General features: G+C 39.6%; 7 protein-coding genes across 7 annotated transcripts; 4 read left to right on the plus strand and 3 right to left on the minus strand.

Moving 5' to 3' along the window:
• Positions 1 to 13,985: 13,985 nt before the first annotated feature.
• K441DRAFT_428758 (uncharacterized protein) lies at positions 13,986 to 14,483 on the minus strand (the record flags this gene model as incomplete). Its single annotated transcript, XM_067641612.1, has 1 exon — positions 13,986 to 14,483. A coding segment is annotated over one exon (498 nt), but the record flags the coding sequence as incomplete, so codon positions are not given.
• A 375-nt stretch (positions 14,484 to 14,858) lies between these two features.
• On the plus strand, positions 14,859 to 15,884 carry K441DRAFT_723348 (uncharacterized protein; the record flags this gene model as incomplete). The annotated part of the gene is made up of 2 exons (XM_067654087.1): positions 14,859 to 15,404; positions 15,664 to 15,884. The coding sequence occupies exons 1-2, from the start codon at positions 15,050 to 15,052 to the stop codon at positions 15,882 to 15,884; spliced, it is 576 nt and encodes a 191-aa protein (XP_067502829.1). The 5' UTR covers positions 14,859 to 15,049.
• Positions 15,885 to 17,324: 1,440 nt separating this feature from the next.
• On the minus strand, positions 17,325 to 19,214 carry K441DRAFT_638351 (mitochondrial 37S ribosomal protein bS1m). The gene has a single exon (XM_067646535.1). It carries the CDS (start codon positions 19,160 to 19,162, stop codon positions 17,690 to 17,692), a length of 1,473 nt encoding a protein of 490 aa, XP_067502830.1. The 5' UTR covers positions 19,163 to 19,214; the 3' UTR covers positions 17,325 to 17,689.
• Positions 19,215 to 19,466: 252 nt separating this feature from the next.
• Positions 19,467 to 20,875, minus strand: K441DRAFT_661627 (uncharacterized protein). The gene has a single exon (XM_067648904.1). It carries the CDS (start codon positions 20,771 to 20,773, stop codon positions 19,850 to 19,852), a length of 924 nt encoding a protein of 307 aa, XP_067502831.1. The 5' UTR covers positions 20,774 to 20,875; the 3' UTR covers positions 19,467 to 19,849.
• A 61-nt stretch (positions 20,876 to 20,936) lies between these two features.
• On the plus strand, positions 20,937 to 25,518 carry K441DRAFT_661628 (uncharacterized protein). The gene is made up of 4 exons (XM_067648905.1): positions 20,937 to 21,025; positions 21,092 to 23,014; positions 23,240 to 23,323; positions 23,374 to 25,518. The coding sequence occupies exons 2-4, from the start codon at positions 21,259 to 21,261 to the stop codon at positions 25,182 to 25,184; spliced, it is 3,651 nt and encodes a 1,216-aa protein (XP_067502832.1). The 5' UTR covers positions 20,937 to 21,025; positions 21,092 to 21,258; the 3' UTR covers positions 25,185 to 25,518.
• A 1,908-nt stretch (positions 25,519 to 27,426) lies between these two features.
• K441DRAFT_661631 (uncharacterized protein) lies at positions 27,427 to 27,830 on the plus strand. Its single transcript, XM_067648906.1, has one exon. The coding sequence runs from the start codon at positions 27,438 to 27,440 to the stop codon at positions 27,654 to 27,656; it is 219 nt and encodes a 72-aa protein (XP_067502833.1). The 5' UTR covers positions 27,427 to 27,437; the 3' UTR covers positions 27,657 to 27,830.
• On the plus strand, positions 27,561 to 28,179 carry K441DRAFT_661632 (uncharacterized protein). Its single transcript, XM_067648907.1, has 4 exons — positions 27,561 to 27,677; positions 27,717 to 27,833; positions 27,936 to 27,967; positions 28,001 to 28,179. Exons 1-4 carry the CDS (start codon positions 27,656 to 27,658, stop codon positions 28,115 to 28,117), a joined length of 288 nt encoding a protein of 95 aa, XP_067502834.1. The 5' UTR covers positions 27,561 to 27,655; the 3' UTR covers positions 28,118 to 28,179.
• The last annotated feature ends 42,967 nt before the right edge of the window (positions 28,180 to 71,146 follow it).

Below are 71,146 nucleotides of genomic sequence, written 5' to 3' on the forward strand. Positions count from 1 at the left end.
AGAATAAGTAGCAATATATATTAGAATAGAGAGAGACTACCTTTTTAAGGATTATTGCTATAAACCCAGGTGTCCCTCGGCTTAATTATCTTTAAAAGCTCTTTAATTAACTTTAGATAATTTAGCGTGGATTATCCAAATAATATTAAGAGGACTTTAGCCTACGTAATTAAGTTATTAGCGTATACTAAGGTGTTAAAAAATATAACCTTACTCTCTTTAATTCTGTAAATACTTATAAAGAAGTATATATTTAATTAAGATCTTCTATTAGCACCGCTCTACACTCTTAAGAAGTATAGCAATTTAACGCCTAACTCTAACCTATTTTAATTAACCCGCCTAATTAATATAATTATAACTGGACTAATCAAATATATAGTGGCCGGGGTAGGTAATACGGTAGAGGGTATAATTAACGACTATAAGGTAAAGGTAGAGGTCCTTATAGAGGTTCATTTTAAAGTAATTGCTAGAAGAAGTACTATATTTATAAGAAACCAAATTGCTAGTTAACTAGGCATTCTCTTAATAAGCAAAAGGAGGTATATAATAAGTTTCGCCAGAGTATAAAAAATATTAGAAATTGTAAAATTACTATGGCCTACTTTTAAAGCTTCCTAGTTTAATATAAAGGCGTAGAAGATCTTAAAGGTAAGATTAATAAGGCCGAATAGCTCCTTATAGATATGGAAATTGAGAAGTACTTACCCAACTAATACTTCACTAAGTATAGTAAGGTAGATAATATATAAACTGTTACTATTCTTAATAACCAATTTACACTCTATTTTACTATAAAGTTAGATATCTTTAATAAGCTAAGGAAGAGTTCCGCGTTCTCCTTTAATAATAAATACTCAGTAAACGTCTTCTATAGTATTATGCCAGATACTAAAGCCGCAGGAGTATTTATAGCGGGAGAACCTTAAGTTTAAGCCCTTTAGTAGCTTAATAGCTCTATTTAGATTAACTATTTAACGGCAGGCTAACACACGATTTATTTTAGCAAGGGTACTATAATTTTTCTTAGCACAATTAGGGTCTAAACCCCTTTAGGGTATATTACCTTTTATATTATTCCTATAAATACCCTATTTCTATTTTGCATTAAAGATATAAATAAATTAGGCGTTAAGCTTAATAACCTTAAGGATATACTTATTTAGGGAGATAATCGGGTGCCCGTTATACGCAAGTAGGGTTACTCTTAGTTGCTCCTTTATTAACTAGAAAAGAGTATTGCTTAGAGCCACCTAACTAAGTTAGAGTTATATTAACTATACTATTGTTTTAGCTACCTATCCGTTTATTAATTGCTTAGGGTTCTTTAGCGAGTAGGCTATAAAGTTAAGGTTAAGGCAATTAAGTATCTTATAAAGTACTGCTATTACTACTAAATAAACCAGAAGTCCCCTAGCCGATTTAAGTTCACCCTTAAAGATAACTATAACTTTAACTTCTATATTATTATTAACGTTATATATTTTAGCGGCAAGCTAGTACTCTAAGTTATTAACTTCTTAACCTTCTTTTAAGCCGCACGGTTCTTAAAGGATATATTAGCTAAGAACGCATAGGATACCCTTTAATTATGCTGGATTAATATCTACCTAGGACCCCTTAATTAAATCGTCTATAATATAGGAAAGAACTTTTTATCTATAGAGTTTTAATAATAAATAAAGGCAATAGCAATTAAGGTTAAGGAAGTCCCTGTTAAGGCATATAATAGTATTAGAAAAGTAGAGCGATATTATACGCCATTATACCGCGTATATAAGATTATCTCTTTAGAACTAGAGAACGCTAGTAAAGAACTTACCTTATAAATAGCTATTAAAGCTATTAATAATTCCGCTGGCCCGGATGGACTTATACCTACATTACTAGTCTTTAGCGCCTACCCTTAAATAACTAATAATTCTTTACTATCTCCCTCTATTATATAACGAGCTAAGGCTATTTATAAGGTAACGAAGGAGGTATAACGTCTCTACGCCACACGCTAGGTTAATAATATACTAGGAATAAAAAATAGCTTAAATACCTTAACTACGCTTAATCTGCCACTCTAGTCTAAGGTACGCGTATAGTATAAAAAGAGAGGGTAGTTAGGCCTACATTAACTTATTATAATTAATAGTTAAACTTATACTTTTTAGATGCCTTATAGACCTACTTAATTCCGTTTAATTATTATTAAGCCTTACTATAAAGATAATAGTTCCAAGCCTTTACAGGATACCCTAAAAGAGGCCCTAAAGGAGAACTATAATTAATATGCTTTAGAAGGCAACTATAATTCTAATATAATTATAGTAGATACGCCGCAATTATAACGCGGTAGAGGTCGCCTAAAGGGATTATAAAATCGCTAATATCTTATTAATTTTAAAGAGTAATTTGTTGCCGCTATTAAGAATGGAGTTAAGCTATTAATAGCCTTTATAATAGCTAAGGAGAAGACTAACTTTAAACTTGCAAAACAGCTTTAAAAGGAAGGTCGTATTATAACTTTAGGAGCTCCTTTCTAAGCATCTAATAAGTAGGAGATTAATAGTCTTATCACAAGAAGAGTCTTTAAATTTAAGAAGTATAACCCTACTAAGTTTAATAAAGTTCGTATCTTTAAGTTAAGGATGGTTAATAAGATTAAGGGTAAAGCTACTAACGCCCTATTTAAGAAATTAAGGCTTATTATCTAAGGTTATAACGATAATAGTAAAGAAATAATTCTTATATAATCTCCTACGATTTAATAAGCTAGTTAGCGAGTTATTATTATATTAGCTCCCTCCTTAATAAAGAATAGAATGGCAGTTTATTTACGAGATATTACTTAAGCCTATACCTAATTAGAGACGCACCTTTAGCGCTTAATATTAGCATACCTTCCGGAGTAAATTCGCTACCAGTATCCTAAAGATATGATTATGGTTATGCTTAAGCTATTATATAAAATCGCAGAGGTAAGAACTTATTAGTAGGCTACCTATAGTAAGCACTATAAAGAGAAGCTTTTAATAACTACTTCTATATTTAATCCCTACTTCCTTATTATAACCACGGGAACCCCATTTAGAATTATTAGTATATAAACTGATAATATAATTATCTTAGAAGACGACCAATTTTTAGCTCTTAAAGAGGATAAGCTAGTAAAGGTAGATCTTATGGCAAAGCTAAAGGAAAAGCTTAATTTAACAATACCATTACTTTTTAATAGATGCATCCTCTCCCTAAATAAGGATTCTATTGCTTTACGCCAAAAGGGTTAAGGTAAGAAGATTAACATTATTAACGTTAATTTCCTAAAGTAAGGATATATAGAGCAACGCGCTTACAGAGCTTATATTACTTTTATTTATTAACCTAAGGCTTTATTTAATCTCTCTATTGCCGCCTAATACTAGGAACCAACTAAGGACGACGTTCTTGCCCTAAATAAATGTCTTTCTTAGTAAATAAACCATCTTAATTGGGGACTACTCTATGTGCCTATTAATCTTCCTATTGCTAAGCTCTTTATATTTATTAATAGATTATTTATAAATAATAAAGATTTTAGCTCTTAGTTAGGATATAAGATTATTATCGCAAATAAATTTATAGGAGAGAATGACTTTATAATCTATAGCAATCTTATTTATTAGAGCTTAACTAAGAGCAAGCGCGTTACCTAAAGTGTTTTAATATTAGAGATATATAGAATGGTTAGCGGAGTTAATATAGTAATTGCAATTAGAACTACCCTAAAGATAATTATAGATTAACTTAAACTTCCTGTTATCCCTATAATCGTATATACTAACTTATATTCCCTTTATAAGTGTTTAGTTAAGCTTAGTACTATAAAGGAGAAGCGCCTTATAATTAATATTATGGCACTTTAGTAATCCTATAAGCGTTAAGAACTCTTTAAGATTTAATGGATTAATAGCTAAGATAACCCAGTAAATGTAATAATAAAGGCAAATCCAAACAAGGCATTAGAGACGTTTGTTAATATAAATACTCTATATATATAAGTTAAAGGTTAGGTTAAAAGGGAATCCCTAGAAATTTCTTAGTTATATAAGGTCTTAAAATATCCAGGAACTTTAACCGGCGGTTAAAGTTATCTAATTAGTTAGATTCTCTTGCCAAGACTTTTTAAAAGGGGGGATTCTATAGACCCTAACTTAACCTAGCTAATTAGGATTTTCTATCCCCGGGATAGAAAATCGCTATTGGCTCACTTACTACTAGCGCCTTAGCGGCCCTCTAAATAAGATACCTACCTACAACTCCTAAGCAAGATAGCTACGTGCTAAGAGGCAAATTTTAGGACAGTGAGACTTATATTGCAATAGTAATAGTAAGTAAAAAGTATTTATATTTGTTATAATAGTTAAGTAGTATTTGTCTATAGATGGCAACTATAAAAGAAGAGTTGCTAGTGTCGGGAATAAGGTAAGTTGCCGTCACGTAATGGCAAGTTGCCATCACGTGTCGCCGCGGCACTAGCGTGGCGAGGAGCCTTACGTTCCTTGCCCTTCCTCATTCCAATTAAAAAAAAGCTTTATTAACCAATATCACTATAACCCTACTCAAGTAGTCGTTATTGGTGAGTCACCCTGTGTGACCAACAATTATATTAGTTTAAGGTTTATAATAAGGGTAATTTATATTATATTAAATTTAAATAGTCGTGTATATATTTATAAGGTAGGTAGTATTTTAAATAATAGCTTTAGTAGTAGGTTATATAGAACTTAAGTATTTCTTTAACCTAGCTAATTAAAGGGTTATATTATTTTAGCTATTTATATCTAAGTATTACTTTATAATACTTTAGGGGTAACGTGTTTTACCATCGAGCCGGCCACCCCATCGAGCCGGCCAGTCCATTTCCCCACCAAAAATCGTAAAAATTATAATATAATATCTCAACAACCACTTAATAATAAATTCTAATAATTTAGATTTAGACTTTTATATATACTCTGCAGCTTCTATTAAAGTTGCATAGTATATAGTTTAGTAGTTTTTAAGATATAATATTTTGGCCTTATTTTAGCCTTATTTTAGCCCCCAAATCCTAATATCCCAAAAACTACTAACCTATTTACTATGCAACTTTAATATAAGCTGCAGAGTGTATATAAAAGTCTAAATCTAAATTATTAGAATTTATTATTAAGTGGTTGTTGAGATATTATATTGTAATTTTTACGATTTTTAGTGGGGAAATGGACTGGCCGGCTCGATGGTGAAACACGTTATTATAAATAGGGAAACGTATTTAAGGTGTTTGCCTATCTATAATTTTATAAGAGTATAGTATATTAGTTTGCTATATATTAAGGGTTTACCATTAAAGCCTTATAGGCCTTAGGGCTTATTAAGTTTCTTTAAATTTAGGTATTAGGTTTTTATATAGTTTATATTAATAAAGCCTATACTAGTAGCTCCGCTATCTATTAGGATTTATACCTCCTTCTATTTTCTAAGTATTTAAATTTTACTAAGTATATTAAGGGAGTTATATTATATATTAACGCTAAAAAAAGCCTAAATATTTATACTCTTCTACTTTCTGTCCTAAGGTATAACTTAGCCCTAAGATAATTTATTTTCTAAATTAACTAAAGGTAAAATACTTTATAGTAATTAAGTATAATTTAAGGACTAAGAGGAATTACAGCGGACCTTTTTAAAGGGGTAAGTTTGGTAATTCCTTTAAATATATCCCTTTTTAATACATCTAAAGCATTCTCTATTTATGGCTTATATTCTTTATTTATTAGTTCCTAAGGGTATATAAAATTAAGTAGCGTTAAGGTCTATAGGGTTGTATAGAGGGCTTTTAGGTTTTAAAGACGGGTCGCGCTTTAGGGTATATACTAGTTTCGTAGAGCTTTAAACGTAAGGTATAGTTAGCTTTAGAAAATAAGTCTGTTTATTATATTAAAGGTCCTTATTAATTTATTAATATATTATAGTAAATTCGGGTAGGTCTTTTAGCAGTTCCCTACCTACTAACTAGGCTTTAATCTTATCTAAAATAGCTTATTAAAGAGTAGTAACTCCAGCGGCTTTATTCTAATCTAGCTCGCTAATAAGACCTAAAAATTCTAAAAAGAAGCTAGTAAAGTCTTAGTTCCGTTATTATAGGTTCTTAAGTTTTATAATAGCTATATATTCGCAGCTAGCGTTATTATACGTTTGTTCTAGTAGAGAGATAAAGATTTTAAAGTTAATAAAGGTGCCGTTATAGAAGAATGGGTCTATAGTTTATATAGCGTCTTTACTTAAACAAGACATTCTATAGCTAATTTTGCTAGCTTTAGTAGGGTATTAGTTATAATTTATTAAAAGTTTAAGGCGGAGCTTAGTTATGAAGGGTTGTAGGTTATTTTAATTTCTATTAAATATTAGAGGGTTAGGGGGCTTTTTAGATTTTATAACGGGTATTAGATTTATTATAGGCATAGGTTAAGCTACTATTACTAGTTTAGGGTTCGTGTTTAACGGGTCAGGCTTAGGTATAGTTACTTTAATTTTATCTATAGAGGGTATTAGTACTAGGGTCTTTAACGCAAGTACTTTAGCGTTATAGAGTTTTTTGTATATTGCTTTAATTAATTACTAATACTAAGCTTCTAGTATAGCTCGTTACTAGGCCAAGGCATCCATAAAGGACTATTATATTATAGTTATTTATTCCCTAACTAGGGCCATAATAGTTAATGTGGCGGATTTAAGTTCATTTACTATTTTAAGGGTATTAGTATTAACGTAACGTAATATAAGGGCGCAAAGAGGCTTTAGGGCAGATTTAAAGGAATAATATAAATTCTATCTAAATCTATAGGTATAGCTCTTATAGAGAATAAGACGTTATATAAAGAGAGAAGGGAATAATAAGAGAATTATATAATTAAATAGTTAGGGGTCTTAGTGGTTAATACATACGCATATATACACGCGGTCTTTAATAGACTTCGGTAAAATTTAATTAATCTAGCAGAACTTAGCAGAAGTCAATTAAGCTAGTAGAATTTAGTAAAATTTGGTTAAAGTATTAAAATTTATCTATTAAGTGTTTCACCGAGATATTCCTACTGTAACTAGGCTAGTCCCGTTATAATAATAAAGACCTAGAATAGTACTCCGTATCTAATTTTAAGTACTCTCCCTATAAGCTACGGGACTTTTATATAGCCCACCCTAACCTCCCCAAACCACTACGTAAATTAGATAACTAGATTAAGTGCTAGGAAGAAGGGTTAAATAACTATAACGATTTAAATAACAATAGGGAGCTTAGATAACGCCTAAGGGCAGGCTTTTTTAGGAGGGGGGGTGATATAATAGCGCTAGAGCGCGTTATCTGCTAAATTCTGCCTAAGTTCTGCCATATTCTGCCACCTGTTATACTATCTTATATTATCGCGTACTATCTAGTACTATTTTCTACTGTTAGCTCGCCTACTACTAGCGCCTTAGCGGCTCGCGCTACTTATTTATTTACACCAGCCCTAGCGACCCCCTTTCCTTCTCCTTAGCTTAGTATCTTTATAAGATAGCATTCTACAAGCTTTAGTTTAGAGGCATTTGTACAAGCCGTTACAAATATTAATAAATCTTTATATAGACCTTACTAAATTAGCAAAAATAGTATAAGAAAAGATAAAAAAGTATTATAATACTAGGAGATCTAAGGGACTAGATCTAAAGAAGGGAGATAAAGTATCCCTTTAACCGCTGAGTTGGGTCCAACGTTATCGATAAGGATTTTAGCCAATTAGATGTACTTCTCTGTAGCTACTATCACAGTGTAGCTGTCCATGCGGCCTTGGCGTTAGACCCCAGCGGTTAAAGAAATAGCTATTATACAAAAATTTTACAAGTTAATAATTAAGTAAGAAATTGGACCATATTAGACTTGGACTATTTAAAATTATAGCTAAAATTTTAAAAGTTATATATAGACTTAACTTACTAGTAAAAATTAAGATTTACCTTATATAGTATATTATAATACTAAAGCTAGTATATAGAGATATAAAGCTACTAGTTTATAAAGTAGATATATATAGATAATAAAAAGAAGATAAATAATAAGGTTTAAAAATTATTAATTATAAGGACATTAACAATAAGATATAGTATAAGGTAAAGTAGATAGGCTATAATAAGACTACCTAGGAACTACTATAAAACTTAAAGAAAGTTATAGGAAGGGTATAAAAGTATTAGAAGAAAATAGGTTAGGCAATATTAAGAAGGAGCTAAAGGTAAAGAAATTAGCTAGATTATTTAAGGGATCTACTATTAGTATATAAGTTATTTCCACCTCTTCTTAATTAAAATACTTTTTAGCCTCTTTAGCCTTAAGTTTTACTAAACCTTATTTAGTAAGGCGTAACTCCTTTAAATGTACCTTTTTATAAACTTAAGAGAGATAGGTTAGTTAAGTATAGGATATCTAGCTAAGCCTTTAGGGTATAAGATATTTTATTAAAGCGCCGTTAAACCTTAATAAGGGCTAAAAATAGTTTACTCTTTAGTCTTTTAGCCGCTTCAAATATATAGGACCCTATAGTTAATTAGATAAGGAACTAAAAGGTTATAAAAACTAATAAAATACGTATATTTAGTATTAGAGATAGATTAAATATTATAAAATAAGCGTATATTCGCTTACGTATACTTAGTATAAAAATAAGGTTAGTAACTAAATGGAGCTGTAATTATAATATATACTAACTTCTTCTCTATATAATAAGAACAGGACGGTATAACTTTACTAAGTAAAAAAATTATAGTTACTTGCTAGTTATAATAATTAAATATAAAGGATCTAATAAAAGGTATTAAAAATAATAAAGGTTATTAAATTAAGAATAGAAATGCTATACCTCTAATAAATAACTTAGAGATAGGAGATATCTTTAAGAATAAAGATAAAGAGGAGGGGGATAGTATTACAGACCTTATATCGGCAGTAGGATAACTACTAAGAAGAGATATAAATGGGTTAGTTAAAATAGTATAGGAGGTACTAAAACCAATTAAGCTATAGAATAAGGGGTAACTAAGTTATATAGCTAGTTATATTATAAGTTTAAAATATAAGAACGTAGAAATATAGGAACGTAACGTACTAATATACTAACGTACTTAGTACATTTCTTAGTTATAGTATTATATATTTAAAGGACCACAGTCCCTACCTAGATAGTTCTCTTCTTTATAGTAAATCTTAAAATATAATTAGAGTTAATCTATTAGGTAACCTACTCTACTAGTTATATTTACGTTTAACTATTCCTTAGCCTATATACCTAGCCTATTAACAAGTCCACCGTGATATTTCCCATAAAGCTTCGTTAAAATTTATACAATTTCCTTATTAAGTTCTTACTTTTAGATGGTTTCTATTTAATTTAACACTATAGATATTTCCTATTGGTATATCCAGCTAATCACCTACTAGTTAATTAGCTGGGGGGGTGTGTTGACCTAAATCAGGTTATCTTATTACCGACTCAGCTACTCCCATTAACTCAGTCATTGACTTAGTCATTGGCTTGGTTACCTACCCCTTATTTCCATTACCACCCCCTACCCCCTTCTGGTTCTTATTTCCTACACCTTTCCTATATATAGAGGCTCTTAGAGCCACATTCAATAGATAGAGTTATCATTCTTTTCTTACAATCGGTGCACGGACTACCGATCGACAGCTGCGTAAAAATGGACTCTAGCTACCTAACACTCCTTCGAGCTGAGTCTAAATGATATTCTTGAGACTTTAAAACCTGTCTACCCATTGGATAAGTTCTCGGTTGTGGTTATATACCATACACTATGGTGGTACTAGTACACTAATTTCTTGCTCCGGACACAGTAGTGCTAAGTACGGATTACATGCTTGATAGTAACAGGTTCAATCTCGTCGATGGGGTAGTTAACTTGGCTCCAAGCTTGCGACGATTAAACGCAACCAGATACTTTAACTATCCTCTCATTTCAGCTGTGAGGTGACAAGCTCCGCATCACTCAGCCACAGCACAAACCTGCAAAAGGTAAGTGACTGGCAAGATGCCAGACACGGCAATATGTATATGCGAGGTGACTTCGTCACCTGACATCAGCTTCATTTCATGATCGACTCAGGGGTATTAATTTCTATGCGGAAGGGTTGGAGAGGTCCGGCTAAGCAAGGACAAGTTTTTGAGATAATAAAATGTCCGCGCGATACCTTGCGTAGGAAGCGTGACAGATTGACGCCTTCCGCCACTATTTGACGGAGCTTTTATCCCTTAACTTGCCGGTGTGCTGCGCTAAGATTTCTGATATACCCAACTACAAGGAGCTGAATACTAATTAACATTGAATTTGACTAGATTGCTTTTTCCATCCTTGCCAGTAACGGTAGGACGAATTTTGGTGGGTGAAGGGATAGTACCGAAGCAATGATATACTGCAGCGTCGCGCTCGCAATAGTTTCACCGATTCTTTCGTATTTGTCCCAAAAGCGGCCTATAATTAAATTCGGTAGTGTCGGAACTTGCATCTTATCCGCCGGCTCTTACAGCTAACTGAACTGCGGCTATTGCGGTTCCGCGGTGTCTTTGAAGACCTCGTCATCTAGGTTCGGCGTGTACTCTTAACCAAGGTGTTATGTTGTTTATCAGAGAGATCTATCCGATTTAAATTAGCTTAGGCTAGAGGGAGGGGAATTCTCGCTCTGTTTAAGGTAGACTTGTAATAAGCAAGCTGTTCAGCCCGCATAAGCTCAAGCAGTTTTAGAAATTCCCTAAAACCTAGCGTGCTATATTCCCCCCTTTTCAACCAAGATTTAGTGGGATGACTGGGGAACCCCATTGGCAGGAGGTGGATTTAGTTTATAGTAGGTGGAGGTCGAAATAAACGAAACTTTGAGGGTGGATTTTATATTTACCCCTTTTTTGTTTTTGTCGATCGGAAGACCAAAAGATGAAAAGGGTGATGACTGTCTTATTGCAAGAGGCTCTAGAGCCTCACTATATACACTAGGTAGGTGGCAAGGGCTGACGTTGATACTGACGTCGATTTGGAACTGTTACCTCATTGCCACTTGATCGACATTGCCATTCAGTTGGTAATAGGTAATAGAAAGGTAATGGAAATAGTATGAAGTTATAAGGTGATAGGTAATTAGAACAGGAACAGGGTAATCCATTTTCCTGTGTGCTGGCATCACTTTTTGTCGAACAGGACGATCAAGAATGGGAACTCTGGTTTATTGAGAGAGGCTCTGGAGCCCCATTAAATACACGAATTAGGTAGGTCAAAGGTACCCCTGATCTAAGCTTGATATGGTAGTGATCGATGCTAGGCCGACACTTTTGGTGGACCTTGTGGCTTTCCTCATAGCTTTAAAGAAATTCCTGAGTGTAACGGGTTTGGTTTAGGCTGGCTGAGGGAAATGGAGTTGGAATGGATGGGAGGAATTGGCTTGGAAGAGAATATTGGTTCAGAAGGGAAGATTTAGATAGTAGGGCAAAGTAGGTGATATTATCGTGCGTGTCGTGGAAGCACCATACAATCATTCCTCCTAGTGTAAGTCATAACGCGAATCGCCTCATATCTTCTTCTCGTATTCTTCACATTTGTTGACTCTCCACACTCTTTTTACTGGTGGAACCCATCCTGGTCCCCGATAAATGGAGAGAACAGCTTGCAGGGGGTTATATTTTGATCAGCGTTGAAGTCAGTAGGTCGAAGTGATGGAAGGCTTCCTCCAACGGGGTGCTGCATCTGCTACATCACATGTCCATTACATAGAGACCAAGTGATCAGGTAAGCCGGCTGTTTTTTAGCCTAAGTATAAGCAGCATCTATTCTTTTCTTTTCACCGTCTATTGTGAACCAGTTATAGTAATACAAGAGTCGAAATGCTAATTTTTACAAAAAAAGTCCAAGTCCGGTGCTACGCAGCAACCTTACGCACTCTCCTAGCGGGTATAAAACAGATATCCCAAACCCAAATCCAAATACAAGAAACCCGAAAAAAAAGGCAGAAGAAGAGAAAAAGTGACGCCCCGGTATCTACATATCATGCACCACCTCTTTTTTCCGCCTTTGATGCTTTGAGAGTGGAAGGAAAAACGCCAGAACCAATGATGTTCCTATAGCTGAACGCCGGAAGCATCAGCCCAATATCCCCAGTACGGTGACATACGAGACAGACATACAAGCCCGACAAAAGAAAAAACCAGAAGTTCACAAAAGAGAAGAGCCAACGAACGAAGCAACCCAACCACCCTCACCATTAGGACACCAGCTCAGCTCAGCTCAGCTCAGCCCAGCCCCAAGCGCGGCCCAAACCCGGCAATGCGATCCTCCTCCGTCTCGTCCTCCTCATCCCGCAGTCCCTGCGCCTCGCGCAGCTCGCGCGACCGCTGCCGCGTGCGCTCATCGGCCTCCGCACGCGCGCGCTCCTCCGCAATGACGCGCTCGCCGCGCTCGCGGATCGTCTCGCGGCGGTTCAGCGACCCCGCCGGCGGCGACCGCGGCGAAGACAGCGGCGAGAACGGCGGCTGCTGCTGCTGCTGCCCCGCCGCCTGCCTAGCCGCGTACGCATTCGACGTATTGAGCGGGGCAAGCGGCGGCTGCGGCTGGTGAATCGCGGGCGCAGGGCCCCGGCGGCTGGCGCTGCGGCCCAGGCCCGAGACCGCGGGCGGCGGTGGCGGCGGAGGGGGCTGCTGTCTGGCGGAGAAGCTGTCGCGCCGCGAGCGGCCGCCCGTGGGCTCGGATGTGTTGGGGATCCCGAAGCGGTTGCCGCCGCGCGGGTCCCAGTACTCGGACGTCTGCTGGAGGCGGCGCAGCTCGGCGGCGTGCTCGTCGCGCTCGCGGGCTTCGGCGGCCGCGCGCTCGCGCTCCATGATGGCTTGCGTTTCGAGGAGCAGGATTTCGCGCTCGCGGGCTGAGATCTCGCGGGAGAGCTTCGCGGACTTGGTGTCTTTGGGCTTGTCGGAGGATCTAGGGCGGTCGCGGTCGGAGGTCTTCGTGCGATCGGAGGTCTTCGTGCGGTCGGAGGTCTTGGTTGTGCGCTGCTCGTTCTCGCGGGCGTCGCGGGCTTCGCGGGCTCGCTGCTCGGCCTGGCGTTTGCGCCGCTCGACTTCGTCGGCTAGGCGGTCTCTTTCTTTCCTCTCGGCCCGGGCTGCCTTTTCGGCTCGTTCCTTCTTCTCGGCTCTCTCCCTTTCCTTCTCTCGTTCGGCTCGTTCCCTATCCCTTTCCCTCTCTTTTTCTCTCTCCCTTTCGGCCCTTTCCCGCTCCCTCTCTCTTTCCCTCTCCATAGCATCCGCCGCATCGCGCTCCCTAGCCTTCTGGCGCCTCGCCTCCTCCCTCGCCTCCGCGCGCGCCTTCTCCGCCTCCGCAATCTGGTTCTCTGCCCTCTGCTTCGCCCTTTCATCGAACCTGCCACGCTCAATCTTCGCCTGGTACGCCTCATCCGCAGCAAGCTTCTCCGCCAAGCGGCGGTCCTCCTCCTCCGCAAGCTTGGCCGCGAGGCGGCGATCCTCCTCCTCCTGGCGCTGGCGCTCCTTGCGACGCTGGTCATCGAGCTGCAGGCGGCGCAGGAGCTCGCTCTCGGTGGCGCGGTCGGGGAGCGGCGGCGGCGGTGGCGCGGCGTAGTGGTCGTGCGCCGCTGGGTCGCGGAAGTCGCGGTAGTCGGTCGGGAAGGTGGCGTCGGAAGGGGTGACGAGGGTCGTGCGGAACGGGCTGGGTGACGCGGTCGAGGTGGCTGGGGAGCTGGACAGCTGCGGGTTGTGAATGGATACGGGGTTGATGCGGCTGCGGCGGCGGCTGCTGCTTATCGACTCCGGCTCTGAGGGCGCATAGATTGACGGGGTGTAGCCGGATGTGCTGTAGGATGAAGACGATGAAGTGTGACGATGGTGCCTGGTGGTAGGGGCAGTTGGGAAGGCGTTGATGGTAGTATACCCTGTCGTGGCTGGTTGTGGGGCGACAGGGGCCTCAGGAAATCCAGTTCTGATAGGGGAGTAGGATGCAGCTGAAACAGGAGAATCGAGATGAGCATCGTTTGATCCAATAGAAGCAGCGCCAAGAGATGTGCGATGGTAAGCCTTCCCCTTTTTCTTCCTGCTGCTGCTAAAGTCTAGTACAATTTCTGGATTTATGTATCGCGTGCTCCGCCTCCGATCCCCTTCTCTGGTAGATGGCCGGCGCTCAATGGGTTGGCGCTCTTGGTACAAAACGGTGCCTGTTGGCGGGGTTGGAGGGTTAAGAGAGGCCGGAGAAGGCGCATCGTCCCGGAGCAGGGAAGGTCTCTGGGACGGCGAAGCATCCCGGACCTCCGTATATTCTCTCGAGGTTCCGCGACAGGTGTTTTTGCCGCTAGCATGGCTGCAGAACCGAGGATATTCGAGAGTGCTCCGGGTGCCGTCGGAGTAGACGTATGTCCTAGACTCGATAACACACATGGTGGCTGTGGTGAGTGAGGGTTGAGAGCTATTTTCGGCTGGTGGGGCCTTGCGGGTGAGCCGGCGACAGGTGTCCCTAACTTTCAACCCTCAAGCTCCACAAAATTGTACGCTGAAAATGATTGTCTGTGTGTGCGTTTTTGTAATGATTTGGTGTTTCTGTGCTCCTGGATGTAAAAGTCCGAAAGTTTCCGAAGTACTTTTTGGCGGGCGAAGAAGAATGTCAGGAAGACAGGAGTAGGTCGGGAAAATAGAGCGACAGAAAACTCAGACGAATGGGGCGGGTGACAAACACAAACAAAAGGAACAGAGGTGGATAAGGTGGCTAGAAGCTGTCAAACCTGAGGACAATAAATGGTCATAAAGATGCAGCGCGTGAACTTACAGCAAGAGTACAATGAGGAAATGGGTCGTGGTGGTGACGGTATAAGGGCGCAGGTGACAAGCGAACCTGAAACAGCTCTAAGCGTATATATGAGCTAAGTTTGGATCATGTCCAAAAGGCTCTTCTCAGCAGTAGTAGCGAATAGGGGTGGACATTGGCTAGGGAAAAACAAGAACGAGGAATGTCGAGAGTGTCGAGAGTCGAGAATGTCGAGGATGTGGAGAATGTCGTGCAGCAGGGTATGCAAGATTTGTATGCACGGCGCGGGATAGAAGGAGTAGTTCAGAAGCAGCCCTACGGAAAATCTCCCGATATATACCTGTCGGGCGTAAAGTGCAGCCTGGACAAGGCGTGCCAGAAAAGCTCAGCGACTTTGCACTTCAGGAACAACGCCGACCAAAACGCTACCAAAGATGACGGCAGACGGCCATGCATGAACGGTCGGACGGTGGGGTCCATAATGTTGCCCAAAAGGGCGCGAATGGCAGCTTCGTCGCAGGGCGTTGAGCGTTATTGGAGCCCTGCACTGCCTCAGGGTGAGGGAAATCAGCCACACTCCGTTCCGCGCGACCTTTCGAAGCTTTCGCGGCCTATCCCTGGCTTGTTACACCGTGCCTGAAGGAGCGACGCTTCGGGCCACTGGTGGAGAGATGAGCAAGCACAGCGAGCACGACATGCGACCAAAAGGCCGACCGCGGGTTTTTGAGTCTTCACGTCCGAAAGTGCAATGCCCCAGGTTTGGCCGTTCTGGCACTCTAAGGGGAGTACCGAAAGCTGCTGTGGTGTCTTGAATAGCAAAACCTAGCCTGCCAGCCTGCCAGCTCCAACCAACGCCCCCGTTCGACGCCAGCACCGGCGACCTGATCGTGCGGGCGGGATTCTCATCGGGTGATCGAGGACGGTGTCTCTGGCGGTCGGCCGAGCAGCTGAAGGGTTTAGCGGGAGAAGAGGTGGTGTTGGGCCTGTCTCATGGTGGAGGCGGTGCTGCGCTCCGTGCCTTGACAAGCGGTGGCTAGAGGGGTCCACAAGCCCGCGACCAGGGGAGGTCTTGAGCCTGAAGCCCAACGAGATTCGCCATCGCTGAGGCTGGTGAGCAGGGGGAGGAAGGGTGATAATTCTGACACGAGGTCGTCGGCGGCTTCATTCGTCGTCGGCGGCGGCGCCCAAACCTGGGAAGCAGCGGGCACTAGGGATGCAGCCGTCTCTTACCAGTCTTCTGTTGCATGCAGAGCATTCTGCGAACTGTGCATCGTGCAGCACGAGTTAGAGCTTGCCATTCGCCGCTGGCCGTCATTTCGGCTCTCCTCCAGGGGCAGCTTTCGCCATGATTCAACACCACCGCCGGGGCACCCTTAATATCACCATTTGCTTCCTTTAAAAAAAAAAAAAATTTTGCATTCTCGTGTCCCACTTGGAATGGAAAGCCTTGCTGTCCCCGTGAGCATGTGACTCGTAGCCTAACAATGCGAAGGGAGCAGAGTCTGTCTTCTCTACCCAGGTGTGTGGTATGTTTCTGTGCCGCAACGCAGGCCACGTAAATCGATATTCCCTATCGCCCAACCATCCAGCCACAGAAGCAGCACCCGGCCAAGAAAGCAAAGGCCGCCCTCTCTGTTACTTGTCTGCTTGCCGCCGCCCTATTCGGCGCGTGAGAACGCGAAACTTGACCCCCAATTCCAATCTCCCCATTCCTCGTAAAACATGCTGTAGATTCGGCCAGATGTCGCGCTGAGTCTGGGTTCTGCAACTCCAGAGCCCAACCCATGTATTCCAAGACTCCAAAAAGTAATCGATTTTGGATGGTCTCCTCAGCCTCACCGACAGCGCCACGGCGGTTACGCAACGTGGGAAATTACAAAGAGACAGTGGAGATTTCCCAGCGAGATATTTTGGGGGCCGTATCGCCAGTCCCGACAAAACAAGAAATTCATTCTATTCATGATCTTGCGACCTCGTCCCTTCTCTGCCATGTAACCACGCTGCACCTGTCAAAACCCGTGATGTCCAGCCACAGTCAGCATTCTAAATCCCAATCAGGAAGCACAATGTGGCGCGGTACATGGTGAAACCCCGTACTCCGCCATACCCAGCCTCGCACTGGCCACACGATCATGCTTGTGCCAGAACCTTTCGCTCTCCGGCCGACCCCATACCACCCTGTGGCTCTCCAGACGTCAAAGCCGTCAGCACTTACTTCCACAACCGGCCGCCAGGTCTTCTCCAGGCCCTTTTGCGTATCGGGGGCCGAGCATTGGAAAACCCGGCCACAACCAAGCTTTTCAGAAAGTACCCTTGTCCAGCTGACTGGCGACGGCAATGCTCACCTTCGGCATGCAAGATGACATTCACGGCAAGGGTTACTAATACACTTGATGCATAGTTCCGAGGGACTAACAGGGTGCAATTACTGCTGCCTTCGACACTCCCGCCTCAAGGCTTTTGTAAGGAGTCGGGATGAATAAGCTACTGCTGCGTTTTGACGAGGCTAGAACAGTGAGACAATTCGCGCAGTACTGCGCAAATTTAGAGGTGGCGAGTTTCTGTAATTGGAGGGCCCGCGGCCGCGCACTCGGCAGATTGGATGCGGAGAATAGGATGAGGTGAGCGCTCTGTTTGAATTTGAATTTGAATTTGAATTTGAATTTGAAACTGCTGGGAGCGGAGGCGAGGATGACCTGGGACTGTGAAATGAAGGGCTTAGCTCAACTACAGACCTTCACACTTTCTTCACGCCTCAATGTCGGTCTGCGTCTGATGGATTGTATTGTACACAGTATGCTTATGCTACAGTCGAAAATATACAGGGTCAATTCATTGGCGTTCACGGTTGTTGCTGCTGCCGAATTCTCTCCCTTAGCCGCTCATACAAATCCTTGACGTTATCTCCGCTAGTGCCCCCAATTCCACTGGCGCTGGCAGTGGAACCGGTTGGTTTCTCATCAATTAAATCGTCCATCCTCGGCCTCCCATCCGGTCCCACATGCGATGGCCGGTTGGCTGTGGTTAGCGGTTTGCTACGCCTCGTCGGCACTTTATCCTCCAATTCTCCCATTTCCACTTGGACTGCGTATGGCTGCGCTCTCACAGTGTCCAGCATAATCCTGCCAGTGGGACTGATGGCCGCATTCACCGGCTCCACCCACAGCTTCTGTCCGCCGTACGTCTCAGTATCTAGAACTAAAGTTGACTTGCCTTTTACATTCCCAACCCGGCTGTGCGTTGCAGAGTCGTTTGTCACGACACCCGCAACGCCGAGCCTGGCATAGTCGACACCTCCGGTGGAGGTTCGTTGTGGGGCAAGAACGCGCGCTGGCACAGGTGGAGGCTTCTCTTGCGGCCCGAGAATAGGGTGGTTTGTGAGGTATGATTTGGTTCTCAAGTAAGATAGACCAGCGGACGGGTGAGTGGTCATGGGTGTGCTTTCCTCAGAGAGCGCATAGCGGCTGCCTCCCACGGCACTTGCGTAGAACTGCTGGTCCTCGACCTTGAGCGGTGGGAGGTCAAGGAATGGGATGATAACCCGGGCACAGAGCTCGGAGTCCACCGAAGCGTCTTGCGCGTCCTGGCGGAGAAGTTTGAGGGTATCATTATAGTCGTTTTCAGAGACTTGAATGTCAGCGTCTGACAGGTTGTTGCCTTGGTTCATAGCCATCATCTTCTTCGCGGATATAACCTTCCTGTTAATGTATGTATCGAGATACTCCTTGAACTCCTGTTTCCGTCGACTAAGTTCTTTGCGTACATAGTCCGTGAATTCGCCCGCTTCCATTCCAGCCAGCCAAGGTCCTTTGACTTTCCACCTCTTGACATTGCTTGCAGCCCTTATGGTGTTGTTTATTAGGGCATCTTTGGGATCGGTGGAATCAAGGTTCCGTTCAAAGACATTTTTTGCTGAATCCCTCGCCGGGTTCATCCTAGATGTCGCGGCATTGGATATGGGCATGTTCATCTCCTGCCATTTTTGAAGTGTCTGTGTGTGGTCCGCAGCAGAGTCGAAGTCGGTGATGTGTTCTATTGTGTCAATGGAGGATATGCGAACGGCGGGAGTGCTAGTTCTAGTGGTTGATCGGAGAGGCAGAGGCCTTTTCAGACCCCAATCGCCTCGCGCAAGTGATGATGGAGGAGTGGCAAGGGCTTGGTGTGTCGGATACGGGAGTGTTGCTGAATTGGAGGATTTTAGCATTCCACCGCCGACTATCATTTCAACATCGGGTCGGGGGAGGGGGTTAGGTAACGCAAAGAGTCGAGAGGCTCGCAGGAGTTGTGCTGTCGGTGACAGTGACTTCCTGGACATGGTAAGCAATTGAGAATCACAGCAGCCGCCTCACAGCAGCCGAAGTGATGAAGTTTGCTATTCTTCTATCTCACGCAATACTCAGATGGAGAGAAAACTTCGGAGCAACATCTGCCGATCCGGTCTTGGCAAGATGCTTCTGGAGAAGCAGAAGGTACCATGTAAGACTCGCGAAAAAGTCTGAATTGCCTATAAACTGCTGAAGAGGTATATTCTGCTCTAAGTATCTGTCATGGGCAGGGGCTAGGAAATAGCCACGTTTTAATATTTGGGACATCACGTTATAGGTAGCATTGAAAGTAGTGTAAAATTTTAATCTTTCAATTCAAGATGTCAGGTTATCTCTAACTGCCTCTAATATTCAAAGAGTCGAGAGTGTCTCTAGTCTGCTAGGTTTCAAAAAGCCCTGTCAAAATTTCTCATAGAGCGTCGAGGCTAAGTTGTGAGGCAATCGCTAGATCCTGCTTTGGTTAGTCCAGTAATTATAGCTTTCGATCCCTCCAAATTTACCTTAGAAGTGGAGAGCGAACAGATCAAATGCAGCACTGATTCGCGTTTATCAGTCTTAAAGATAAACAGCTCGCCCAATCCGGCAGGTCTGAGCATCCCATCACATGCCTAGTATTAGCATAAGTACGGTTCTATGGACACTGCTATCGTTTTGGTACGATGCTTGGAATTTATGTTTCAAATGTCCCAGTCCTTGTCCTCTCCGTCTTCGTCCTGGCCGGGCTTTGACTTTGGATTCTTGGATGTGTCTATTTTCGGTGTGTAGCCTTCGATTGTGACATGTACTGGATCAGCAGTTTCGTTCTCTAGAGATGGTGCTACCGGGGCCTTGGCTGCCATTTTCTCTTCGATCGTAGCCTTGATTATATCTTTCTTGCTCATGGTAGAGTTTTGATCACCTCGTTCGCGCGCGAGTTCTTCCATTGCCTCATCTCTTAAAGCCCATGCTTCTTCCTCCTCATCAATATCCTCCTCTGCTTCCTCTGGGCTGTTGTCTGTGGCTACAGTGTTTTCTTGACGCTTTGGTCTGAGTGGCAGAACAGTATGATGGTGTTCCTTGACATTGTCGATCAAGAGATCAATCTTGTCTCCAATGCCGCCTCTTCTCATCCACGCAGGCTCCTCATTGAGTTGCACTTTGACGTACAAAGCCCTCCGCGCGCAGTCATCAGAGCACCAGATTTCCAATTCCTTCTTGTTGACGATTTGTACACCTCGGTCTTTAGTGTCGACGAACTGGAGTTTACCAGCGAGAGGAGCTCTCTTTGGCGGCCGCGGGCAGAGAGCATAGCCGCATAGATCAGCGATGTTTCTTTCCTCAATTAGCGAGTCATAGTCGCTTGGTTGAAATGGAACGATAAGGTTCTTGAACTGTGACGCATCGCTTTGCGTGGGACGTGCGGGATTTGTATCTGGCGCACTTGGAAACTCGATGAGGGCCATACTGGCCCTAAGAATGTCCCGCTCCACATCTTTCTGCTGCTGAATCAAGTTGGCATGATGGAGTGCAATTTCAAGGTGGCGTTCATTGTCCGGTTTTGAAGCTGAAGGTGGCGGGTTGGTTGGCGGAGACGTTTTCTTGAGGATAGACTTAGGACCCATGCTACTAAGGCAGCTCAGCTCTCCACGGCATGTCCTTAAGTTGTTAGTGGTGCTGATGAGTTGGTGCGAGATGGACGGGGGTGTTTGCGGTGCGGAGGGATGGTTCCAATCGTCGCCCCGCTGTTTCGTGCGTGCATTGACTTACTGCCCACTGTAGTGACGACAAGAACACCACCTTGTCATCATCCTCAAAACAACACTCTGCGATCGCTGGGGACATGCCCTATGCTGCATAGTCACTGCTCAGAATAGGTTCCTTCTGCTCGCCTGCCCATTACTTGCTATAGAACTCCAGCTGACGCAGCCGTGAACCTCCAGATATACGTAATTCGGTGCATCATCGTCCGCAATCCCACAATTGCCCCTTCAAAGACTGCCGACAGCATCTTTTTCTGGTACTGTTGGGTATCTGTGGCTAGGAACGGTAGGCCGGAGCTTTTCTATCTTTCTAGCCAACCTCAAGCATTCGCATACTCTACGCCACGATGACGCATTTCAAAGTCAAGGCCGTCTACGACTATACCTCGCCGCACGAGGATGATTTGAGTTTTACTCAGGGCCAAATCATCACCGTCACCGAGGAGGAAGACGCTGACTGGTATGTTGGCGAGTACATCGATGATAGTGGGACGAAGAAGGACGGCTTGTTTCCTAAAAACTTTGTGGAGAAGTTTGAGCCGGCCCCTCCCCCACGACCAAACAGGGCATCACGGCATAGGCCTCTCGAGGCTCCGGCTACTCCTGTACAACCGCCCACTCCAGAAATACCACAGGAAACTGCTCCGGTTAAACAGGAAGAGCCCGAACCTCCAAAACCAATCGTACCTCCGGTAGAGATCCCCGTTGTGACAAAATCCCATGCTTCGCCAAAATCACCGCCCTCTGCGAGCACTCCCAAGTCTCCACCCTCATCACAAAACCTCCCGCCGGCTTCAAAACCTTCGCCAGCTTCAAAGCCTACCTCAGCAGTTCCAGCTACCAAGGCCCCGCCACCGGCAGTTGCGGAAAAGCCAAGCTCATTCCGTGATCGCATTGCGGCATTCAACAAATCAGCTGCCGCTCCGATAGCTCCCTTCAAACTTGGTGGCGGGCCACCAAGCACTTTCATCAAGAAGCCATTTGTTGCTCCTCCTCCAAGCCGCAATGCCTATGTCCCACCTCCGCGCGAACCAGTACAGGCGAAGACCTACCGTCGTGGAGAAGATCCTGAGATTGCGGAGCGAACAGCACAGAATCAAGAGAATGCGGAGAAAGCTGGCTTGGCACCTACAATGTCTGCCCCTGCAGCAGACAGCGGGGACGCCCCTAAGCCTACTAGTCTGAAGGAGAGGATAGCATTACTTCAGAAACAGCAATTGGAACAAGCTCAGCGTGCTCAAGCTGCACATAAAGAGAAGCCCAAAAAGCCACCTCCCAAAAGGCGTACAGAGTCTCATGAAAAGAAGGTTCCAACCGAGGCTGATGGAGCGGACCCGGAGAAGGCGCAAAGCGGCGAAACAGCCGAACGAGGATCATCAGACGTACCACGCGAGAATGCTCGTCCTCCACCAGCGAGGAGACTATCTCATGGTACGAAGTCACCTGAGATTATGCCGCGTAATCGTGATCTCTTCAGTGATGCTAATGATGCAGACCAATCGGGCGCAGGCGAAACTGAAGACGCTGAAGGAACATCTACGAGCGTTGAAGACGAAGAAGAAAGGTCACGGCATAAGGGCCCAGTTGCTCTAGAGAGAGCTCCAGCCGCGCCGGCTCAAGAGCCTGACGTTGGTGATGAAGAGGATGCACCAGAGAGTGGGGGAGAAGAGGAGGAAGAAGATGAGATGGATGCTGAAACTAGGCGAAGAATGGAACTGCGAGAGCGCATGGCCAAAATGAGTGGAGGTATGGGAATGGCTGGGATGTTTGGCCCCCCAGGGGGTATGCCAATGCCTGGTGATATACCAAAAAAGAAGAAAGCGTCTGCGCCTACGGAAAGAAAATCAACGGATGACGCGGAAGGCTATTCTGGTTATTCGATTCCTCAACAACGTATTCCGATGATACCTGTTCCAGGAATGTCTGTGGTCAGAAGCCCGGATTCTGAGAAACCTGAATTGGCGGTGGAAAAGGAGGAAGAGAACGCGCATCCTATTACTGAAGAACGAGCCGCCGATGAAGTGCCGGATGTTGAGGACGTGGAACCTGAGCACCCTCAGCGCACCAGTACAGAAGAGCATGGAGCTCCTCCGCCACCTCAACGTAAGTTTCTTATCCCTCGTCGGCCAGTTAGCAGTATTTTCCGCAGAGCCTTCGGACCCTGGCCATCGTCAATTCTTGAACTATCCATCGTGAAGCCTTTCTCAGACCTTGATGGAACTTCAGAGATTGTCATGACCATTTGGGTTACCGGCAGTAGGTTATGTGGAAATCTGGCTCTATTCTTATCTTGTCTTCGTTCCCCCAACGAACCTCTGACATCTATAGAACGGCCCATTCCTCCTCTGCCCCCCTCCACAGAAAGGTCAGCCCCTCCAGTACCTGGCGATAGGCCGGCAGTTACCACAGCATGTGCGTCGCTCTCCTTACTAAATTTGCGGCTGAGTTCCTAATTGTTATAGCTTGGCCGGTTCCCCCTCCTGCCGTCAGATCACCAAGCCCAGGTTCAGAGTCTGACGACGAGTTGACCGGCAACGCGAGTGAACTGCCTATTCACGACGCGCCTCCTATGTCACCCAATACCCTATCGCACCAGCCTCCGTCAAAACGTAGTTCTCATTTCGCGTCTAATGTAATGTCCCAAGATTCTTCATCCACCCCCTTACCAGAGAAAAGAGCTAGTCGTATACCACCAATCCCTCTAGCTAGCCCGACATCTCCATCAGCGCAATCCCGCCCTCCTCCGCCCCCACCACCCACAGCCGCCCCTCCGTCTCGTCAGTCAACAATGGACAACACAAATAGGCGTCCCACAGGAGGTGACCGTAGTGAAGGTGAGACTGAGTATGAGGGCGATTACGATACAGATATCGCTCCGGGGGCGACTCATAAAGATGCATTGAAGTCACATGCAAGAGAATCAAGCTTGGGTGAGAGCACAACTACCGAAGACACACCACCTGCAATTCGATCTCCGAGCCTGCCAGGCCCAGTGGGCCCTCCGCCTCTTCCTCCGACGGCAACGCCCCGTGCGGTTCCCCCTCGTCCGCCACAACAGCCTCCGAGTAACAGATTGTCTATGGATTCCCCAAGAGCTGCGCCCCCCCCTATCCCACCTCCACGCGATACAAGCACGATAGACGAAGATGAGGATTATGATCCGTATCGGTACGCGGCGGGAATTTCACGCGCAGCACCCCCACCCCCGGCCATACCTCCGCCAGGAATGCCTCCACCGATGCCTCATAATGAGGCAGCAGAGTCATCTGATGAGGATGAACTCTACTCAAGCCCACCTCCGCGCAGATCCGGCGATAGGCCACCACCTCTGCCACCTCAAGCACCCCCACACCAGCGGCCAGCTCCTCCACCTCTAGACCGACCAGCTCCCCCGCCTCCTCCACCGGATACCTCAAGTAACCGCTCTATTCCTCGTAAATCCCTTGACACAAATCGTCATGCTGTGCCACCATCCCGCACATCCGTGGATCAGCCCCGGCCTTCTACTGACCACGGATACATCGCTAGCGACGTTGACCTCGGTGCCTCGACGCACTGGTGGACACAGCCAAACACCCCACCCCCTGCATTTCAAAATCGGAAGGACCTCCTAATAGAAATCGATGAATCGTACTCCGGAAACACAGTAGAGAAAGCGGTTTATATTCTCTACATTGACTACTCCCAGACTCTTGTCACTGCTCTCTTCGACGCAAACAACGTCTCTAAAGTCAAACTAGAGCAACGGCACGATCCACCACCTGCACGACTCCGCCAAGATCAACTAGAAGAAGCCCACACCAAGTTTGGCATGCGTATCGCTGAAGACGTCCAAAGCAAGCAAAACACGGTCGTCGGCGACGGCACACCCCAAGCTCTCATTCTCGAGCTCCTACTCCCACACGCAAAGGCCCTCAAACCCATTAGCACGCGCTCGTATGGAGCTCTCGTCTACGCCAATCTGGCTAACGCGTCGACGCTCCAGTATGACGAAATTCGTCCCGGCGACATCGTGACTTTCCGCAATGCAAGGTTCCAAGGTAAACATGGGCCTATGCATGCGAAGTACGCGATAGAAGTCGGTAAACCGGATCATGTGGGCGTAGTGGTGGACTGGGATGGCACGAAAAAGAAGGTCCGGGCATGGGAACAAGGGCGCGAGAGCAGAAAGGTGAGGGTTGAAGGCTTCAAGGTCGGCGATCTAAGGAGCGGAGAAGTTCGGGTATGGCGAGTCATGGGCAGGAACTGGGTTGGTTGGGACGGAGGAAATTAGTACGATGCGAGACGGTGGTCTTATTGCTATTAGCGACGGTTGTGGAAACCTTGTAGGTGGAATTTTGAGTTACAAGGGTCCAAAAGAAGTATGCCTTGTTAGTAGATGGTGTAGGAAGTGCTTGCATTCTTGGTGGAGAGGCGTGTGTGAAGCCATAGTTGGTACAGTCAGTGTAGGTATGCAGGTAGATGGCATTTCTGCTCTCTTAGCGCTCCATGTCAGCTAGTTATTCTTTTGTCGACGTATCCTGAAGTCAGCATCATGCATTCGTTGTTAGTTCAAGTTTCATCCGCCTGGATCTCGTGATATTTTTGCTGTATACCGTAAAAGCCAACAAAAAGCAGAATAGTGGTGTTCTATCCCCTAACACGTCAACTTGGGCACCCGTGTTATCGATAACAGCCTACCAATCAGATCAATAGAATTTAATGCTTGTGCTCAGAAATATAAAACTTTCGACTTCATAGCAAATTAATACATAGGCTTATTCTTTAGAGTTAAGTCGCCCGATATAAGGTCTTTGGCAGTTGTCCTTCCTGCAGAACAGTATTTTACAGATACTGCAGCCAAAATAAGTCCTTGAAGGACGCTGCCGCCTCTGCCACTCCTTATCATCGCGAGGTTTCCTTATAGTATTTGGCAATGGCTCTAATAGAGCCTTCCTGTTGCCTATATTGTTTATTAGCCTCTATATAAGCAGAATAGAAGGCGTGTTAATTAATAAGTGTCATGGGACTCACTGTTCTCATGTTCCGTTCCCTTGCTCGTCCTCAGACTTGCGTGGGATAGGACAGCCCTCTCGGATAATAGACCTACCAGCTAATAGTATCCGGAGACTATCCGGATAGCCTTAGCCACATTTCTTGGCGTACAACTCCACCACCTCGGCGTATCTCGTTGTACACCCTCTCGTCAACTCCGGTGGTTAGCGCCTTTGATTAAGCCACCAACTAACCCGAATTCAGTGCATTCCGTCTTGGCAGCTGAATATCAAAAAGAGACTGCCGAACAACCTCACCTGACAGTCAATTTGAAGCTCTTCGACGCCTCTGCCAGCCGCATCGTGATCAGGTGTATTGGTGAGCTCCACGCGGTGGGGAACCTGACTCAGGAAGTCTCTACTAATTAACAACACGTCTTCTAGTTTCCTACCCCTCTTCTAAGCCACCGACGCGTTGTTTATGACAATCCTTAACTTCCTTAAGCCTCTATTACGACCTTTGCCTTATTCTTCTGTTCTAGCGTCCGGATAACCTTTTTGGTGGTAACAAAGTTTAAAAATGGCTTGCCTTTATCCCAGGTGACTTCGTAGAAGTTAGAAATAGGCCCTCGGATGTATTGATTACGCTGTTGAGACGGATATTGATGGCGGTGGTTACAGATAAGGTTTCTGAGTTTAGATGAATATTAAGTCTTGGCGCGATTGTGAGGGACTTTGGATGGCTCTGCAGATTAAAGTATAAAGATGTTTATCTGCACCTGTTATAAGTTAATACTATCCTTACTACTTTTTATGCTAAATTTGTATATTCCTATAATAAGTTCTGACTAAAATCTTTTAGATTTTATCCTTAAAGGTATCCACTATGCCTTCTCCTGGGTACGATCCTTCCCGTACGGAAGGAACTCTAGAACCTACTTTACCTGATCCTCCTGGAGCTCCACTGCGCCTTCCTAGCTTTGGAAGCTTCTTTGGCTTATTCGCTCCTTTCTTACCTGGTAATACGACTGTGCCGAATACTCCCTCTACTTGTTCTGCTGCATCTAGTTCTTTTACTCTAACGCCTACTACCCTAAACCGTCGCATTCGCTGAGCAATTGCTCGTCTTAATAGACAGGAAAGACGCGAGGAATAGGAGCGGGAGGAGTGAGCTGTAGAACGTATTTAACGTCGCTGACGGCTTCAGGAAAGTAACGCTCGAGCGCTTGTTCCTTACTCCCTGAGATGCATGATTAAAGGCCTCTATCGCTACCTTTAAGAACCTGTTTCTCGCATTGCTGCATTAGTTAAGCAACTATATTCTACTGTCCACCGTATTGTTAATGAAGTGCAAACCCTGACACGTGGTGGCTATCGCAATACTCTTGCATACGGCTTGCCAATTCGGCGTCGACTGGTTGATTTCCTAGAGTCAAATTCTTGGGCGCGTCGCCTTACCTACTTAGAGCTTTCCTTCTACGCAGGAGTCCCTTGTTCCGACTCTACAGTCGCCCGATATCTTAAGAAGGAGGGCTATTGACGCTGCGTTGCTCATGCAAAGCCCTGGCTTACTGCAGCTCACCGTTGCGCCCGGTTGGCATTTGTATTGGCTTACCGTTACTTCCAAAAAGAGGATTGGTGGAGAGTTATGTGGACAGATAAGGCAGCTATGTATTGTGGTGGGCACTAGCGGCTCTATGTCTTTAGAAGACCTGGTGAACGATTTTATCCTAACTGCCTCCGTCCTAAGTTTACTGACGTACCTTATATAATGGTATGGGCTGCATTCTACGGTGCAGAAAAAGGGCCTCTACTATTTTAGAATAAGGAAGAATGGGGCAATATTACGGCGCAGGGCTTTCTGGATCACATATATCCAAAGCTTAAAGAATTCTACGACTTCTATAACGCTGAGTATGATGTATATTTCCCTGATTACGAATTTGGAAGTACCCTAATAATTATATAAATAGACGGAGCTCCCTGTTATAGAGCTCGTATTACTACCGCCAAGTTCCAGGAAGATAATATTAAGTTACTTTAGTGGCTAGTAAACAGCCCAGATCTTAATCTAATTAAGGCCGTTTGGAATTTAATGAAGACTTAATTAGCTAAGCGGAAGCCTTGCCTGTTAATAAAAGAAGCAATGCAAGCAGCTATTAAATCTGAATGGGAGAATCTGGAGGCCTGCTACTTTGAGGATCTAGTTGCTTCTATGCCTGCACGCCTTTAGGCAGTAATTGAAGCAGAAGGGGGACCTACTAAGTGGTAGAGGATAGTAGAAAGCTTGGAGGAATCAGGAGCTTGGAGACATTTGGACACTCATTTGATTGCTAAGCGTTGATTTTAACACTTATATGACTACTGTGACTTTAGAAATATTCGTATATAGGCAATCTACCATACAATCATTGGGTTTAAAAAGCTTCATAAATTTTTTATATTGAGGTCTTTCGAAGCTCGCTGCCAAGACGGGAAAACTCACACTAATCTATATGAGGATCTCCGCGCGAGAGGCGTCACTAGTAAGGCGCTAACCACCGGAGCTGACAGGAGGGTGTAAGTGCGTGTCGATCAAGCCTTCTACTAGCCCGTATGTGGATTAATCGCCGATACTAAATGGAAATATCCGAACAACCTCACCTCGTGATCGTAGAGCTGAAGAAAATGAGGCCAAAGTATTGATCAACGACCAGGTGCCTTGCCCTGTAGAGTCGTGATGAGGTTATCTCAGGTGCCTCAGCCGCTTCGTAGATGATTGGCAGGCCCGCCCCTTTGCATAACTTCTTACTAACCCTCAACTCCACGTGACCCAGCAATCCTCTGCGAAGCGCACGTTTGCTGTAAACCGGGCGCGATTCTCAACGCATGCCAACTTTAAGCAACTACAACGGGGCCAGCCTAGTAGTTACGGCCTTAGTTTCTAATGCAATTGAATTCTAAGCCATTTCTTTATTATATTTTTAAAGTTTTAACCATCTATCTGGTCTATTAGGGGGCGAGATACAGCCTTAAAAAGGGTGAGTTCGTTTTTAAAACAGGGTCACGTCGACTTCTTTAACTGCTCCAGCGATCGCATTCCACCACCATAACTTAGATTACCCTAATACTTTAGGAGCTGCTTCTTAGTACTATTAAAAAGCAGCTGCTAAAGTATCAGGGTAATCTAAGTTATGGTAGTGAAATGCGATTACTAGAGCAGTTAAAGACCTAGTTACGCCTACTTAGCCTAGTAAGAAGTAAGCTATTACTCTACCACTACATTTTAGTTTACTCTAATAATTTAGGAAGTGCTTCTTAATACAGTAAAAACTGGTTAGTACGATACGGTTTGTACGGCCAAGCGTATCGTTATATTAAGGGTATCGTTATATTCAATATTTGTACGTCAAATACACTAAAAGCTAAAATTGGGTAATGATATCTTATATTTATATGCCCGACGTCAAAATCGAGCGATTCGCTATACTAAAATAAGTCGTAATTGTCTTTTGTTTGGTGTTGCGAGCTTATTAGCCTTAAATTCGACGTTCGTGTCTTATAAGACTTGTAATTAAGTCTCTTTCACTATCTTTTTATTATTCCTTATAGAGACAAAGCTTTTGTAAGGCTTATAAAGCCTTATTAAGCTTTATTTAAGGCTATTCGGAGCTATCCTTATCCGTTTCTGCATCGCGATCGGGCCCTGCATAGAGCTCTGCTACTTACTTAATAAGATCCTTAGCTAAATCCTCTACTTCCTCACCTAGAAGCTTAATAAAATTCCAAATATTTATAACGTTACGAATTCTTCCTGCCGTATACAACTATTCTGCCATCTACTACATCTTATCTAAAAGGGGAGGATCTATATAGTTACGAGGGCGACGCTATGGGCCTTCTTTAAAACTAAATAAGGTAGATTTAATAAAGCAACCCTTAATTGTCTATAGTATAACTTGCTTTTAAGCAGTAATTGCCCATTAAATTGCCTAAAGGACGTGCATCTGCTTAATTGGATCTTGGTTTTCTAGAGTACGTTCTACTATAAACTATAGCCAATATCGTTGGTAGAGAGCCTTAAAGTTAGCAATTATTCCTTAATTAAGTGGTTAGTAAACTAAGATATAGTTAGGAGGAAGGAACTTAACTCTTATATTCTTTAAAGCTCCGTTTTTAAGAGCCGTTTAAATAGCTGCTTTATAAGCGCTAAAGCCGTTAATTAGTAGAAGAACCTTTCTATTTTATATCCTTTTATTAAACTAGGTAAGCCACTTAAGTATAATTATAGTCGTTATCTAAGCCTTCTTATTATGCCTCTAATGCATATTTAGCGAATTAATATTAACGCGAGCTTACGTAAAGCAATATAGTCGCATTAAGGCACTAATAATCTAAAGAGGAATCTTATTAGAGCTATCTGCGTTAGAGCAATTAGCAAGGGACAGCCTTACCTTCTACTTTTTAGTTCCTAATTATAATTTAGTAGCCAATATAGTATCTAGTATAGCCTTCCAATATAGCCCTATCTTATCTATATTATATATATCCTTTAAAGGATAAGGCGCGATAATCGTATAAAGCTCTATTATGCGATCTTCGGCGCCTTCTATATTAACTAACGCAGCCTCGCCATATTACTTTCTTTTATAAATTCTGTTATAAGATTTAAAGCCTTCTAACTAGCCAATTAACTACTTAGGCTCTAGTAATTTAACCAATATAGGTATACGACACTATAATTAAGAGGCGGTAGTATAAATAAGATCGCCGGTAATAGGAATACAAGAGTTTTATAGGCGTTGGTGCCACTTAAAAAGCGCCTCCTTTAAGAAAGGTTACTTGGCGTCTTTTTTACGCTTATATACACCTTGCCTATAACAGATTTTAGTTAAATCTAAGTAGTCGAACTTATCGCTAAGTATTTTAGATATTAAGGATTAATTAAACTTATAGCGGAAGGCGTCAGTAGCCTAATTTGCAAGTTGCCTTTATATAAGGTAAGGATGTTTATAGTAGTAGATGCGAATCTTCTAACGCTCGTAGTTAGAAATACCATAACGACAACGTCTTATAGGATTTTAGTGTCCCGCTATATTAAAGAGGTAGAATTTAGTGTAGAGAATAAGATCTAAGGGTAATTTTGATAGAATTTAATTGTTATGTAATGGATTTAATAGCTAAACTAGCGGTAAGGAAAGGCCGGATCTGCTCTATAAAATACTAGCTATACCGATTTTAGTGAGGGAACTTAACGATATCATTAAAAGGTTAGAATATTGTAATATTACACCAAAATTTTTTTAATTAAGGGGTGTAGATTGTAATATAGAGTATATCGTTATAATCAGATATCGTACTAACTAGTTTTTACTGTAGTACTAAAAAGCGCCTCCTAAAGTATTAAGGTAAACTTATCGGACGAATAAGTCACTAAGAAGAACTCTGTCTATTAAATGTGGCTCTAGAGCCTCTATAAATACATAAGAAAAAAAAGGGTAGTAGACTAATTTGGTTACTGTGTTGGAGACTAAGTTGTAGACCGAGTCGTTAACCGAGTCGCTAACCGAGACAGTAGTAAGACATACGAGAACAGGGTGGTGAGTCATAAGGTGGTACTTGAGAGTGACCTTAACGGTCGACACACCCCCCTAGCTGCTCAGTCAAGACTGAACAGCTGGATAGAAAATAGAAAAAGTCACGATAGCAATTTGGTGTTAAGATAAAGAAATCCTCTATAGAGTTACCTTGTCTAATATTATCTAAATTAAATTAAATTAGATCCTTAATATCTTATATAGGTGACTCAAAAGCTCCTTCCAGTTCTTAGGTAAAGGCAGTAGCTTATCGCTATATATTCGCTAATTAATATTAGTTAGATAGGCATAGTATCGCGTTAACTATTTCTTCCGTTATCCTCCTTCTGCAATATTGCCGTCGCCTATATCGTCTTAAATCTCCTGCCTTAGGCGGGCTTCCTTTTCTAGAATATATTCGAATCGTAATCCTTAATTAGTTAATGCGGTTGATTAAGGCTCTAGTGACTAAGCTGGGGTAGGATCGTCCTTTAAGGCTCGCGGGCCTATTGCGTCATCGTCTTGAGGATTGAGCTCCTCTCGATTAGTCGCTTAAACTTAATTTCCTCCGGAATCCACCTATTGACTTCTACCGATATCCACTCGAGTCTCGTCCTCGTCCTCTGGCGTCTCGTTAAGCTCTTCCTGTGACGTCTCGTCAAGCTCTTCCTGTGACGTCTCGTTAAGCTCTTCCTGTAACGTCTCGTTAAGCTCTTTCTGTAACATCTCGTCAAGCTCTTCCTAAGGCGTCCTTTTCATCAAATCCATTGTAATGCCTTGGTCGGCGATCTAGTTATTAAAATCACCTCCAAGCAATGTCTTGTTGTTTGTAGGTGTCCTTTCTAATACTGTCTTATAAGCTTTGCTAATATAAGTCTCATATTTAACGGTTGTAGAGCCTTCTACAACCGCTCTAGTCACTTCTTTAGGCAGTCGCCCGACTGCATTAATTCCTATATGTCTAAGTCAACTATATAAAAACCGTCTATCTACCTTTTGATTTGGTAGAGGCTCCGTCAGTTAAGCCGCGAAGGACGCGTCCTCCGTCGTGCTTGGCTTTAATTCGTTATATTTAAGGGTTATCTAACCGTAGTAATATCCGCAATATATAAACTTCTCACCACCGCGATAGTAGAGGTAGTTCCCTTTATTATGCTAAAAGACACCCTTATTATTAAGTCTGTAATTATAAACTAGATTTATATAAAATCCTAGTATATATACAGCCTTAATAAGATAGATCTTTTGCTTTCCTAATGGGGTAATAACTGTAACTTTAGCTGTTTTAAAGCCTTTAATAGTTTCTATACTGGATCCTGTATATAACTAATTACTAGCCGGTCGGATATTACCTATAAATCTTACTCTGTCGTTGATAATATATAAGGTCGTTATAGGGTCTAAAATTACGCTATATATTACGGACACTTTAAGTACAATATTACATCTACTTGGAGAGGAGTCGGAAGAAGCTAGTTGGTTAATTTAGGTACGGTCTAAGATGGAGCCGATAGAGCTATATAACGAGGAATAGTAACTAAAGCTATATAACGTTGTACGCAGTATACGTAGTATATAAAGGGAATGTACGTACAACACGTATAATATGTATATTACGTATAAGAAGGATTTTATAGGAGTACGGTTGTGTATTTAAGGACCCTTAATCCCTACCTAGATAGTTCCTTCCTTATAGTAATTCTTAGAATATAATTAGAGTTAATTTATTAGGTAACTACTCTACTAGTTATTATTACGTTATTAATTTTAATTTGTATTACCTATACACCTAGCCCATTAACGAGTCTATTATAATACTTACTATAAGGTTCCGTTATATAATTACTACTTAGTTACGGTCTTAAATATAGAAAGTTAAATAACATGCTACTAAAAGCAGCCACTATAACGCCATTAACGGCGGTAACTACTTTAAGGTTAGGTAACACTAGTATAGCAGATACTAACTTATAGCAACCTATAACGGTTAGACAATTATAAGAAATAGTTAACTAGCTAATAACTAATAATGCAGCGCTAGAAGAAAGGATTAATGGGATTAGAGTAGTAAAGATTAAGCTACTATTAATTAAGAGGTACTTAGGAGAAAGATTAAAGCTTAAAGGATTCCTTACGTAAATGCACTTTAAAGTTATATAAGAAGGGGCTAAGCTACTAACACCTATAGATTAAATAGCCTATGCGGGACTATTCCTATTAGGAAGAGCACTTAAGTAGTTTAAGCCTTACCTTATAGAAATATAGGCAAATGGAATAATAACTACTAACTAAGAGGTGCGGTTTATATTCTTAAGCTAGAAAGGGTTTATAGAACGACTTATATAAATATTTAAAGACCTAAAGGCAGTAACTATAGTAGAAAGAAGACTCTAAGACATTACATAATAAACCTTAGCAATTAAGTATATAATATAGTTCCAGATATTAACAACGTAAGTTAAGTAAAATAATAAGGCGCTTATGGCATAGTATAAGTAAGGACTTAAGGCTAAAGTCTAGGACGCGATTATCTTAATAGAAGATATAGATACCCTACGGGAACTAATAAATTAAGTAATTAAGATTAATAATTAGATTTACTAAAGGGAATAGGCTAAAAGAGGTTAGAATAGAGTTTTATAGTTATATAAGGCATAAAGTACGTAATAACTAAAGCTAAGTTAAAAACTATAGTATAGCGCAGGGCTAATAGACCTAAGTAGTACTAAAGAATTTAGAAGATAGAATAAGAAGTTATAAAAACCTAGGGGATAAGAATTAAGTAATTAAAGGTTTAAGAAGTATAGGCCAAATTAGGGATCTTAGTAGTAGAAGACGTTTAGGCAAACTCTATAGTGTTACGGCTAACTTCCTATAGAAGCGATCTATAAGGGGATCTTGTAGACAGGGGGCTATAAGGACACGATTGGAACAGGATAGATTGGTAAGAGAGACGAATCCTTAAGGAGGTAAGGCCTTTAGGATCGTGGAGACTATATACTACGGGCACGTGCCTCTAACACGTGACCAGCAACCATCCAAGGGGCGTCCGGGGGTTATCCTAAGGGCAACCTAAGGTGTCCGCAATAATATCCCTTATATTGCCCCCCCCCTTCTTACAGTTGGCCCCCAATCGCCATTACCTTACGGTAGGGAGATTATAAGGGCTCGTCCCGGAAGAGGTTTAGAGAGATATTGGAGAGGTGTTAGTATGCCGCTGTATATTATCTATCTATCTAACCCCTGCTTTAAACTCCTAAAAAACCTTAATAAGGAAAAAATATGACTAGAGAAAAGATATAAGGATTGCTAGGAGACCTATTAGAAGCCTACTAGAAGCATGCTAGTAACTACCTGGGCTAATATAGGGATTTTTATGCAACTTTGCTTTTAAGCCTTTATACTAGTTTATAATTAATTACGAGTATTATAGGCAATTTAGTATTCTAGTATAGTTCCGTAGAACCTTTGGTATAGGATTTAACGTACGGAGCCTTAGCTTGCCGTTGTCTTTAACTGCTAAGATATAGTCTATAATCTTTTCTTATAATCCTTTTCTTATAATCCCTTGCGTTACTGACGCATTACTTCTATATTTACCCTTAGGTTATTAGATGCGGTTAAGGTATTAATTAATTAGTTAAAGAGACTTGTTTCTTAAGATTTGGTGTATATGGTTTTAAATCTAGTGGTCCTATACTGTATATTTGGCGTAGCTCTACTACCTAGCAAATAGGGACATTTTGTAATAGCAATTGTAGCTATTATGCGATTGTTAAGAATGTTTATAACGTTGTTCTTTAATACTATAGTATCGTTTTAGGTCTAATTTAACCCATATACGTCTTTAATTTAATATTTTAATTGCCTTCCCCTGGCCGCGTAGTTAGTTTTTGTAAGGAAGTAATGGTTAAATAACTTATACGCGTGTTTCCTTCCTTTTAAATANCGCTATTNTAACNGAGTTATATCGGNAAGGTTGCGGNTATTCACTGGAAGGGTATTNGAAGGTAAAGTATAAAGACNCCTTACTTATTAAGCTGCTCCTTTTCTTAAATACCTTACTTCTCGCCATTAACCGTCGTCCAATTTTAGACGTATCTTCAATATATCATTAAGATTTTCTTTTTTTTATTAATAATTTAATATGCCTCTTTGTTCTCCTACTGACTACTCTTCTAAGCAAATTCTACAGCGTATCCTGGCCCTGCTTTTGCATATAAAACCTTAACCCCCACTAACTTATAACTGGTACTAGTCCTACCTAAATAATTTTGCCTATACGTCTTTAAAAGACTAGAAATCTAATAATAGGATTCTGGAGGCTTATAATAAGACGCACTGTGTTAGATCTAATACCTTTAGTCCTTATAATTAATGTATGCGTACTAAGAGCGGCAGTTGCGTTAAGGTGAGTTTTTCTATCCTTAATAGATTTCTATTGCTAACTTTAAGCTTTAATAATAGCCTAGGCCTAAGTGGCGACGTTCCTTTAATATCCTTAACTACTATATCGCCCGGGCTCTCTCTTATTCCAGCGTAAATGTTAAATAACTTAGCCGAATTTAAGACTATGCTATAGCTATCTATACTGCCTATAATTCCTAGTAAGCTAGCTAGTAACGCCTGATATAAGAGTAAGGTTAGTATACTAAGGATAGGGTAAGGGATAGGGGTGATGAGAAGAAGGTTGCCGTCTACTATAGGAAGGAGTTTACGTATATATATTAAGTTTTAAAAGAGTATAATATAATGCGGTATTAGGTAGGTTACCCTTCGGGTACCTAGCAGATAGGTAACTAATAGTTGCCGTAGTAAGGTTTTAGTGGTTCTGGACTATGCTAGCTAGCTAACGTCTCTATTTATTCTGGGCTTAAGTGTATCTTTATTAACTATAAGCTTACGCTATAAGAGCTTTGTTGGTATTGGTTTGGACCTAATATTAGTATTAAGCGTTTAAGAGTCTCTACTCTAGCTATACCTTATCATCCTACCCCTGTTTTTATGCCTACTTATACGCCTACTAAGGTATCTAGATCCTATTCTCGTTAGCCATTACTTAGTGGCCTAATGGATACTGATCCTACTCCTGATAATAATGGGGCGTAGTAGCTTTTTAGATTGGGCATTTATGGTTTAGACTTTTAGGATTTGTTTTTATATATAGTAGCAATTAAGGACCTCGATTAGGTGCTTGGGAAGGCCTTAGAAGGCTTTTAGAAAGGGCTTAAAAGCCCTAAAAATAATATTCCTGGTATAGATTAATGAATAGGAATGTAATTCTAGCAAAATGCCCTATTAACTCTATACTATGTACGTAAAAAGGCTGAGGACCTGTCCTGCTTTGGGCTATATAGCCCTAATCCTTATAGTTTCCGGAGCTTGTCCGTTCTATATCTAATTTAACCTATTTACTTTTTTTACGAGCTTTCTTTATAGGTCATAATAACACTATAGTATTAGAGCGCTTTCTGCGATTTATAGATTGTGGACCTTGGTCCCAATATTCTTTTAAAATATCTTTATAATAATTAAGGTAATCCTCTAGTTCCTATATAGAGTCCTTAGTGGGCTAGCCTAGCCATTTGACTTTAAATTGAAGCTTGTTCTTAATAGACTTATAGTATAATATAGCTTTAACCTTATACTACTCGCCCACCACCTTAGGGTGTTTAATTAGGCCTAAACGGAAGTTCTTTTCCGGCGGTAGTCTATGCTATAGCTTTAGTAGGTTTATATAAAACACTAGATGTATATAGGCTATAGATAGGGGTAGCTGGAGATAATAGGCTAGCTTACTAATTCGTTCCTTGACTTGGAAGGGACCTAGGTATCTTATATTAAGCTTCTTTAATAGTTAACGGGTTTTAATATTTGTTAAACGTAATAGAACCTTATTGCCTACTCCAAAATGCTTATCCTAGTGCTTACGGTTATACTAAAGTCTCTGCTACTCTTGGGTATCTTATAGGCTCTGCTTTATATACTTCTATTACTCCTCCCATTCCTAAAGGTATCCTTATACTCTCTAGTAGATGTCCTTAGACTTCCTAGTAAAATCCCATAACTAATTATACGGCTTTAACTAGTAATCGTTAGGTATACTATTAAACCTAAATAGTCGGACGCTATAGGCAATCTGGATTAGTACATACTTATATAATATATATTGCTTTAAATTATAAGCGTACTCCGCGTACGGAAGTAGCTCGTATTAGTTATCTTACTAGTAGTTTAAATATATCTATAGGTAAGACTCCAGTTTCTAGTTCTGGCGTTCTATTTACCTATCCGTCTACGGGTAGAAAGCTGTACTATAATAATAGTCTATCTTTAAATAGAAGTATAGATCCGACCAGTACTAGCTTATAAAGACGCTACCCCTATTAGTAATAATAGAGTGCGGTTAATCTACTTTAAGAAAGCATTTCTTCTTAATTAGGTTGGCGAGTTCTTATACGTTAATTGTCTTGTTAACGGGAAGGTATTAGACGTACTTTAAAAACCTATTAATAAGTATGAGGACCAAATTGTATGTTTATCCTTAGCTATCTTTAGATGGCGGGAGATCTATAATAAAGTCTATAGCGTAATATTACTATAGCTCACTAGCGGGGGGAACTAATTTAAGTAGATCCTATGGCTTGTGCCTACGGATCTTATATACTTAACACTTCTCGCAATGGCTAATATACTTCTTTACTTCCTAATTAAGCCTTAGCCAATAGTATTTACGCTAAAGTAATTCCACTATCTTTGCTTAACTATAGTGGCCGCCTAGGGGATTATCGTAATTCTTTATAAGAATCTTCTGTTGTAGATTTGCTTCTTATAGCACCTAAACCTTACTACCTCTACGTAGTAGGCCTATTAGGTCTAGTTCCCAATAGTAGCGCCTAGCAGCTTCCTTTCCATTATATTTCCGGTCTACTTCCGCATTAAAAATAGTATAGGAAGCGTCCCTCCGTTGTACCTTACGGATGAGATCCGTTAACCCTTCGGATAGTTCCCGGGTAAAAGCTATTTTATCCTATACTACTCTAAATATAAGACTAGATGGTACTATAAATCTTACAACTCTTTAATGCGCGTGCGTTAGGAAGGCCGCTATAAGGTTAAAGTCCTTTGGTTATTACAGGGCTCTAAGTTCCGATTACTCTATAGCTTCGCTATTGGTTTAAGGGGATAACTTAGTAATTAGGGATAGTATATTACTAGGTTCTAAGAATATATTAGGGACGTCCTGTCTAGGTATATTCGGACCCTTATCGGCAACGGACCGGGTACTAGCTAGAACGTTAGTAGAAACTAATAGGGCTTACACTACTTAAGACTTGGTGTATAGAGCTATGGGTGCTTAAGTATCCCACACCTAGAGCTTGTTCTGCAATATAGGGAGTAAAATATCTATTATCTATTTTCCTTCTCCTATTTTAAAGCCTTTGGTATAGTCTAGCCGTTATAACGGTCTATTAGTAGGGTTGTTTTCCCCTAGCTTGTATTTAATCTTAAAATTAAATTACGCGAGCTCCTCTGCCTATCTGGCTTATTAAGGTATAAGCTCCTTTATAGTTATAAAGTAGCGTAGATTATAGTGATCTAAGAGTATATAAGTGGTATAGCTCGCGTGCTTAAGGTAATGTCGCCACTATTTAAAACAGTTAACTATAGCCAGCAGTTCCTTGTTGTGGGTATAATACCTAACTTTAAGTCCCTAGAATTTTCTATTATAAAATGCTACTGGTCTCTAATGGAGCTAGGTAGCGTCTGGATGCCTATTAGGTTATAGCAGGATACCAGCAAGGGCAAAATTTAATACATTAGTTATTATCATTAATGGCTAATCTAGGTTAAAATGCCGCAGTAATGGAGCTTCTATAAACTTTACGCGAAGTTCCCAGAAGGCCTCCTAAACCTTTCTAGGCTATAACCATGGCTTATACCATTTAGTTAGTCCCTTTTTAGTTTTCTTTCTTACCGCCTTTAAGCTTTTTGCTCCTTAGGTTGGGTTTTAGGAAGCTTCCGTAATATAGTTGAATAGGTATTAGGCGACGTCCGAATAGTCATAAATAAAGCGCCTATAGAAATTAGCAAAGCCTAGGAATACTTAAACATCCTAATAGCTCTCTAGCTCCAGCCACTCCTAAATTGTCTATACCTGTACTAGGTCTATAACTACACCTATAGGCGTTATAATATAACCTAGGAACTCGACCTGCTTAGTATTAAAGACATACTTTAACGCTTTAGCGTAGAGGCCCTAATTATCTAAACGTTCCAGCACTTCGCGGACATATTGCTTGTGTTAATCCTCGTCTTCTAAGTAGATTAAGATATTATTTAAATAGATAACGTATATACAGTTAACTAGTCCCCCTAAGGCTCTATAAATATACAATTGGAATATTATAGGCGCATTAGCTAGCCCAAAAGGCATTACTAGATACTTAAAGTAGCTATATCAGGTCTTAAAAGCGGTCTTCCACTTATCCCCTTCTTTAATACGGAGCCTATAATAGGCGTCTCATAGATCCAACTTTATAAAGATCTTCGCCCTAGATAGTCGATCCAGCATTTCACTAACCAGTAGTAGTGGGTAACGGTTCTTAATTATAATCTTATTAAGACCGCGATAGTTTATATATAGCCTTATAATTCTATCTGGTTTTAGAATAAAGAGGATCGGCGCGCCTAATGGCGACTTACTAGGCCAGATCCATCCCTTTTCTAGTAAGCCATTAAGGTACTCCCATAGGATCTTAAGCTCTTTACGTAAGAGGTTATAGATAGAAAGGTTTAGCGGTTATTTACCTTCTTCCAAATTAATTACGTAATCGTACTCCGAGTTCTACAGTAGGACTTTAGCTCTCCTGCCTAAAAATACCCTTAGTAAGTCCCTTAGGCCTACTAGAATATTTAACAAATTAGGGTCGCGTTTGTCCTCCACGTTATTGTCAGGTAGGTCCTAAAGCTCCCTTAAGATGCTCGCGGGCAGCATTATACGCTATAGTAGTTGCTCGTACATAGTTGCCACTATATATTAAACCGTTTTATACAGTAGCTAATAGAGGGTAGGGAACTCCTTAACGCAGCGTTTAAGGTGCCATAGTATACTCTCTATATATTACTTAAGCCAAAGTAACCTATAACGGTTAAAGTATCTTATAAGATCCTTAAGATCGCCGCCTCCCTACAATATCTCCGTGACCTATCCGGTAGTTCCCCGTAGGGTCTCCATTATAGAGGGGTTATCACCTATACTAAGCTCTATATCTATCTTGCTATTAAATAGGGGTTAAATTCGATACTCCTTTAGGTATAAAGCGTATACTATTTCGCCTAGGGTTATATTCTCTAGGATGTCCTTTAGGCTTATTAGTAATATACGCCCTTCTAAATCTTTATTATTCTACTATTTAAAGGCTCCTGTCTTAAAGCGTATCTTAAGATCTGCTTCTATAAGCTAAGGGTATTTAAGGATAAGGTTATAACCTATAAAGTCAGCCGCCTAGAAGGGTTGCGGGCCGACCGCCTTGGTGCGGTTATATATATTAGCTACTAATACTATAAGCTTATAGGCACTATATAGCTTAATCCAATACTTATCTAGGAAGCCTATAATAGGTTTTTGCCACCTTTACGATAGGATAAGTTTATGCTCTTTTACTAAATTATATTGTATAAGATTAATTTTAGCGCCACTATTATATAGTACTTAGAACTATTATACCTTACCTATAGGGAGTGTTATTTCTAGCTTAACAGTAATATAAAAAGTCTCTCCTTCTATATCTTACCCTAGTTGCAGCTGGGAAAGGTCCATAACTAGGGCTTTTCTTTTTTTAGATCGTTAGTGCGGTTATTACCCTACTTATTTTTCCAATAAAATCTACCTCTAGAGTTTTCTCTTAACTTCTTAGAGTGTTCCTATAAAGATACCGGACAGGTGTTGGGTTGGCCCTAAAAGTCTTTCTTGTTATTTAAGGTTCCTAACTTTAACCCTTTTAAAGTTCTCTTTAAGAACGGCTTCTTTAAAGGTTAGGTCTGCCCTATATTACTACTAGAGTGCCCGCGCTTTTAGTAACCCCCTAGCTTCCTACTAGAAGAGGTCTAGTTCTTTACCGCGTCTTTAGCGTTTAGAACTGCTCGTTTAAAATCCGTATATATAGTAATCCGCGATAGGGCTCCTACGTACTTTATTTTATCACGAATTACTAGCTTAATTCTAGCCTAGATAAACCTAATTTTCTCCTTCTTATAGATGCTACTGTCCTTATTTTTAAAGGGCTCTAAATCTATCTGTTAAGTATAAGTTTCCATAAAGTTTATAAACTGGCGGAAGTTATAGCGGTCTAGCTGTATCCCATTCTAGAATAGCTCTGCATTATTATATTATACAATATACAGATCTTAAGTCTATTTCTTTAGAAAGGTTTACAGCTATAGCTATATAGTAATTTGCTCTTTATTAAGCTGATTAAATACAATCTAGTTTAGCGATTGGTCTTTAATCTTACTAATAATCTAGTATATACGCTCTTTGGTATTATCTTATATTATTAGTATCTTAAAGAAGTTATCTACCTTACAAACCCAATTGTTTAACTATTAGGCGTTAGGTTTATAGCGGAGTTCTAAACTACTAGAGGCCTTAGCTAGTTGGTCTATATTCTTTTTCCGTTTATAGCGTAGATAACTCTTTAAGTCTTCTATACCTCTTTAGGTAAATACTAGGTAGCTCCTAAGAAGCCCTTAGCCTTAACCAGGTTATAAAAGAATTTGCCTAGCTTAGATTAGACCCTATTAGATCTAGATTTGCCCTTAAAGGGTTCTAATATATTTATTAGTAGCTTCCTCCCGTATAGCTTCTAAAAGCCTTATAATAGCTTCCTAATATCTATCTTAAAGGAGATTAGTATAGGGCTCTTAACCTTCCGAACTTGGGCCTAGGGAGGCTCCTGCTATAGAGGTAGTGTTAGTACTAGTAGCTAGTATGGGCTTCCCAACGAGGCTTAGGTCCTAAGTTAGTAATTAGCTTAGATTACCTAAAGGGGTAGGCCCGCTTAGCTTATAAGCAGTTTATACACCACTACTGTGCTAATTATAGGCCGGTGGTCTTCTAGGAGGGTTCCGGTTAGTTCCCTAGTTAGACGCGTTAGTATATTTCTCTAGCATTTCTAGCTTAGGGGAAGATCTTAGAGTTACCTCTAGCGCTTAATCTTCTAATTAGCCTAGGTAGGGCTAGAGGGGTTCTAGTTGCTTTCTAGCAGCGTTGCGACCGTTATAAAGGGTGTTTATATTTTCCTTAGTAGTAACTATAGGTGTATAAGAGTCTTTAAGCTCCTAGAGCATCTAGGTATTAGGGCTCGTTCAGCCGTCTTGCCTAGAGGGTTATATTATCGCAATCTCTCGCTATCGGAGGGACCTTCCTACCTTTGCGCGACGGCTTTCCATAAGGTATCCATGGAGTTTCCGTTTAGGTTATCGCGAGATTTTTAAGGGAGGATGGTGGTTATTAATAAAAGATGTAAATAAACAATCTGGTCCTTAAAGCCGACTACCCTTCTAAAAAAGAGTAGGAAGGATTTAAATATAAGGGGATCTTGTAGACAGGGGGCTATAAGGACACGATTGGAACAGAATAGATTAGTGAGAGAGACGAATCCTTAAGAAGGTAAGGCCTCTAGGATCGTGGAGACTATATACTACGGGTACGTGCCTCCGGCACGTGACCGGCGACTATCCGAGGGGCGTCTAGGGGTTGTCCTAAGGGCAACCCGAGGTGTCCGCAATAATATCCCTTACACGATCTGATAGATCAAGCAATAATAAGGGGCTATATTATAAATAGACTAAGGTAAGGAGCTCGAAAGGGGTGCGGGCAGATAACTATGTACATATCTGGTAGTTGGAACAACGTTAATCTATAACCAACAACGCCTTCTAGTAGCCATGTAGACAAACCGTCACATTACCCCCCTTTAAGCCGGGAGGATCGCCCTCGATCCTCGTAGTTAGGCTCTCCTTATCCGTCTTATCCCTCTATCCTTCTCTACTTTATTATCTTCCTCTAAGGGCTCTAGATCTATACTCTTATAATACGCCTCTAGCCATTACGATAGCCGTATAGGTGGCCCGGCGTCGTAGGGTCTCTTATTATAGAACGCTTTAATCTTATAGGGAGCGCCAATAAAGCCGTCTGCGTTATACTAGGTGTTGTCTAGGTTATAGCCTACCCAGCTAGCTTTATACTATAGTCTCCTGTAGTGGATTCTACTAGTAAGGATCTTATTAATTTTATACTCCGGCTCGCCATTAATTAGGATTGGCTCCTCTAGCTCCCTATTCTAACCCAGTAGGGGGTTCTCTAGGTCCTTTCGTAGTCGATTAGCGTGGAAGACATTTAACATCTTTATGTTTAGGGGTAGGTCGATAACATACAAGTGTCCTTTTATGCCTAGAATCTTATAGGGCCCTACAAGCTATCTGTCTAGCTTAATACTCGGTCGGTTAGTAGCCTAGCCCTTCCTAGTAACGTATACTTAATTACCTACTCCGAAGTCTAGTTTGCGACAGCGCCTATTATCTTACCTTATTTACCGCTCTTAGGCCTTCGCCAGGTTGTCTCTTACCCATTTAACTGCGTCCTAGGTCCTATATGCGAAAGCCTAAGCTTCTTATTATATTAGCTTCTTACGAGGTATTAAGGTTACTCGTGTACGTTCCTCCTAGTTAAAGTAGAGCCTTAGCTTAAATCCTAGCTCTAGCTTATATAGTGCGAAGCCAGTAGACTTATACGGTAAGATTGCCTATATAAAGTCTATACAGGGGAGGAGCTCTAACTAATTATCCTAGTAGTGGTTAATAAAGGGCCTTAAGCGTTAGTTAATATACTGGTTTAGTACCTCCGTATTACTATTAGTTTACGGGTAACCAGATATAGAGAGCTTTTGCTTAACGCTAGTTAGTTTATATAGCTCGTCTATAAAGGCTAAGATAAATTAGGGTCCTTAATCTAATATAACTATCTTTAGGAGGCCATACACGCGCTAGACGTAGTAGTAGTACAGGTTTACTACGTTAGCTACGGTAGCAGTTTTATAGTAGGGTAGTAAGAAGGCTCTCTTGCCTAGTTAATTAACAACCATAAAGACGTTATTAAAGCCCTTTTTATCCGTTAGAAAGGACTTAAAATTAAAAGAGATATACTGCTAGCAGCGTTCACTAATTGGTAGGGGGTGCAGCAGGCTTAGGGTTTTATCGCGGGGTATATAGGTCCTCCTACAGGTCCTGCAGTTTCTTATATAGGTGTTGTAGTCTAAGGGTAGTCCTAGCTAATAGTACTAGTCTACCACAAGCTTCCTAGTCTTTGTCTTGCCTGGGTAAGCGGTTACCTAGTAATAATATACCTCTACAATAAGGTAGGTATAGAGGCAGTCTGTATTAGGGACTATTAGCTTACTAAAGCGGGTAAGTAGTCCTCCTTAGAGTTTCTAGCCTTTCCGGTCTTGCTTAGCTAGCTAACGTAGCCCTACTAGCGACTTACTAGTTTAATTAGCCTAGAGGATCTAATTAACCAGCTCGTACGGTTCCCATTTGCGGTTTGCTGCAGCTAGGGGGTCCCTAAAGGTTGCCTCTAGTGTAGCGATTATAAGGGTAAGGTTAATTAAGTACATAGTGCGTACCGCTACGTCCTTCTCTTTCTACGTCTTTAGGACCTCTTGCTTACATAATAGGGTATTAGCTACTATATTCGCCGTACCTAGCCTATATATAATCCGCATGTAGAAATCCGCTAATAGGTCTGCCCAGCGGGCCTACTGTGGATTTAATAGCCTCTTGGTTATAAAGTACTCGAGGGCTCAGTAGTCCGTAATAGCCGTAAAGGGAGTACGCTGAAGGCTAATAAGGTGGCCTCGCCATTCCTATAGGCCTCTTATTACTGCTAGTATCTCTTTATCGTAGATCTTATACCGCATCTCTTTAGGGGACATTATCTTAGAGAAGAAGGCTACTAGCTTCTAGGTCCCATCGTCTTGCAGCTAGTTTAGCACCCTAGCTACTACTCCGTAACTCACGTTAGTCTCTATACAGGTATCTTAGAACGGTAAGTAGTGCTTTATTATACTTCCCGATAGCATAAGGGCCTTAACTCGCTTAAAGGCTTTAAGCTTTTCCTCCCCTAGCGGGTACTATGCTTCCTTTTTTATAAGCTTACTAAGCGGTCGTATAACTCGGCCGTAATCCTTTAAGAAGGCCTAATAGAAGTTGCAGAATCCTAAAAAGGATTACACCCCTTTTACGAAGGTAGGGGGCTCCTAATCCTTAATCGTAGCTAGCTTATTGGTGTCTATAGTAATCCCATTGGTACTAATAATAAAACCTAGGAACTTCGTCTTAGTAATATTAAACTCGCTCTTCTTAATATCCGCCTATAGGCCTGCCTCTTAAAGCCTCTGCAGGACCTTCTTAACGTAGACTTTATGCTCTAGCGGGTCGTCTAAGTAGATAAGGATGTCGTCTATATAGGCTATATAGAAATCGTCTAGGTAGTCAAAAAGGACGTTATTAATAAATCTTTAGAAGGACGTAGGGCCGTTACACAGTCCAAAGGGTACGACGCGATACTTATACGATCCGTACCTTATACAGAAGGTAGTTAACTCCTCTACCTCTTTCTTTAGCCGTATATGGTAGAAAGCCTACCAAACGTCTAGCTTAGTGAAGATCTTGGCTCTTAATAGCCTGGTCAACGTCTCCTCAATTAACGGCAGCGGGTAGCGGTCCTTCTTAGTAATTGTATTAAGCTTTCAAAAGTCAACACAAAATCGCTACCCCCCTTTAGGCTTCTTAGCAAATAGGACCGGAGCTATAAAGGGTACATCGCTTAGTACTATAAACCCCTTCTATAAGTGCTCTTATAGGTAGACCTTAATAAGCTCTAGCTACTCTAGTAATATATTATATAGCGGGCTAGGAGCTAGATCGCGGCTGTTGCCTTTAAGAATAATATTATGGTCTACCCCCTCGCGATATAGTAGTAGCGTATCGGATATAGCTTTTAAGAAGCTGTCTGTATATTCTTAATAGGGCTATAGCGGCTTTTCGTAAATAAGCCGGCGAAGTTCTTCCTTATTATTAGGTAGGGCGTCTTATCCCTTCCTATCCTCTATTAGCTGGTCTATCTTATAAAGGCTAGTATACCCAATTACTACGTCCTTACGCTTCACCCCTTGTAGGAAGTTCCTTACCTTAAGTAGCGTAATATCTGCTGTTTTAAACTCCCTAGTAGATAAAGGCCTCCTTGCTCTCGGCTTTAACGGTAAAGCTAGCCTAGAATAGAGCTGGTCCTCCATTTTCCTAATCGTATCTTAGGTATCAATCTTCTAAGTATGCTTATAGTTGTACGAGGTCCGTTTAGTTTGCTTTGGCCTAGCTCGCCCCTCTAGTTTAATTTTAGTAGGGGGCTTCTTCTCTTAAAGCTCTCTAATTGCAACTATACGTTTAAGAATATATTGGGGGGTAGGCCTAGGCTCTTAGTCTAGCAATACGTCTCTTTAATCTGCGTCTCTCTAGTGATTCTCGTTAATCGGTAGGGGTAGGAGCTCCTTCCTCGGTATAATTACGTCCTGCCTACCATAGTAGTTCCTCTTGGTTCGCTATACTAAGACCTAGTATTTATAGTCAATAAGGGCCCTAGTCTTCTTAAACTACCTATAGCTAATAAGAAGATTATAGCGGCTAGTGTTACAGAATAGGAACCACGTAGGGACTCGTCGGCTATCTATAACTAGGTTAGCCTTAAAGAGCTATCTAATTATATCTATCTGCTAATTATTATAGCCCGATACGGCAACTCCTCGTCCTTTAATCTTATAGAGCTTTAGCTGTAGTCGTTGCTTAATAATTAGTAGTAGCTTATAGTGTATAAAGGCCTCTCTGCCTACACTAGAGTTAAGCAGGCTTACTATATTAAGAGCCACGCCGCCTAGCGCAATCCTGTATAGCGTTATAAGGGCTGCGCCTTCTAAGATCTCCTTTAGCTATACAGGCGCTATATTAATTACTCCGATCTACTCTAGGCAGGAGACTTCTCCTAGAGCTACTCATTTTCTAACTCTGTTAAGTCGGTAACTATCTTATACTCTTTACTTTGGTTAATTACTTTAGCTTCTATCTTCTTTAGCGCTATATAGTTATTAGAATAGTGTCCTTACTTGCCATAGTTAAAGTAGGTAACTGGCGCTTTTACGGCTGGTGCTAGAGTTAGAGACTACTAGGAAGGGAGGAGACCCTTAGTCTCTTCAGCGTACTTAGTGGGAGCTCTCTTAATAGCCTAGGCTGCTCTACGGTCACTTCATTTCTTACCTATCTACTTTAGACCTTAGGCGTACTGTTAAGCAGTCTTGTAATAGGCCTGGAAGCCACAGTCTTTGTCTACCACCTTAACTTCCATTTAGACGCGTAGGCTGTCGTAAAGCTTATTATAAAGCTCCTCTTTCCACTAATCTTATAGCATCCTTGAGATATTTACTAGCCGTATAAAGTTGGATTGGAAATTGTTAAAGTCTCCTAGGTATGGCATCTTTAGGCTTTTAAGATCCTGTTAAGCTTTAATCCGGCGGTCTAGGTCCTTAAAGACGTTCTCCAAGAACTTGAGTACCTCCTTACTAATAGGGTTATATCCTATATCGCGCTCTACCTCTAAGTAGGGTAAGAGGTAGTTATAAGCTTTGCTACCTACACGTATTTTAATATACGCTACTTTTATATCTTCTTTCTAATCTGGGTTGTCTTAATAGAACTAGTCTGCATTAGATCGAAGCTTATTTTATACATAGCCGTTTTAGGCACAATAGGTAGGCTCTTTCCTATCTGTCAGCGTAGGTAAGTCTAGAAACTTTGCTATACGTCCTAAGCCCATAACACTGCTCGTCTAAAAAAGTAGTGTCCCTTCTTATATCATCCGTAACGGTGTGCTTTCTTACTCGCTGTCTTCCCGATCTAGGGCTTATATAGTAACCTTACGGCCCATCCTTAATATCTTCCGATTGGCCTCGCGGAGCTCGTCCGTTCTATTATTTAGGTGCTCCTTAAGCTCCGCCATCTTCGCTTAAGCTTCTTCTTTCGCGTTAAGAGCTTCGTGCGCGTAGTTGTTTATAAGACGCTATAGCATAGTAATCTATTATTCTATTACCTTCCTTTATATTCCCTAGAGCCTTAGTTCCTCTACGAGTTCGGTTATAGGAATCGCGGCTAGGCTTTGGGTAGTTACGGCTGTATACTCTCTTTTTATCTCCATCTTAAAGTATACGGGGTTCTCGTTGTCTTCCAATTGCGCTATAAGACGGTCCTATTTGCTCTTCATATCGTCTGAAAGCTCTATCTCGCCATAGTACGGTTAGAGCTCTAGCGGCTCGAGTGACGCGTCTATAGGCTCCTCGCGTCCTGCCAGCGTTAGGTCGGTAGCTATCTCTAGCGCACTAGGCCTTAATGCACTCTTTTTTGCCATATTGTCTCTTTTGCTTTCTTAGGCAATTCCTTTTGCTACTAAGATTGTAATTAGGGTAATCCTTTTAATCTAATTGCCGCAGTCTCTTCTTTCAGCTGCTTAATCTACTGTCGCAATTGCCTGCTCGTTGCAGGGCTTTAGTGGGTTAATTAGTCTGTAGTCGTGGTAGTAGAACAGCTCTCCGTCTGGCTACGCGTTTGACCGTTGGACCTAGTATTATATCGCCTCTACAGGCCAGTTAAGGTTAACCTTAGTCTAATGTTACGGCTAACTTCCCGTAGGAGCGATCCGATAGATTAAGTAATAATAAGGGGCTATATTATAAATAGACTAAGGTAAGGAGCTTAAAAGGGGTGCGGGTAGACGACTATATATATGTCCGGTAGTCGGAACAACGTTAATCTATAACCGACGACGCCTTCTAGTAGCCATGTAGACGAACCGTCACATATAGTAAGAAAAATAGTTTAAAAAGGGAGCTTATATAAATTACGGAAAATAAGGTTATTATATTAAAGACTATAGAAGTAGTTAAAGTTACTATATAGTAAAAGGGATAAGACTAGTAGACGATATATACGTATAGAGGGATAATAATATACTATAAGGAACAAAAGAATATTTAATTAAAAGTTTTACGTTTTGTTATAATAACGTATACTAAATTTATAAGGACGCTAAGTACGGCGTAAGCTATTAGCTATAAGAGCTATATTTAGCAGAATATAAAGAAACTAATAAACCAGTTCGTAGATCGGATATTAAGGACGATAAATTTAATATAGGCGAAACATTTTATAACGATAAGGTAATAAAAGCAGTTTATTAGAAATACGTAGACCTTAAAGATGTTATATAAGAGGTAGAGGATAATTCTACTACAGAATAGGGAACATTAGTAGGGATTAAGACCCTACTAGATATAATGTCTATTACTTTATAAGATATAAGAAAAGTAGAATAGCGAACCACTTTAGCACTTAATAAAGGCAAAAGCCTAAAGGCTTAAGATTCTTAAGACGAGATAAGGTAAGCTTAAGGACCTATAATAGACGATAACTAATAGAGTAGAGTAATAGCTTAGTTTAGTAATATATAAATAAGCTTAGGACGAAGTTTCTTAAAGGTATAAAACTCTTAAGACGAAATAAGTAAGATTTAAAACTCTTAAAATAAGATAAGAACACTAGTAAAGCCTAGTTAGACTAAGGCTAGAGCTAAGCTTAAGTTAGAAGCAAGCTTAGGATTAAAGAATCTAAGGGATTAAGAATTTGGAGTATAAATAAGGATACCTATAAGTAAAAGGTAATAGATTAGAGAATCTACAATATAAATAGCAGTTAGATTAGGAGACAAATATATAAACCTAGAAGACTTGCTAGGAGAATATAGTATTTAGCCTAAAGATTAAAATGTTAACACTAAGATTAAAAAGCAAAAAAACTTTAAGAATCTATCTATAAGACACAAACCAAAAGAAACTATAGAAGAATTTAGGTAAAGAATTATTGCATAGCAAGAATAGAAACTAGATAAGAGATCTAGTATATTAGGACGTATAAGGGACAAAGTACTAGTATAAAGAATTACTAATAGGTCTAGGGCAGGCATACTAAGAGCTAAATAGCTTACTAAACTAAAAAATAAAGAGGATTTAGGGATCCTTACTAGGTTCGAAGAACGATATATAAAAGGCTATTATAATATAGTAATAAGAAAATACTTCCTTACGGATAAGCTATATATACTCTAATAGCTATACTAAAAGTAGCATAGACAGCAACATAATAATAAGTAGGAAGATTTCTATATATAGTTAGATAAACAAGTTATCTAAAACCACCCGATTATAGAGAAGGCCATAACTTATATTAAAGGAGCCTTAATTATAATATTAAAGAATCTAAAGAAACGATTAAAGGACTAGAGAAGTAAGAGATGTATCTTAGTACCTATAAATAAAGTTATAATAATTAAATTAACATAATAGAGGTTTAAACTTAAAAATAAAGATAAGTTAAGAGTTAACCTAAAATACCTAGCATACTATACGCTATTATAGATTATATATATAGATGATATATATAAAATATATAAGAATCCAAAAGAAAAGAATCGGAAGTACCCTGTAAGGATATATTAGGCGCTAGATAAGCGATAGTATAGGGGTGCTAAGTATATATATAGCTAGTATCTAACAGAAGTTTAAGAGTTAAAAGACTTAATACTTTAACTAGAAAGATTCCTTATAGAAGAATACTTAGATAAATAATAGTGGTGGGAATACCTAGAGAATATATATCTATAGTATATCGAAGATAAAAAGCGAACTAGGTATTAGCTAAAGAGTAAGCTCAGTATATAAAGATTAAGTAGCTAATAGTTAGGAAAAGTAAAGGCCTATAGGACTAGAGGAAGCTAATAGTAGAGCCTTAAACCCTTAAAAGAAAAGCACCAGCTAGTTATGGGGCCCTAATTAAGCACAGGCGTTCCAGATCCTAAAAACAGCGTTTACTACAGCACTAGTCTTAGCGTACTACGACTATATAAAGAGGACTGTAGTAGAGACAGACGCCTCAAACTAGGCTTTAGAAGGAGTGCTTTACCAAGCTAGCGAAGATGGTAAACTTAAGCCAGTTACATTCTTCTCTACTAAGCACTTAGCCCCTAAATATAACTATAAAATATATAATAAGGAACTTCTAGCAATTATTAAAGTACTAGAAAAATGGTGCCCTAAACTATAAGGAACCGAGTAGCCGTTTAAGATTATTACAGACTATAAGAACCTCTAGACTTTTATAATAATAAAACAACTAAACTAGCGCCAAGTCCGCTGGGCTAAGTTCCTTTCCTAATTTAACTTTATTATTACCTATAGGCCTAATACTAAAGCCACGATCCTAGACGCTCTTAGCCGCCTCCTAGGCGTAGCACCTGCTAATGCTAGTAACGAACGTCTATAACACCAAGACCGCGTTATCTTACTACCGAAGAAAGTCGACCCTGCTATCCTAGAAGAGCTACTAAGCGAATCCCGAGACTAAAGCGTCGAAGATTTTATTATAGTAATGGACCCAAAGCCTAAGAAAAAACCCCTTAAGGAGCTTATTAAGAATACCTATAAGAAAAATGAACTTACTAGGGATATATTAGCTGCGCTATGCGAACAGGAAGGCCGTAAAGTATGCCGCTGGCCTAAGCAGATCAGGAAGTTACTCCGTTATAATAAATCCAAATATTTAATTGTCGACGGCCTAATCTACTATAGGAATCGAGTATTTGTCCCTAATTTACCTAAACTCCGACTAGAAGTTATACACCGTACGCACAGTTTGGGTTCTGCGGGCCACCTAGGCCGCGTTAAAACACTAGACCTCCTTAATTAAACCTATTAGTAGCTAGGTATTTTATAGTTTACAGCTACCTTTATAAAAGACTACGCTTTTTACTTCCGCATAAAGACCCTACGCTTAGCACCGCCTGGTTTCCTAAAACCACTAGAACTACTAGTCCGCCTATAGACTAATATCTCTATTAACTATGTTGTTGACCTGCCTAAGTGCCTTCGCAATGGTAAAACATATAAATATATTTTTGTTGTTGTTAACCGCCTAATAAAGATAAGACACTTTATTCCTGTTACTAGCCTAGACACTAAGGAGCTTATTAAAGTATTTATTTACACTGTCTATAAGTTACACAGCGCCCTAAATACTATTATTTCCGATAGAGGCTCTTTATTTGTTTTTAACTTCTAACATCGCCTAAACTAACGCCTAAAAGTAACCCTAAGCCCCAGTTCTGTATAGCACCCTAAAATAGATGGCTAAACTAAGATTATTAATGCAGTAATAAATAAGTACCTACGCGCCTTTGTAAGCTTTACCTAAGATAACTAGGTAGATTGGCTCCCCCTTATTAAGTTTGCCACAAATAACCAAGTCAATAAAACCACCGGAATCTCACCATTCTTTACTAATTACGGCTATAACCTACGTCTAGGCGTTAAACTAGCGGGCCCCTAGCTATTAGCCCTATCTGTATATATAAAGAAGGAGTACCTATAAGCTAATACTATTATAAACCGCTTTAAGCGTATCCTAACTTAGCTTAAGGCCCTAGCTTGTATCTCCTAGTAACACTACAAAGATAACGCCAATATGAAACGGGATAAAGGTATAATATTTAAAAAGGATAATATGGTTATAGTTAGCCTTAAAAATATAAAGACTAACCGGCCTAAGAGAAAGTGGGATAATAACTAGGATAGACCCTAGCCCGTCCTAGCTACCTATAGAGGGTTAGTCATAGTAGACCTCCTAGACTATATCCGTGTTAATAAGTCTTTCTATACTTTAAAAGTCCGCCTCTAGTTCCCTAAAGAGATCCCCGGCTAAGTATACATTAATAAAAAGGAATATTATAATATCACAGGCAGAATAGCTAAAAGGGATAATGACGGTAATATTACAGACAAGTGGGAATTTAAAAAGATTTTTAATATATATAATAAACAAATGGACGAGCACGGCTTAACATATTATATTAAGTGGAAGTATTATAATAAGGAAACCTAGGAACCTAAAAAATCCCTAAAAGGGTGTGAGCGTGCACTACTAAAGTTTTATAAGTAACACCCTAAAAAGCTAGGATCTCTAGACTAGGCATAAGATAAGGAAGAGTTATTACGCTAAGGTTAATCACGTAATGGTTAAAATATTGTAGAACTTTAACCGCCAGTCGAAGTTATCTAATTGGTTAGATTCTTATTAAAGGCGCAGCGCTAAATTAATTCGGATAGCGGCGTGGAATTCTACTAACTCTATTCACTAAGCCAACTAATTAGGATTTTCCATCCCTGGGATGGAAAATTGCTATTAGCCCGGTTAAGGGCGGTAAGCGGAACTAACATCTTCGCAATAAAAAACGCGCATTGCCTGTTTTTAGAGTTACTTATTCGGTTTAGAGTTACCTATTTAATTTAGGGACTAAACCTTTTAGGGAGGGGAGTACTATTACGGCACTAACTTATCACATACTATCCTATACTATCTCGTACTATTTCCTACTATTAGCTAGCCTACCACTAGCGCCTTAGCGGCCGGCCCTACTATTTATATACGATACCCCTTTTTACCTTCCTCTCCTCTTTATACTATAACGTAGTTATTTAGTCTACTTCATTGCAGCACTGTAATACTTTATTAGATTCGTAACTTCTTATAGTAAAGGGTCACCGGTTAGCTAGAGTAGAAGAGCTAAAGGCGGCGGAGGTAGAGGACGAGTACCTCTAGGTAGGAGAGTACCTTTAGGTAGGAGAGTAGCGTTCTAGGGGTTTCGTTCCGAATTAAAGTTGCCTTTTAAAGAATATAGGTTAGTTTTAGGTTTCCGTAGTTAACATATAATCTCAGCTTCCGTCTATACTAGTTCTTCTATACTAGTAATAACGGCCTAAATATTACTAGTAATTAGGTTACCGTTTTTAGCAATATATACCCCATTCCTACGGAGGAAGTCTTAAAAATTCTAAATAATATTAACATTGCTAAGTACCCAGGTGTTAGCGGTCCATCCTATAAAATCCTCCCTAAAATATTTTTATAGCTATACATCGGCGTAGTATCTACTTCGGTAGAATATAATACGGTATAGAAAAAAGCTATTAACTTATTTTACGGTATAAGTTATTATATTAAAGGTAAATTCATCCTAATTTTTATTAATGAGTTTCGCGTATAAAGCTACCCCTAGTGGTAAGGAGTCTTCCCAGTCGTTTAAAGTAGGCGTAGCCATGTTTTTGGAGGGAGGGAAGTGTTATTGGCGTAGGGATTGTCGTTTAGTACGCGTTCGTAATATATATTTATTATTTAGTACGCGTTTATAACGTATATTTGCGATTATAGGGCTTAGGACTAGTTTTAGCCTTAAATCGCGAAGACTTNTAAAGCATATTGTTCTGCGTAATAGACGCAAGAATCCGTAATCTTAAAAAGGCTTAGGACTAGTTCTAGCCTTTAAATCCTTAGATTTATAGAAGAGTTCTATTTAAGGTTTAAGACCAGTTCTAACCTTAAAAGACAGCTTCCTCTAGTACAAGTAGTACTGGTATAGTAGCTCGTCTCTTCTTAGTGGAATACCTAGCTATTCTATAGTATAACAGTGAAGTTAACCACTAATTAGTGTTGGTTATATAAGGGGATATCACGTAGCTATAGTTCGTAGATAGTATAATGATTGTTATTCTTTTAATTCTTAAAGAAAGGGGTAAGGAACTTAAGGTTCCTCACCACGCTAGTGCCGCGGCGGCACGTGACGGCAACTTACTATACGTGGTGGCAATATGCCTTATATAGTGACCACTTGCCTTTATTCCCAACACCTTTAAATATATCCCCTTTTTCTATATTTAAAATATTCTCTATTTACGGCTTATATTCTTTATTTGTTAGTTCTTAAGGGTATATAGGATTAAATAGCGTTAAGGTCTATAGGGTTATATATAGGGCTTTTAGGTCTTAGGGACGGATTGCGCTTTAGAGTATATACTGGTTTTGTAGAGTTTTAAACGTAAGGTGTAGTTAGCTTTAGGGAACGAGTTTATTTATTATATTAAAGGTTCTTATTAATTTGTTAATATATTATAGTAAATTTAGGTAAGTCCTTTAGCAGTTCTCTACCTACTAACTATGCTCTAATTTTACCTAAAATAGCTTAACGGAGGGCAGCAACTCTAGCGGCTTTATTTTAATCCAGTTTACTAATAAGGCCTAAAAATTCCAAAAAGAAGTTGGTAAAGTCTCGGTTCCATTATTATAGGTTTTTAAGTTTAGTAATAGCTGTGTATTTGCGGCTAGCGTTATTATATATTTATTCTAGTAGAGAGATAAAGATTTTAAAATTAATAAAGGTGCCGTTATAGAAGAATGGGTCTATAGTTTATGCAGCGTCTTTACTTAAATAAGATATTCTATAGCTAATCTTGCTAGCTTTAGTAGGGTATTAGTTATAGTTTATTAAAAGTTTAAGACGGAGCTTAGTTATAAAGGGATATAGGTTATTTTAATTTCTATTAAACATTAGAGGGTTAGGGAGCTTTTTAGATTTTATAGTAGGTACTAGGTTTGTTATAGGTATAGGTTAAGCTACCGTTACTAGTTTAGGGTTTATATTTAATAGGTTAGGTTCGCATACAGTTATTTTAATTTTGTTTATAGGTGTTATTATTAGGGTCTTTAATATAAGTACTTTAGCGTTATAAAGTTCTTTATATATTGCTTTAATTAATTGCTAATACTAAGCTTCTAGTATAGTTTGTTACTAGGCTAAGGTATTTATAAAGGACTATTATATTATAGTTATTTGTTCCCTAACTAGGACTATAATAGTTATTATAGCGGATTTGAGTTTGTTTACTATTTTATTAGTATTAATATAATATAATATAAGGGCGCGGAGAGACTTTAGGGAAATTTTAAAGGAATAATATAAATTCTATCTAAATCTAAGGGTATATAGCTCTCGCTAAGAACAAGACGTTGCGTAAAGAAGAGAAAGGAATAATAAGAGAATTATATAATTAAATAGTTAGGGGCTTAGTGGTTGATGCGTGCGCATATGCGCACGCGGTCTTTAATGGACTTTGGTAAAATTTGATTGATCTGGCAGAATTTGGTCAAAGCGTCGGAATTCATCTGTCGAGTGTTTTACTGAGACATTCCTACTATAACTGGGCTAGTCCCGTTACATAAACTTGGTATTAAGTTTAATAATATTAGTAATAAATACTATAAGCCCTACGCTTAATCTAAAGCCAAAAAGAGGTATAATAGATTGCCTTAAAAATAAGCTATATAACCATTTTAATTTATCTATATAAATTTAGTAAGACCTATTATCTCCGTTAGCTTTAAAGGCAAAAGATACTACGTATCTTTTACTAATAACTATATAAAGTTTACTATAGTTTATACCATCCGTATAAGGGACAAGTAGCTTAGTACTCTATAGAGGTACTATAATTAGATCTATACTAAATCCGACCTTAAAATATTAGAATTCGCACTAACTATAAAGCAGAGCTCTATAGTAAGAAATTAACTACCTAAATAGACAATCTAGGTATAGAATTTAAACCTACCACCTTATATACTTAGGAAAAGAACGGAGTAATAAAGCGCTTACAGCAAACCTCTACTAAGATTACCTGCTTAATAATCCTTGCTAGCGATATACTAGACTGTTTATAGCCTAATATACTCCTTATAGCTATATATATAAAAAAAATAAACGCCTTATAAAAGCTTTTAATGGTATATTATCTTATAAAAAGCTTAAGGGTAAACCTCCCTTAGTATACTACCTAAGGGCTTTAAAATCTACCGTCTACTCCCTTATAGCCAAAGAAGATCGCGTAAAATTAGCTATAATGGCAAAATACTCTATTACGTTTAGCTACTAGATAAATAGAAGATTAAGCGGCTTAAAGACGTTAAAATATATAAAGGTAATATTAGTTTAAAGACTACTATATTTATAGAAGAATCCGTTAACTCGTCTAATAAGTAAGGGAGGGAAAAGACTACTACTCTTTAGCTAAAGCCTCTATTAAGAAAAAGGCAATAAAGAATTAATTAGAAGAAAGGTTATAATAGCTTACTCTATAGGCTTAAGTCTTTACCTAAAAACCTTACTATAACCACGACTCGATTAGGCTGCTAGATATTAAGAATTAACCTACTAAGCAACCCTACTATTTTCCTTATAAGCCTTATAGGTATAAACTAAAGCTTTAACTAATAGGCTAATAATATTGATAAGCTACTAAGTAACTAGGACGATAAAATAGGCGATAAACTAATAGCCCTTTTATTTACCTTTCCTCTATAATCTATACCTTAAAACCGTTACTTAAATAACCGCAACGCGGTTAGTCCTATAGCTCTACTAGTTGGCTATATTTAATATACTAGCTTACCTAATCTTAAAACGTATATATCTACTACCTTAATTAACAAAGATAAGCCTTATATATATAACTAAGCAATTAATGGCCTAAATAGTAAAAAATGGATAAAAGGAATAATAGAGGAGGTAGGGTCTCTAATTAAGAACTAAATATAGGAACTTATTAACCTTACCTCCCTTAAGCCTCCTTATAAGCCTCTTACTAGTAAATAAATATTTAAAGTTAAAAGGGGAAATAATAGTAAGGTCCTCCGCTATAAGGCTAAATAGGTTATTAATGGATATCTATAGTAGTACGGTGTTAATTATAACTAGACCTTTATTACGGTAGTAAAACCTATAGCTTTTAGGGCTCTATTTATAATTACTATCTACTATAACCTTAAAATTAAATAGATAGATATTAAAACCGCCTTTCTCTATAGACTAATTAATTAAAAACTTTACGTTGTTATACTAAAAGGCTATAAAGAAGCTGGTAAAATCTACCGCCTTAAGAAGGCCCTCTATAGACTAAAATAGTTACCTTAAATCTGGTATAAGACGCTTTTAAAGTTTTTACAAAAAAAAACTTAGACTTTACTATCTATACACGGACTATAGTATATTCACCACTAGTAAGAATAAAAAGGTTTAATTATTTCTGCCTACTTTAAGAACGTTAGTCCCTAAAAAAAATTTTAACCTAAGTTTATAAGTAATAAGCCAATTAATTAACCCAAAGCTTTAAATTAGAGCTTTCTTATATAGATTTTAATTAATATATATAGAGATAAGGTTTTCTAGGGGGAGACCCCCTAAGACCCCCCTATATAGAGCTTTTGCTTAATTTAAAAGTAGTAGTAAGATTAAGGCGCTTTAGTTACTATTAGATAAGGATCTACTACAGTAACCAAGGCGCCCTACTTAAGCTAGGCTTAAAGATTATATTAGTCACAAATCTAGTATATATTTAGACTGCAGAGCTTTAATATAGAGCCCTCTATATAGGATCTAATATAGTAGATCACAATCCCAACCTAAAGCTTTATATACTAAATATTTTTAATACTTAATAACTAAATCGTCGTATAGCTAGAATTAAAGTAAGTCTACTACCCTAACTTAATTAAATACGCGTATAGGAAGAGATATAACTATATATAGAGACGTCTAATATAACTAATTAACTATGTCATTACCTACCCAGTTCGGACGTACGACAACACAATAGCCCGGTAATAACGTAATAGCTTAGCGCCAAGTAATGGGAGGGGGGAGGAGGGGGAGGAGATTGGGGGTAGCTCGGCCACTGCAAGAAGGTTGTAATATTAGTGTAGTATTAAACTTTAAAAATTGTATCCCAGGAGCTTAATCAATAACCCCTATATAAAACGTTAATAACGTTTAATTATAGAGCTTTAAACTAGTAGATATTTTAGGAATACCTATTATAAGCAGCTCTAAGTGCAAAATCTAGAATATTTAGTAGTGGTGTAAGTATAGGACGGGGGTATATATTTGCGTTCCCAAATGCCATTATATAACGCAATTTTTAAATAACAAAAACCGCCGTTAATGTTGCTTAACTAACACCTACTAGAGGTTCCTCCGTCCTTCCTATCTTCTCTTTTACCTATTTCCTTATCCAATGCTGTTTATATCGCCATATTAACTAATAGATCCCTTAATAGAGACTAAGGAGGAGTATTAAAGCGCCTCCAGCTCTTATAAGGAAGAAGAAAGAAAAAGAGAGGAAGGTATAGAGGAGGGAGTATTTATAAATGGGAGAAGGCCTGCGAATAGGAGATTAGGCAGCTATAATATAGCCATTAATATTACTCGACTAACACCTACTAGAGGCTCCTCCGTCCTTCCTATCTTCTTTTTTGCCCGTCTCCTTGTCTAATACTATTTATATTACCATATTAACTAATAAATCCCTTAGTGGAGACTAAGGAGTATTAAAGCACCTTTAGCTCTTATAAGGAAGAAGAAAAGAAAAGAGGAAGGTATAGCGAAGGGAGTATTTATAGACGGGAGGAGGCTCTACGAGTATATAATTTGGTAAGTACTAATAATATAAGATTCTCGTATAAGATAGGCTTAATTGCTTACCAAAATATAGAGTGTCTCTGTTACTATAGTAGCTACTATAGTAGTAGAGACGCCTTAAATATTTAATATAACTAACTACTAAGGCTATTGATAAGTGGAAGGTAGGCTACCAATATAGTGCAAACGATGTAGTTATTAATATCATTTATAGCCTGTTTTCGCTTCTGGTATACGCGTAAATTATCCTTATATTTAGCGTAGAGCTAGTTATAGGCAGTAAGCTAGTTTAGGTCTAGCTTTGCTATTAATATAGCCGTGGGTAGTATATCCCTTAGTATAGGCCAACTTAGTAGTTCTAGCTTTAGAAGATTGTCTTTCTTCTTAAATAGGTTAATATACTACTATACCTTATTAGTTTTAGCCATATCTTAGATAATAAAGAACCATTAAATCTAATTAGATAGCTTATTAAGGATAAGGTTAATTTTTAATTTAGTAAAGATCGTTATTTTTAGAATTTAATAGGTTAGAAAGGGTCCAGGTTAGGGTCTAGCTAGTATCTTAATAGAACCTTATTTAGACGTTCTAAACTTTTAATTTAATTCGTTAGTTCGTTTATTAGTTAGGTACGTTCGTTAACTTGGGTTAATCGTCTATTCGTTTAATAGGTAAAGAAGCTTAAGACACTGTAAAGGTAGTAAAAGTAGTAACTTCTTAAATAAGGTAGTAAATTAATTGCTTAGCAAGTAGTTGGTTATATTTACATTACTAAAATTTAAAATTTTATCACGGGGAACGCGATTAATGACCCCTACTAACAGCTCTAACTACGTCTAATTTTTAATTTATAAATCGGTAGATTTATAGGTAATAGTTATTATAAGTAGCTCTAGGTGCGGTATATATAAAATCTTAACTATAGTGTAGAGAAGTCGTAGCTGCTAATATGCGGTCCTAAGTAGTATATATTCTTAGAGGTCACGTAACTCCTTTTATAAGCGACATTTCCGCGCTTTAAATTTTTTTCTTCTAAAAATCGATTAACGCTATAGACAGCAGCAATATTAATCCGGCAATACTGCTAATTTTCCCTATATACTATTGTATATATATCTAACAGCTCTAAAAGCGGTAAGAAGGTAGGACGGATAGGGGGGTTAAAATCTAGAAAACTAAGACGAATCCTATATTCCCCGCTTACCTCTAAGCCAGTATATAATTTCCTAATTAGGAAAAGTCGTTTATAAGTAGTTGCTGCTACTTCTATATAAAATCTTCTTATTATACCTCTTTAGTCTTACTTATAGATAACTAAAATTGTTTTATATTAAACCTACGTTTAAATATAAGCCTTAAAAGCTTCTTAACTTATAAGATTGCTATATAGGTTAGCCCGGCTATCTTATCTTTTTCCTTAATATCTAGAACTACCTAGTTAAGTATTAGGCCCTGGCTTTTATATACGGTAAGAGCAAAAGCTAAAGTAATTAGAAATTAACGCTGTAAGCAAAAGCCTTTTATACCCTCCTATTTATAAAGTATAAAAAATATAGGGATAACTTTTTTACTATCCTGCCAAGTAAATAGGGTAGGTTCGTTGTACCTATCTACCGTAATTAGTAGTAACTAAGGCTAATCCTTTTTAATATCCGCGTGTCCCTTCTATATAACATCTTTAATTATACTAGTAGTACCGTTTACTAAGCCTAGTTTAACCTAGATATTCTATATTAGTATTACTTTCACGCTAATATATAGGGCTAAATTCTCTATAGTATCGTACTAATTAGGAGTGACTTTCCGTATACCTACACTAGTATTAACTAACTTAATAGCCACCACTGGCTATAAAAGGTCGCGAAGCTAAGTAGTGTTATACTTATCTATAGCAGCGCGTGTGCTATATAGCCAAATTGCGTTATTAAAGCCTATAACCTTATTAGTGGATAGGCCCTGCTTATACCTAGTTAAAAGAAGCTTCTAGGTTAAATTACTTATAGAATCACTATATAGCTTTATAAGGGCGGTCCTAAATATAAAGCTCTTAGCGTTATTACCGCCCTACCGCATAACTTAATCCAGAATAGCAGTTCGGTTAATTACCTTATAGGCTTCTCTAACAGCCTAGCGGGTAAATTACTGTATAAGGCCGCCTAATTTATAAGGGGAAGCTGATAGAAATCGCCTACTAGTAAAATATTTAAGCCTCTAAAGTAGTTGTTATTACGTGTAGGGTAGATCTAATAGAGGCAGCAATTAATTTAGGCTAAATATACTTACCTAATTATAGATTTCTTGTTAAAAATAAGATAGTAAATATCCTTAAAAGCCTATTATAGAGGCGTAAGACTAGTAGCAGGCAATTCCTTAAATAGGCGATTTACTAGCAACCTTAATAAATCGTATATAGTTCTGCTGTTAATATTAAAGGCAGCTACCCTAGTAGAGGCCACTTAAGCTAATAGTATTAGCTTATTATTAGCCCTTACCATATTATAGAGCGTAGTAGAGAAGACAGTAATAAGATATAATTTGCTAGTTCCTACCTCTCTATTAACGTTAATCCGCAGTAGGGAGGGGCCAACGCCCACTTAGATCTACCTATAGTAATTAATTATAACGTTATAGATATAATACTAGCCTAGTTATAAAGAGGACGGAGTTACTATTTAGGATAGGCGGCTCTACGGTAGAGGCTATAGCCGTACTTCCTACTAATAAGTCTTCTTATTAAGCTGCGGGTACGTACCCTAATACGTACTTTAGTTGTAGTTATAATTAAGCTCCTAATTACCAAGCCTATTAGGATCCTTAATTTTAACTCTATTTATATTTTAAACGCGGGTATATAGGGCCTTAAAGGACTAGTATAGCTCTAAGTCGTCTGCGAAATCGCCCTTAAACTTATTAATATTATTAGCAGTTTCGCAACCTTCCTTTAGTTTCTAATTATAGAAGTAGTTAGGTAAGTACTAATAAGAGTTAACGCAAGCCTAATAGGAAGCCATATAATTAGGGCCCCTAAATCTATTAGTATAAGTAGCTACTTTCTTATACTCCCTTTATAGATAATAAAGAATAAGCTTTATACGGTAAAACTTAGGATATTACGGATAGGAAGGATCGCCTTTATATCGCGGAAAGTACGATATAACTTAAGGCCTTGCTCTTAGTCGGCGCTTATAAGTAGAGTAATTAAAATAGAGTAGAAAATTAAGGAAAGTAATATCCTCTACCCTATCTGGATGGCGCTTATATTTCTTATAGTTAAACAGTCTATACCCTCTTAGTTGCCTATCCTTAAGCTTATATATAGCGCTTTAATTATCCTTCTAGTAGCAGTTTAAAGTTACTATATTTCTTAAGCCTTTAGAAAGGGAAATGTTGAAAAGCAGATAGTATACCTCCTACGCTAACTAATTGTATTTAGCAATAAGCTTATTTATAAACTTAGCTACTATTAAACTAAAGGTATAAAGACTATTAGCATGTGGCTATACTAATTAGAGTAACTCCTAGTAAGAAGTTAACTTCTTCTCTTCCTTACTGTAATATTTACCTATATAGTTAACTATTACTAATATGCTTGTAGCGGGCAATGTATTAATATTTGCTATCTACGCTAGTATTATAGCTAAATTATAGCTATTAAGAAGCTTATTGTTACGCTATAGATAAAACGTTTAGTAATATAGATTTTAATCCTTTAATACAGCGGCCTTATTGCGGAGAGAGCGTAAAAAGTAAAAGTGGCACTCCTTTGCTCCAGCGGAGCCTTTCTTTAATCTTAAGTAGTAAGATTTAGTATAATTACGGTGCCGTTAAAATTGATTAAAGTAGGCAGTAAGTAGTATTAAGCTATTCTTTATAGCTAAGAGTAGAAGAATATTAAAGATTAGGAGGCCTAGATTAATTAAGATTTATTATAGATATAAAAGCAACCTAGTGCTTAGTAAAAGCCGCCCTTAATTTATTAGTTAACGGATCTAGCTTTAGGGCTATTAAACTCTATAAAAAGCTATATATATAACCGCTACCTCGCACCTACTATTTATATTAGGACTAAAAGTTAGTGCTATTAAATAGACCTATAAGTATGTGCTTTCTAAATAGATTAAAGCGGCAAAATAGCTAGTAAACAGCAATATGCGGGTTATTATTAAGATTCTAAGAAGCAATCCAGTAGCGCTAAGCCTTATTAGCAGCCTTATATTCATTAAATTAAGGTATATAAAAGTATAGATTATATTAATATAAATTAGTAGCGCTAAGTATGAAGAATAGAGACCCGCTCTTAATATTTTTAGTATAAGCTATAAGCTTATTTCTCTTCTGCTTCTAGTAAGGCCTAGTGCCCTTAAGCTTCTGTATATACTATATAATCTTATTTAGAATCTAGTTACCCCTACTACTATTTATAAGATTACTAAGCTTATTTAAAAATAGACTATTCTTATTTAATCGGCCGTAAAGGAAGCGGGTGGCGTTAAGGGCTTGCTCTCTTATAATCCGATTAAATATATAATAGCGAAATAAGGGATAGCGGCTAAACCAACCGTCCTAATACTTAAGTATATACTTGGCGTACGCAGCTAGGGTAACTATACGGCTTTATAGCATATTAAAGTTGGCTTTACCATAAGGAAACAGAGTAGGAAAGGCGCCGAGTATAATAAAACTAGCTAATCGCTTAGAGAGAGGTGTTTGCTACACAGTAGGAACCTCTAGCCCTGCTTATAGGTCTTATTAGTATTAAACCTCGCGACCTAAAAGCTCTAATTTATTAAGGTTAGGCACTAGATTAGGAACCAGAGTATCTAGTACGTTATTATTAAATTCGCCGTCTAGTACATTACTGCTAAGCTTAGTAGGTAGAGCAGAAGGACGTTATATAGGAGTAGTAAGGTAAGCTATTAGGCCACTAGAATTAGACTCTAACCCTAACTTATTAATATAAGGTAGCTGCTCTAATATAGAGCCATTTTTGGGTAAGCTAGTAAGCTAGGTACTATATATTTTAACGTTGTAATAATTAGGATAATTAACCTTTAGAAAGTAAAGCCATTATACTATAGTAGAGCGCCTTATAGTATACCGCTTGGTAAACCACCAACTTAGGTATTCGCCACCTTCTACTACTATAGGCCTCACGGCCAGTATATTGAGTTTAGAAGGCAGCCATGGTAGCTGCTTTTAAGTCTTTAGTATATTCTAGCCAAAGCAGTAAACTTGGCTAGTATAGCGATATTGCTAGCCATGTATACATACTACTTGTAAATAAACGTATACGCGCGCAATTAGAAGCTCCTCTACTGCGGTAAGTATAGGTAGGAAGCTAGGAACAGGCCCTAGATTAAGCCCATTGCTTTTACCAAATAGGGGAGAAAGGGTTAGATCCTTAAGGCTATTGGCATCCTTAATATAGGCTTTACATACACCTATATTGTTACTCTCTATAGCTAGGCCTATTTGGAACTACCGCTTCTTATAACAACTGCACGTCTCTATATATTTAGCCTATAGTATACTCCTAAACTTCTTAATTTGCTCCCAATTAATAGCCGAAACGGGTAGGGGTATAGCCGTAGTCGGAGTAGGAGTAAGTATTAGCGGTAGAGTAGGTATAGAAGCTAGTTCTAGTAAGGATATATTTAGGCTATCTAGAGCGCCTCTTCTGCTGTATAGAGCTTTATCTATAGTATATAGCGGAGGAGTAGGCAAGTAAGCTTTACCTCACTAATTAAAAATGCGGTGCTCCTATTATATTGCCCTAATTGTCTTCCGCCGTTAAGCTATTTTAGGGGTATCTTGGCTATTCTGGCCGCGAGGTAGGAAGGTATTCTCAGTATCATTTTTAGGTAGAGTAGTTCGCTAGCGCCTTCTAGGACAATTATTAGTAGTAGAACCTAACTCTATAAGAGCTCTCCGCTTACTTAAATTATATTTAGAGGCCTAGAAAAGTAAGTAAAAGTGGAAGTAGTATATAGGGAATACGCGCCTTTAACCGATGTAACTGGCACAGCTTTAAAAGCTTTTTTAAAGGACCATCTTTAACAAAGTTAAGGCGGGGCTTATAGATACAGCACTTGCTACACTTAATTACAGTAAAGTCTGCTATATTTATAGTATATATAGTGGTATTAATAGAGATATTAACAAAAACGTCAATAAAAAGGTACGTGTATAATATTTTAAAGTTCGTCACGTAAATTCTGCCACGACTTACCGTCCGCAAGTTTTTTTAAACCAATCAGAAGCCGGCTTAGCAAAGTTTGAAAATTAAGACACCCTAAAAGTATAGACCACTCGTACCTCGGGTCAATAATACTAAAATTATCTATAAGGATACAGTGGTAGTTAATTAGGCGAAAGTAGAGCTTAAAGCAGCCTTTTAAATAATAGATTTTAGGCTAATAAGCTTTTACTTAAGTATAATAGTTATAAGAAATTAAATAAAGAAGAAGATTATACTCTTATAGCAAGCCTACCTTATTAAAGCTCTTAAACGTTTTAGATTATAAAAGGCTAATACCTTACTAGTACCTATAAAGCACTTAATTAAGCTTATAGCTAATTAAGAAACTACTAGTAAGGATAACGTTAAAAGATACCAAAGTATAGTTAGTTTTGTTATATTTCCTATAATAGAAATAAGGCCAGATATTACCTTTATAGTATTAACAATAAGCCGTTTCGCCTATAATCCTACCTCTACCTATATAACGGCCGTAAAACTTATTCTTTAATACCTAGCCAGCTCGCTTAATAGAGGAATTACTTATAGAGGCAATAAGAACCTAGATTATATACTAATTAGCTTTAATAATACTAACTAAAAATAAGATAAAACTATAAGACGCTCTATATTAGGCTTTATATTTATATTAAACGGAGAACTAATTTTATAGAAATTAAAGCTATAAGCTACCGTTTTACTATTAATATATTAATTAGGGTATATAGCTCTAACGGCTACAGTAAAAGAGGCTATATAGCTTTAACTTTTACTTACTAAACTAGGCGTACTAGACTAGAGCGAATAGTTCGCTAAGATCTTAATTAAAACCAATAACTAAGCTATAAAAGTATTAGCTAAAAATCTAGTTTAGCATAATTAAACGAAGTACATTAATATCCAGTTTTACTATATAAGAGATAAGATAAATAGTAATAGGATTAACCTTATATACGTTGCTTTAATTAATATAGCGGCTAATGGCCTTACTAAGCCTCTTATAGGTCCTTAGTTCTACGCCTTTCTTAAATACCTTCGGATAGTATAAAAACTTAATCAACTACACTAAGCCTTAATAGGAAATCAGTATACAATTAGTAGATTCTTAAAGAGTGCGCTAAATAACGCCTTAAGGCCTTAAAATAAGCGATAGAACTTAACCTTAATCTACTAACCTACTACTTAAACCTACCACCTAAATCTAACGGCCACGACATTAAGGAGGGCTTATACTGGTAGAAGGGATAGATATACTTTAGAAGAGATATAGGGTAAGGCTATAGGGCCTCTAGAGCTCTATAGGCAATATAGAATACCTATAAAAAGGTACTACTAAAAATTTTAAGGGACGTTTTACGAAGCAGGCGCTATCTTTAGACATTAGAGAGGGCGTAACTCCTTATTAGATACTTATTCTACCTTAAAGGAGCTTTAGTAACCTTTATTAAGTAACTCTATACCCCTATATATAGTATATATAGCGGTATCGTTAACTAAGCTTAAGGGAGGGTATTAGAAAATAAGCCCGCAATAATATTACGTAATAAGACTTATAGGAGAAATCTCTTGGCAGAAATCTAACTAATTAGACAACTTTAACCACCTATATAGAAAATAAGCAATATACAGAGTTTTAGCTATATAACTTCAATTTAACAGTTAAGAGATAGGATTATAAAGTTAAACAATATATATATTAATGCGTAGCCATTAAAATCGGACTCTATACCTATACGTAGTAACAGCTACAAACCTACGGTCTTTAAAGTTCAGACTTAGCAAAGCTAACGTAGAGACGTTATATAGCGTACGGGTACGGAGGTTGCTAATATCTAATTTTCACCTTCCTAATTAGGAAAATTGACTCACCGCCCACCGGCAGAATATGATTTTAAACGCTAGACGCGCAAATTCGTTCTTAAAGCTTTAAATAAAAGGCAATATATAGGTAATTAATTAATTGATTAATGAACTAGCTATTTAGAAGGTAATAACAACTACATAGGCGTAGCTTCCTACCCTACGGCGACTCCGCTAAGGCCTCTACTACTTAAGTAGAGTCCTCTACGCCCTTAATTTAAGGCCTCAATTCTACCTTCTTGGTAAGCTTTTATATAGAGTCTTAGTGTTAAATGCATTCTAGAGGACGCTCTATAGGAGGCTTTACTTAGCATAGATTTCTAATAGAGCTACTTATAGAGCTACTTGTAGAGCCTTTTATAGAGCCTTTTATAGAGCCTCTAAAGCCTCTAGCAGAGCCTTCCGTAGGGCTTCTACCTTAATCCTTCTTTACCTACTTTATAGATTAGTTAATTATAACCTATTTAATATCCGCTGCCTTATAGTGTTAATTATTATACCCATTTAAAGCCTACTACTTGTTACGGCTCGAACAAATGCCTCTAAACTAAAGCTTGAACGAATGCTGTATTACAAAGATACTAAGCTAAGGAGCAGAAGAAGGTCGAGGAAAGGATATGTTTATATACACGAGCCAAGTCTCCAAGCGAGCCCCTAACTAGGCTGCATGTAGACGTCGCATGGGGCGGTGCCCCAGCGCCGTTACATCACCCCCCTCTTCCAAAAAAGCCTGCCCTCAGGCTTTAGCTCCTCAGAGAAGAAAAAGAAAAGAAAAAAAATCTTGCATCTGGCGCTTAATCGCGATGCTAGTTAATATAGGACTTACAGCAGTCCTGCAGCTCCTGCTGCTGTGAGGTATATTACTATACCTAGTTAATGTAGGGCAGGCAGCTGTCCTGCAGCTCCTGCTACAGCGAGGGGTCTATTGCTAGGAGCCCTCCGTTAGTCGTCGTTCCTCCTCCCTCCTTCTAGAACTCCGGTACCTCCTAGCTATACTCTCCCCCCTTTTATTATAGCGCGCCCCAAGCTATAAAAAAAAGCCCCCCTAGTCCCCCTCTTAGAAAAGTAGGCGTAAAGGTTTAATAAGGGTAGGAGGGTTAGGGAGTTACTCNCATGTATATTGGCACGAGTTCTTGTCCGTTCGGTAGCAGTACGGTACTAGTAACAGGTCGTTCGGGTAGCAGTATAATGCTAGCAACGGGGTCGTATTCTAGGGAGCAAAGCTCTACCTAGTTATATTCAGGTTACAGGCGTATTAGCGCGATGGGTTGTTAGGGTATAGTTCCGCAAGTATATCGGCACGGTGTCTTATCGGTGGTGGTTCGCAGGCGTATTGGCGCGGTGACTTATCGGGATTATAGCAGTATGGTGCTAGCAACGGGCCGTATTTTAGGGAGTAAAGCTCTACCTTATATACAGGTGTTACCGCAGGCGGAGCAGCAAAAGTTGGTTGGCTGTAGGCAGAGTAGTAAGGGTTGGCTAGCTGCTGATAAAGCAGTAAGGGTTGGTTGGCTGCAGGTAGAGCAGCAAGGGTCTATTATAATAGCAGGCATATCGGCGCTATTATTCGGTCGGGTTTGTATTCGAATTATGTTTGGGTAGCATTTAAATCGCATTTAGGTCGCAGGCGGATCGTAGGCATAACGGCACGATCGGTCTGTTGGTTAGACTATAGGCGTAGCAGCACAGTTATTGTTAGGTCGTGATAGTAGGCGTATTAGCGCTATTATTGTCTAGTTAGTTAGCTGTAGGTAGAGCAGCAAGGTATTATCTAGTTAGGTAGTAGTACGGTACTAGCATTAGGTAGTAATAGTAGGTTAAATATTCGGAGCTCGATCTATTAGTTGGCCAGTGGATCGCAGGTATATTGGCATGATTAGTTAGTTAGGTATGCATTTAAATTACGTTCGGGTCGCATTTAAATCGTATTCGGATTATAGGCGTATTAGCGCAATCGTTTAATTAGTTAGCTGTAGGCAGAGCAGCAAGGTGTTAGTTCTTATGGCAGTGCGGTGCCAGCATTAGGTGGTGATAGTAGGTCGAGCATAGAGCTCGTCTATTAATAGGTTGTAGTTCCACAGGCGTATCGGCGCGAAGCTTATTAATTTGGGTAGTAGTACGGTGCTAGCGGCGGGGTCGTATTCCAAGGGGCAAAGCTCTCCCTTATATACAGTTGTTACTATAGGCGGGGCAGTAGAAGTCGGTTATAGACTGTAGGCAGAGCAGTCGAAGTCGGTAGTGGTGCTGTAGGTAGAGCAGCAATGGTCTATTATAGTGCTGCAAGCGAGGCAGCAGAAGATGGTTCGCCGTAGGCGGAGCAGCGGAGGTTAAATTAGTATTAGCTGTAGGCAGAGCAGCTAGAGTCGATTATGGTGCTGCGAGCAAGGCAGTAAGGTATTAGTTAGCTGCAGGCGGAGCAGTAGGTGTTAATAGTAATGCTATAGGCAGAGCAGTAGAAGGTCGATTGGGTTACTATAGGTAGAGTAGTAGGTAGTTTATTATAATAGCAGTACGGTGCAAGCGTTAAGTAGTAATAGTCGGTTAAATATTTGGAGCTTGGTCTATTAGCTGGTCGATAGATTATAGGCGTAGTAGTATAATCATTGGTTAATGGATCGCAGGCGTAACGGCGTAATTGTTGTTGTAGTAGTACGCAATAGCAGTTATATCGGCATGATTATCTCGTTTATAGATTACGGGCGTATCAGCGCGATCGTTCGGTCGTTAGACTGTAGGCGTAGCGGTATAGTTATTATTAGGTTAGCGTAGGGTATACAGCCGTCCTGCTGCTACGAGAGGTATATATTACTAGGAGCCCTTTATAGTTGTCGTTCCTCTTAAGACTTAGTACCTCCTAGCTCTTTACCCCCTTCTTTAATATAGCGCGCCCTGAGCTATAAAAAAAGAAATATAGCTTATATACGTATCGGCACGAGCTCTTGTCTATTTGGTAGCAGTATAGTACTAGCGTCTAATAGTAGATAGCAGGCGTATTAGCACTATTATTAGTTAATTAATCACAGGCATAATGGCACGATTAGTTAATCGGTTTGCATTTAAATCGCGTTTAAATTGTATTCGGATTATAGGCATAAC

Source organism: Cenococcum geophilum (genome assembly GCF_001692895.1).
Source record: "Cenococcum geophilum 1.58 unplaced genomic scaffold K441scaffold_27, whole genome shotgun sequence".
NCBI classification, from domain to species: domain Eukaryota; kingdom Fungi; phylum Ascomycota; class Dothideomycetes; order Gloniales; family Gloniaceae; genus Cenococcum; species Cenococcum geophilum.

Bases quoted from the DNA above. Each gene is read 5' to 3' on its own strand.
- K441DRAFT_661632 (XM_067648907.1), top strand. From the start codon at position 27,656: ATGGTATGGGCTGCATTCTACG. The intron at 27,834-27,935 runs GTACCCTAATAA...TTTAGTGGCTAG, and splicing joins CCCTGATTACGAATTTGGAA to TAAACAGCCCAGATCTTAAT. The intron at 27,968-28,000 runs GTTTGGAATTTA...TAATTAGCTAAG, and splicing joins ATCTTAATCTAATTAAGGCC to CGGAAGCCTTGCCTGTTAAT.
- K441DRAFT_661627 (XM_067648904.1), bottom strand. From the start codon at position 20,773: ATGGGTCCTAAGTCTATCCTCAAGAAAACGTCTCCGCCAACCAACCCG.
- K441DRAFT_661628 (XM_067648905.1), top strand. From the start codon at position 21,259: ATGACGCATTTCAAAGTCAAGGCCGTCTACGACTATACCTCGCCGCAC. The intron at 23,015-23,239 runs GTAAGTTTCTTA...TGACATCTATAG, and splicing joins AGCTCCTCCGCCACCTCAAC to AACGGCCCATTCCTCCTCTG. The intron at 23,324-23,373 runs GTGCGTCGCTCT...TAATTGTTATAG, and splicing joins GCCGGCAGTTACCACAGCAT to CTTGGCCGGTTCCCCCTCCT.
- K441DRAFT_638351 (XM_067646535.1), bottom strand. From the start codon at position 19,162: ATGTCCAGGAAGTCACTGTCACCGACAGCACAACTCCTGCGAGCCTCT.
- K441DRAFT_661631 (XM_067648906.1), top strand. From the start codon at position 27,438: ATGCAAAGCCCTGGCTTACTGCAGCTCACCGTTGCGCCCGGTTGGCAT.